The 70,561-nt window shown below is 42.5% G+C and overlaps 3 protein-coding genes across 5 annotated transcripts; 2 read left to right on the top strand and 1 right to left on the bottom strand.

Annotated features, from left to right (window-relative positions):
* Nucleotides 1-10,127: 10,127 nt before the first annotated feature.
* On the bottom strand, nucleotides 10,128-17,959 carry LZIC (leucine zipper and CTNNBIP1 domain containing). Its single transcript, XM_019746731.2, is given in 8 exon segments — nucleotides 10,128-11,443; nucleotides 11,446-11,484; nucleotides 11,971-12,052; nucleotides 12,209-12,304; nucleotides 13,577-13,675; nucleotides 13,999-14,134; nucleotides 15,126-15,234; nucleotides 17,821-17,959. Coding segments are annotated over 7 exon segments (597 nt in total). The 5' UTR covers nucleotides 15,227-15,234; nucleotides 17,821-17,959; the 3' UTR covers nucleotides 10,128-11,399.
* Nucleotides 17,960-17,990: 31 nt separating this feature from the next.
* On the top strand, nucleotides 17,991-38,658 carry NMNAT1 (nicotinamide nucleotide adenylyltransferase 1). 3 transcript variants are annotated; one of them, XM_019746730.2, is made up of 6 exons: nucleotides 17,991-18,768; nucleotides 19,473-19,600; nucleotides 32,134-32,290; nucleotides 33,418-33,601; nucleotides 36,347-36,486; nucleotides 36,818-38,658. In XM_019746730.2, exons 2-6 carry the CDS (start codon nucleotides 19,586-19,588, stop codon nucleotides 37,216-37,218), a joined length of 897 nt encoding a protein of 298 aa, XP_019602289.2. In that variant the 5' UTR covers nucleotides 17,991-18,768; nucleotides 19,473-19,585; the 3' UTR covers nucleotides 37,219-38,658. The 3 variants fall into 3 exon arrangements, with proteins under 3 accessions (XP_019602289.2, XP_074190181.1, XP_074190182.1); XM_074334080.1 differs by having other exon boundaries at nucleotides 18,760-18,993; XM_074334081.1 differs by lacking the exon at nucleotides 17,991-18,768 and adding an exon at nucleotides 18,813-18,965.
* An 8,079-nt stretch (nucleotides 38,659-46,737) lies between these two features.
* RBP7 (retinol binding protein 7) lies at nucleotides 46,738-58,704 on the top strand. Its single transcript, XM_019746676.2, has 4 exons — nucleotides 46,738-46,988; nucleotides 54,951-55,129; nucleotides 55,248-55,349; nucleotides 58,463-58,704. Exons 1-4 carry the CDS (start codon nucleotides 46,916-46,918, stop codon nucleotides 58,511-58,513), a joined length of 405 nt encoding a protein of 134 aa, XP_019602235.1. The 5' UTR covers nucleotides 46,738-46,915; the 3' UTR covers nucleotides 58,514-58,704.
* The last annotated feature ends 11,857 nt before the right edge of the window (nucleotides 58,705-70,561 follow it).

The raw sequence follows: 70,561 nt of genomic DNA, 5'->3' as shown, positions 1-70,561 counted from the left end.
GTGAACATCTGGCTCTCTGCCAACCTGTCCCCAGAGTGTTGATTTCTGCAGCATCTGATGGGTAGATCGTCCCTACATCACAGAAGCTGCTTGTATTGTGCTTGGGGACAGTATTAAGAAATAATTATTCATTTCTTTGGCTGAGTGTTTTGATTGACCAACATGTCTTGTACTTTGTGCGGCCTCCAACATTCTAGTCACTTAGCAAAGACAAAGCAACATAGGACCTCAATTTGAATCCCAATACTCAGACTATTAGCCTTTAAGCATAGTAGTCTGTTTATCACTTTTTTCCCTGCCAACTATCATCCATTAAATATAAAAAATTACCATCTCCTGTACTCTCTGAGAATAAATGATAAAACAGCTGTCTTTGCCCCCAGCACTTATCAGTGCATTGCATATCAGATGTTGCAATGTTATCAGTGCATTCAGGTGAGACTGAAAAGGCCTTTCCTGATAAACAATTCCTTCCTCCCCTACCCAGTACAGACTGTCCAGTAGTTTATGGTTGTAAATTAGTGGGGCCTGTTACTATTAAATGCTTATGGCTTTGCTACTACCCTGTTTCCCTGAAAATAAGACCTAGCCGGACAATCAGCTCTAATGCGTCTTTTGGAGCAAAAATTAAGACCCAGTCTTATTTTACTATAATATAAGACCCGGTCTTATTTTACTGTAATATAAGACCCGGTCTTATGTTAGATAAGAATGTTAGATAAGACCAGGTCTTATATTAATTTTTGCTCCAAAAGATGCATTAGAGCTGATGGTCCAGCTAGGTCTAGTTTTTGGGGAAACACGGTATCCTTCACCATTGTTAAGAGTAGAAAATTCAATCCTACCTGAGATGATAAACCCTTGTTTCACATTCAAATGTTTAGCTAGGGGTTTTCTTATATCCTTTGCTATTTGTAAGACTGAGGTCTGGCTTTACAGTAATGTGACACTTAGATTTTGCATTTTGGTCCAGCAGAGATTGCTCAATCTAAATGAACTTTGTGGTTTGGTCTTCTCCCCACCGCTTCCCCTCACTTTCTTCATTACTGTTCTTCCGGGAAGTTACTTCCCATCAGCTGTATTGCCCACAGCTGGTGAATCAGATTGAGGATTTTTTCTTTTTTAATAGTTAATAAACTCTAAAGGCTGAGGCTGGAAAATCTACACCCTGGTGCTAGCTAATGAAGAGCGTCACATGAAAGCTTATGGAAAGCTTATGCAAAGGGGAGAGGCATGGTGCAAACGTCCTGGGAGCCAAGATTACTCACTCTTCTCCCACACACTGAATAACAGATAGTAATGATTATAAATTATTTAAGCAAAGAACATGAGAGCCGACACAGGCGGAAAAAAAAAAGGGGAAGCTGCACATGAAGAGCCTCTGTTGAAATCATTTTAATTAGCACAAGCTATAGAGCCAGGGGAAATAGAGCAAGATACTTAACAGCTAAACATTTTTGAAAAATTCTCTACCACTTTTTTACCTTAAAAAAGACAACCTAGGTTATATTTGTATACATCACTGACAACCCGGAATATGAAAATGAAATGGTTTCCACAGGTTCCCTTCTGTGCTGGCATGTGAGGGGACAGAGGTGTGACATGAGAAGGCTCAGTCAGGTCTTCACAGGTTCCAGTGAACCCTGAGGCTGTGAGTCCCAAGTCTCCCCTTGAGATGCGTCTTAATCATTCTCACACAGTAAGGACATTGAAACTAGAGTTGCAACTCCATCCATCCCGATTTTCTTTGTACTTTGGACTGAAACCTTCATGAGATTTTTCACTTCAAATTTCAAACATCGTCATTCATGGTAGGTTTTACTTTTTCTCTGTATCGATCACGATACCTAGATTGGTTTCTCCCTACTAGATAAGCTATAACACTCTATAAAAAGTTAAGAACCCCCAAAGGCATAGTTTTGACCTTATTTTCAAATTCTTGGACTATCTTCACTTGTTTGAAACTTACTGGTAGTCGTCCGCCCGCCCAACCTTCCCACGTCGCCAGGCCCCCTCCTCTTATAATCATAGTTTTCATTTCTAATTCAGCACCATTTAGAAATCTAACTCATTATTATTATAACTAACCTGGCTCTGTGACGCACAAGAGACCGTGTTTCCTTTGCAGGCGTCTTTTTCTGAGTATTCCAATATTCACTCTACCTTCCACCAGCTTCTTACAGGACCTTTCAACTGAACTAATTCAGCTCTTCATCAACATCATATGTCACTTAGTATGTATCCTCGGACTTCTGTTCCAGCAGTCTCTTTAGTCAATCACTCATTCAAAAAGTATTTATTGAGTACTTCCCGGTTCATGTCACCGTGCTAGGCAAGGGGTAAAAGCAGCAAATCAGTCACATGTGGTCCTTGTCCTCATGGTAGGTAAGACAGACACCAAGGAGTTACAGAACTGAATAATTCATGGCACTGGAGTTACATGCTAAAAGCTGAAATACAACAGGCAGTAAGAACATATCATTGGGAATCTAACCTTGCATTAGAGTCAAGGAGCGAGCGCTTCCTTGGGAAAGTAACATTTAGGCTTACACTTGAGGGTGCTGTGTTTTCCTGAAAATAAGACCTAGCTGGACAATCAGTTCTATACGTCTTTTGGAGCAACAATTAATGTAAGACCCAGTCTTATGCATTACAGCTGATTGTCCGGCTAGGTCTTATTTTCGGGGAAACACAGCAGGAGTTAACCAGCAAAGTGTGGGAGAAGAGGCCAGTACACAGTGGCTCCATAAAAAGGCCACGAGGGGGCCGACCAGGTAGCTCAGGCGGTTGGAGCTCCTTGCTCCTAACACTGAAGGCTGCCAGTTCGCTTCCCACATGGGCCTGTGAGTGGGCTCTCAACCACAAGGTTGCCGGTTCGACTCCTGCAAGGGATGGTGGGCTGTGCCCCCTGCAACTAGCAACGGCAACTGGACCTGGAGCTGAGCTGCGCCCTCCACAACTAAGACTGAAAGGACAACAACTTGACTTGGAAAAAGTCCTGGAAGTACACAGTGTTCCCCTTCCCCAATAAAATCTTAAAAAAAGAAAAAGAATTACAAAAGAAAATATTTTTAAAAAGGCCACGAGGAGGAATGAGAGCAAGAGATCACACAACTGAGTGAGAAGGCCAGAGGGCTAGAGTGTAGGGCTGGGGAAGGAGCCCCAGTGAGGCTGGCAGAGGCCAGGCCCAGATCATACAGGGCTTCACAGATCATGCTAAACATGTGGTCTTTATTCCACAAGTGATGAGAACTATTGAAAGATTCAATCAAGGATGTGACATGGTTGGCTCTGTATTTAAACATACGAGTATATGGCTTTAGCATAGAGAACCAAGTACAATGGAACAAGAGTGGTATATTAGTCAGCTATTGCTGCATGACAAACCACCTCAAAACTCGGTGGCTTACACAGCATTCCTTTTTGCTCAGGGGTCTGCAAATCGCCTTTGGGCCGTGAGTTGACTCTGACTATGCCGGGTTGGGCTGGGATCAGCAGAGAGTAGCTAAAGATTGGGATTGGACATGTGCCTGCTCCACGTCTCCTCATTCTCCTTGGACCAGAGGCCACACAAGGAATATTCCCCTTATGATGAACAGCAGAAGAGCAAGAGCCACAAGCCAACTGCAGAAGCACACTGAAGACCTCTCCAAGAGTCACCCATAAACACTCCATTGACCAAATCCAGTCTCATGGCCAGGCCCTAAACAGTGGCGTAAGGAAGTATATTCCATCTGAAGGGAGGGAGGTACGAATCAGTTTTTGTTAACACTCGAGTATATCAAAGCAGCTATGACCCAGGTATTTTCCATTCTGATGGAAAGTAAATAAATGGTAGAGTCTAGCCTCATCCTAAGCCACCTTGCTTTAGCTCCCAAACTGCTTTAATTTTCCCAAGGCCTGTAACGGATAGGGTATAAAGCTTAGAACTATTTTGATCATTTATGGAACAGTTTTGGGTCCTTGACCTCAAGTTTTTCACTGAGTCTATGGATGCAGTATATGTATGATTTATAGGTAGTCAGAAGCATATGCTGTAATGATGAATGGTTTTACAAGTTTTCAGAAACAAATTGATCCCTTTTTGTACTTATTTCTATGTAAACATGAAGTGAGTTTCTTCCTGCCAGGGCTGGCTCCAGCTTGCCCAGAAATGCTCACTCTTCTGCCAGTTGCTCCAAGGCTACCAATTCTACGATGGATTCCAAATGGGAAGGAGGGAAAGGCACAGTAGGTACTCAATTTATGTGGATGGGTGTGGCACATTGCTATGTACTCGCATCTGTTTTTTGACATAATTTGTTATTATCTTTTGCATTTTTTCTTTTTTAAAAATAATTTATTTGAGGGGAAGAAGAAATCTGTTTTTCCCCAAAGTCCTGATTTCTTATCTCACATTTTCGGGCTCAGCTTTAACTGGGGTTCATCCTTTTCTCACATTCTTGCAGTCAGGCATACATTCACAGCAATAGTCCCGGGTCTTTAAGAAGCTGGTCTTGCCGTGGACACTGGTATTTTTGATAGATGTGTGTGTGTGTGTGTATGTACATATATATACACATACACGTGTATATATTCTTTTAATTACATTTTTATTGGGGAATATTGGGGAGCAGTGTGTTTTTACAGGATCCATCAGCTCCAAGTTAAGTCGTTTTCAATCTAATTGTGGAGAGCGCAGCTCACTGGCCCATGTGGGAATCGAACCCACAACCTAGGTATTTTGAGCACTGTGATCTAACCAACTGAGCCAACCGGCCGCCCCCACATTGGCATTTTTGGTGGGGGGTGAAGCTGAGGGGAGAGCTCAGGTAACTTGGGAGCAGCCCTGGCGAGTGAAAGTGAACTATTTTTAGCTGAATTCAAGTGGAAGCAATTCACTTCAAGAATCCAAAGGCTCTACCAATACACAATTTCAGGCCAACTTTAATGAGTGGACTGAAATAGCTCCGGGCTCCAGGGGGAGACCAACCCATTGAGAACCTCTCCTGGAAGATAAAAAGGCGCTTCTGTAGCTTGGATCATGAAGTCGCGTCAGCTTCTTCCGTGCCCTCAGCACAGGGCTCAGCATGGGAGCATTTCTGCTCATCTTACTAATTGGTGGCTAAGTACAGACAGGAAAGAAAGGGACATTTATTTCACCAATAAGTAGAACAGCTCTTTTAGGAAAGAGCAGAAGACAGGCTTACAGAGAAGAGGGAGTCCTCAAGAAAGCACACAGGTGTCTTTTTAACTTTTTAAAACAACGTTGAGCAGGCAATTTCCACTTAATTTCTTTTCAGAGTAGGAGACACATAGAAACAGCATGCTAAAGGGGCTCCAGTGTCTGGAAAGGATAAAGGAACTAGTTTTAATTTGCCTTCCCTTTCTGCTGCTAAAGACACCCTGCTGAGATAGACTATAATATTAATGCACAAATCTCCACAAACCAAGTGACATTTTTTTCATTGGGATGTTTTGGGTTATTATAAGATCGGTTTAGCACAACTTACATCATTAAAAGAAAAATACAACAAAAATTAATTCATCTCACCTCGAAGAAAGGAAAAGAAAGACAGGAGTAACAGGATTGTGGTCTTTTTCCCACATTAATTTTATTTTATGATCTTAATTTCCTATTACTGCAAGTACCTCGAATATGAATACATATAAGCTTCCTTTAGTCAAACCAGACACAATGCGTCCACTTAGTATTCTTGAAATGTTGATTTTAATATTTTAAATAATTTTAATGAAAGTAGTATTATTTAGCTTTTATACAGTTCCTTATACTGTAGTTTCAAAGCAATTTATACAGTTAATAACCATTCTTAACAAAATATCTACATGAATATTTGGAAGGCAACTTGACAAAATGGGATAAAAATTAAGTGTAAGACTGGCAGAAGTAGAACTACAAATGAAATGACAGGGTTCAGGACATTCTACCCCAAAATAGGGCACCTTGGCACATTGAATATTTTAAGCTGAAGGAATTTGAGAAATGGTAGGTGCAGGAAGGACTCTCTGACCTTCCCCTGAAGCAGGTCATAAAACCCTCATGAGAGGTGCTCTCCCTAAACCTCAGGGAAAGGAGTAGCCTTATCTCCCTCCCAAAGATGAGGGACATGGAGAAGAATTTGAACACACAGATCTTGCTAAGTTTCCCTCAGTTTACTACCCTTAGCTTGCCTTTGTCCTATCACATCTTTCCATGACTTTCCACTCTTCATCAAACCTAGCATAAAAACACTCAGGTTTAATTGTTTCTCTGGGTTTTCATTTCCTTACGAAGGCTTCCATGTCACGTAAAACTTATATTAAATAAATTTGTACGCTTTTCTCTTGTTAATCTGTCTCTTATTACAGGGGTCCCAGTTAAGAACATAAAAGGGTAGAGGAAAAATATTTTTCCTCCCCTAAAGGAGTACTGCAACTTCTTCTCCATTTAATATTCTCCAAAACAACTTAATAACACAAGTATTTTAATGAGATATGCATTTACAAGATTGGTTAAAAGATGAGATTACAAATTATAGATGAAAGAGATCACTTAGATCAAATTGTATAGATCAGGATTATTTCCAAAGGTAATATTCTTTATAATAGAGCCACGTGATATGTCTGGCATATATCGCCACTCATGAAAGAATAGGTGCCATAACCAGAAGTGGTAGCAGATAGACACTTCCCTTGCTCCCACACAGTCATTAAGATTTTTCCAAAACATGTTTTCTTCTCTTCAATTTCAAGACATAATCCCCACCAAGGAAAAGCACATTTTAAGTTTTTCAAACCAAAAGGGCCTAGTGTATACAATCTGTCCAGTGCTTTGATTATAACAAAATTAACCTGGCACAAGCAACCTCCCATCCTGGCAGGAGCAGCTCTGTGGGAGGTCATAATTGCCTTGTGGGAGCCCCGTAAGTGCTACTGGTCCAGTCAGAAGAGGCCTGAATGAGTACAAGCTCACAAGTTAAAGACACAGCCCACATTTTCCTTTCTAAGAATGCAAGGTGGATTTAGGTACGTTTATATATACTCCTTTACAGGGAGTCTTGCTCATGATATGTTCTTGCAGAGGAAAAAAACCACTCATACTTCTGGAAGACAGGATGAAAAGAAATGCTACAAGGCTAAGGGCAAGGGACTGAGATTTCCTCTGTTTGCTCCAAAAGTACAAATGCTCCTTTCCTGAGTGAAGATGCAACAAAATATTTAAATAAATGAGGATAAGCTCAGAGCTTTATAAACCAAATCTAAGGTATAATTTACTAAGACCTGGAATAAAATTGATGTAAAATTTGAGATGCTAACAAAGTTCTTTTTTTAACTAAAAAAGATGAAGTAGTAAAAGCACCACGTTTTTTAAGATAATGGTCAAATCAGGGTTAAGGCAATCAGTTATAATCTAATCCAGGCCAAATATATGCTTTTGCCTAAATTACCCATCTCTGATTATTACTGGGGTAAGTGCTTAGGTTTTCAACTTGCCTGCTTTATGAGTGCTGGAGGAATAATACCAGGCGCAAAGGAACCAGGTTTACACACAAGCCAAAAAATCCCAACCCCCAAAACCATTAATCTCCTCAAAAAACTGCCCCATGTAATATGACAACTGAGTAGTAACAAAAAAAGTACTTGATCTACTAAGACATTTTAGTATAAACAGACATGATTAAGATAACTTAATCTCTTAAACCATGTATTGAAATTATGACTATAACACAAAATCAGAGGTTCTTGTGGGAAGGCCTCAAGAATTCATGGTCACAGCTGCCAGAAGCTGGGGGTAGAGGATGTGTGACTGATGCATCATCTTAGAAAGAACCCTTACCAGAATTATCTTCCTCTTTTCTAACTCAAAACAAAAGTGGTGGCTCTCCTTGACTTCCCTTATAGGACATTTTTTAGTTATTTTTCATTACAGTCCATCGTCTGAGGCCGTAAGGAATGTGATCATCCCCGAGTAAGACAAGCATCAGGAAGCGTCCAACTGACAGCCTCAAACCTCTTCCCCTTCCTGGTCCTCCGCTTGCAACAGCATGGACTGTCCATTGTGAACCCTCGAGAATGCTGCTGACCCACCCCTTGTGTTGGAGGCCGTTTCAGCACTAGAGTCTTTCCACTTGGCTGTTAGCGTGAACAGGGAGAGGGATTTCAAAAAGAAATGAGTTAGGATGTCCAAAGGCCGTATTCTAGTGGAATATACAGAAAAGCCTTTTTTTTCCAACTTGATGAAAATATTAAATACTAGTTAATACAGTTTCTAAATCGTTTTAATTCCAGGGCCAGACAGACTGGAAGCAATTACGGCTTGTTCCGGGGTCTGTGGGAATGCTGACAGTTTTAATTTACATATTAATGCTGGAAAACAATTTGAGAGGCAAAGAAGAGCATTCTTTGGCCTTAATAATGAATAGGATAAGAAAAAAATGGACTGGAAAGTGGTTGAAAAGCTCTAGGCAAAATGGTCTGGTTTATTTTTTCTGTAATAATTTCAAATTATCCACTGTAATAAGATACCATTCCAGTGGTGGATTTGCAGTCTTTTATTTTGCCTAAGATGACCATTCTTTGGCTGACTGTCTTCAATAAAAGGCTTCACAATCCAAGTTAACAATCCATTGTCCCAACTCCAACTCTTTCCTGTGTACAACTCATTCTATTTCTTGGTGTCTTCCTCCACCACCCACCTAGAATACTTATCTTACCACTCACAGGATAAAACAAAACAGAACATTGAAACATAGGCATTGTTTTAAATTAGTAGACTTCATTATGCAGGCCAGTTGGACATTTGCTTATTGGAATTTACTTCTGCTTCAACCAGTTCTTTGAAAAAAAGCAGGAATCCTTTTCATTAAAATATTAGTTTGACCCAAGGATGTAAAAAAGTTAGCTGCTTCAGCATTAGTTATTGCGGTCTGAGACCTCCCAAGAAGTCTAAAAAACCCCAGAAGATTAAATATAGCAAAATATGAACAGGGAACATAGTTTGCAAGTCATTTAATAACTATAGCTGTATAGAATTTTCAGATTATCAACTTTTTAGTTTTCTGAATTAAATACCAAATTTGTGAAACAAAATATGTCCTATGGCTCTTGAAAGAACTGTTAAATGGTGGATTAGCTCCAATGCAAAACTTCCTTCTGTATAAGGAAGAGAGGGAAAAGCATAATAATCCTAGGTGGTAGGTGGGTCCTATTATCCCCACTGAACAGAAGAGGAAGAGGAGGCTCAAAAAGATTAAGTAACCTACCAAAGGTCACAGGGCCATGATTGGCAGTTTCTCACGAGGCACTGCAAATGTGACCACTTATAAAGGAAGATTAATTTTAAACCAAGCACTAGTCATTACTTACAAAATGAGTACATTAATGTGGTTAATGACAACATATTTCACTGACGTTGAGCTCATAGAAGGTTCAAGGGAAACCAAAATTAAGGACTCCAGATTCATCTAGGCCCCTTTCATATACAAAATATACCTAATGTTCCTCATCCTACTACTGGAGGGGGAGGGGGAAGCTTGCTATGGTTTAAAAAAACAAAACACAGCAATTCCATTCCTAGGTATACAGCCAAAAGAATTAAAACCAGTTATTTAAACAAAGACTTATACACAAATGTCCACAGCAGCATTATTCGCAATAGCCAAAAAGGAAATAAACAAACCCAAATGTTCAAGAGATAAATGGAAAAACACAATACGGCATCCAAGCAAGGGACTATTTTCATCCATGCAAAGGATGAAGTACTGATACCACAATGTGGATTAGCCTCTAAAATGTGACGCTGAGCGAAAGGGGCCGGACATGGAAGGTCACATACTGTATGATTCCATTTATATGAAATAACCAGAATGGGTAACTCTGTAGAGACAGAAAGTAAATTAGGACTGGAAGAGGGTACCAGGAGTGACTGCTTAATAGACACGGGGTCTCCTTTGGGGGTGATGAAAATATTTTGGAACTAGATTGAGGCAGTGGTTGCACAACACTGTGAATGTACTAAATGCCACTGAATTGTCCACTTTAAAATGGTGTAGTTTGTGTTATGGGAATCTCACCTTGATTAAAAAAACAAGAATAATGAAATAATGATGATTGACCATATAGCCCTAGAAGAATAGCAGGTAAGTTGCTTTTTCTTGTGTTTTTTTTTCCACAATTTCAGTGAGTTTTTGACTATCATAAACCAATATGTAAAAAATTACCCAATAAAAATTCCAAATAAGGCATTAATGTAGCTGAGGTCCCCTAATTTGCCCAGTTGGCAGAGCACCTATTTGAGTTTACAGTATACGTGAAGCTTTAAAAATGTCTTTAATTTGTATAAAGTGCAAAGAAAAAGAATACTGAGAAATACATTAAAGAATATAAAGTAGCCAGAGCCTAGAAAGAAGCTAACATACATGCATATGGGGAAATCTATATTTTTGAGCATCCAGAGAGATGTAAACACTTAGGAGAGAAACTTGATTTTCCTCATAACTTATTTTGTGTTTCTCCAAAAACTGAAGAGTAAATAGTAATTTACAGTCACCACCCTCCAGGTTGCAGCAAAGAGGTCACACACAGGGAGGGCCTCTAGCTGCCACTTCCAATTGCTTCCCTGGTGAAACAACACAGGAGGTTAAGTTACTTCAGGAGACTCTCAACAGGGCTCCCATTGTTCCTAGCTCAAAACTCAGCGACACAATGGGCCCCATTCATTCGGACAGCTTACAGGCTGGAGAATGGTCCCTTAGTGACAACTTTTTGTTGGTACATGGAATTTTTATAAACATGGGCTTGCACAAATATGTGTTAATTATTTTTAAAGAACAGCACAGAGTAAAAAAAAACAAAATTCAATGGACACTAAACCGAGAGTCTGGACACCCAAGCCTTATCCCCAACACTGTCTCTGATGTGACTTTAAGCAAGTCACTTGCTCTTTCTGACCCTCAGTTTCCTTGTCTGTAAAATGGAAATGATTTCTAAGATCACTTAGAACTCTAAAATTTTATGAACACATATGAGGTCTATTAATGTTGCTACACTATTCACTCCAATAAGTGGGCATAAATTATGAGCAGAAAAGAACCATGACTTCACATCTTTTCATTTACTATCAGCACTTGAAAACAAGGAGCCTTAATAAAAAGTCAGAGAAACTTTTTTGATCTCTCTCTTACACAGACAAACAGTTAATGAATCAGGTTCAGTGAGTCCCTCCATCCCAACAAGGCCAGGATCACTCAAGCAGATAGACCATCACACAAAGCACAATGATGAATGGCATAAAGAGAAGCCACAAGTATGTTTTTCATTAATAACCTTTTCTTAGGTGATTAGTGCACTTCAAGAATCTCTCAATTTCTTTGCAATGACTCAAAATTCCCAGCAGAAAGACGCCATTTACAAGAATCTGATCACTGTCCCAAGCTTCCACACCATGTCATTTTTTTGTTTTTTCAACCTCAAAACTTGCCAAAGCAAGAACTTTGTCTCCAGAGCCTAAGGAGAAAGACACATAATAAAAGAAAAGGTCATTTCAAACGCATTTGCAGTTCCAGGTAAAGAGGGGAAAACCTATCATATAGATATTGAAATAGAAAATAAAATCAGCTTCTATTACCAGCGTATTATCCCAAACTTTCCCAATGCCATCCCCATTTCCTTCCTTCTGCACAAACAACTCAGCTACATAGGCTCATTTATTGGTTACAAATGTTTACTCTAGTTGTATGAAATAAAATACATAAAAATTTAGTGTATGTTCATATTCACATTTAGCTGACAAATATTTTTAAAACACTAGGCTATATGACTTTTTAAAATTAAAAAGTACTGGAAAACAAACCCAAGAACAGGATTTATAAAGAATACAGTTCTGATTTTACCTCTAAACTCAAGAAAAGGCCATCCTGTTATCTCACCACGCTACCCGTCAATCGGGAGCAGTAACTCATAGCCAACTTTCAGAAATATGAGGATACTCACCAAGGTCTGTGGAGACTTTCTCAAACTGGCTAAGGATAGCACCTGCGTTTGCTGACAGGAAGGCCTCATCATCTGCAGTCAGCTAAACAAAACAAAGTCCAGTGGAGTAGGTTCAAATCATGACAAGTAGTTCCAGGAACCACTGTCAGGAATGTCTCAGGGCCACAAACCAAGAAGTTCTGTACCAAATACTTCACACTTTTTTAATACTATATTATATTATATTATATATGGGTACCTTCTCTCCAAGTTTCCTGAGAGCTGTTAGTATCTCCACTTTCTGTTGCGTGTACAGGTCTCTTTCCAGCTTTCCTACCATGAGATCTCTATCCATCTACAATGGATGAACACAAAGCACATGGTATTTAAGTTAAAAACTCTGCATATAAAATCCAGCTTCTTAGATTTACTTCTTTAAAATAAGATCCTCTAGCTGATGATTATAAAGAACTACAGAAACAATTCAAGGCAAACCTGACAGAAAAGCTGTTACACAGTTCTAATAAATCTTAAAGCTATCATAACCACTGTCTGAGTTATAAACTCTACCGAGGAATTAGTAGATAAATAGAGAGGAGCCATCCTCTAAGAACTCATTTCATTACATTGAAGTGTGGTCTATAGGCTTGAATGAGATAACTGGTATCAGATCTCCTGGAACTTTGGTTAAATACGTACTACCTTTAACAGCAGAAGCACTGATTGTATACACTAGGCATTGGTACTATTCTATGTGTTTTACATATGTTACATATTACACATAATATGTGCTCTACTTACTTCATTTACTCCTCGTCACAACGATAAGAGGTAGAACTATCATTGTCACCTTTTTGCAGGTAGGGAAACTGAGGCACAAAGAGGTTGAATAACATAACTTCCCCAAGATCACGTATCTACCTCCATATGGAGCAGGGATACAAATTCAGCCAGTCTGACCCAAGTCCATGCTCTTAACCACTATGCTATTGAATTACCAGGGGTTGCAAAGAACTACAAATGCCTTAATTACATTCAAGTCTATATACAGACTTCCTGAAGTATCAGGTTTATAAAAATGTTGAAATTCTTAGATGAGAAAAGCCACACATGCATAAAGCAATGCTGCTAAATGAATTCTAGATGGGATTTCAACTCAGGGATTCGAAAATAAATGGTAAAAACCTTAAAGCTGGAGCCCCAGTAGAAGCAGTCAGTAGCAATTTAAACTGTTTAAATTTCTACATTTGTTATCAACAATAATTGCTCAAAGGGCTAATTTTGACCAATTTTTAATGAACAGATTATTTTTTTTAGAGCAGTTTTAGATTCACAGTAAATTCAGCAAAAGGTGTAAGAGATTTCCCACTCCTTACGCCTTGCCCCCACTCATGCATGGACTCTCCATTATAAACATGCCCCACCAGATGGTACATTTGTTACAGCTGGTGAACCGAAACTGACACATCATTATCACCCAAAGTCCATAGTTTACATCAGGGTTTACTCTTGGTGTTGGACTTTCTCAGCTGACCAATTTTTAAACTTCAGAATAACATAATGAGCAAATTCTTGGGCTGAGAAAAAAAATACACACAGCAACTGGATCAATTTAAAGAAACTTTACCTCTGCTAACCTTGTCCGCAGCTGACCTGGCTGTTTCTTTGCAAACAATCTGATGACCTCGGGGGTTTTAAAGGCCTGGCTGATAGCTGCCTGGATAGCCTAGAAATAGAAGAAGGTGAAAACTAACCGAAATATTCCAATGAATCAGATATTGCAATAGCTGATTGATGGATCTTCAATTACTGATAGGTCTCTATTCATCATGGTTACAATTCTAGTTTCCATTTGCTATTTCTGTGCATGTCACTGGACTCAAACATATAACTAAATAAAGATCTGGAAGCATATGCTGTTTCATCCACAAGTAGACACTCATCTAGTAGTTAAATGCAAAAAAAGTGTACATTTTCTAGCTTAAGCTTACCAAAAATAAATAAATAAATACAAATAACCTGTCACCAATGTAAGTAAATTATGCTTACCAGCTGCATTCCACTTAGTTCATCTACCAAAGTCATATTTCCAGACATTATTTTCTTCAGTGAATCATTAAATTCACTTAGTTGCTCCAGAGTCTCCTTTTTGGTTTCTTCATATTCATCTGTATCAAGTTCCTCTCTGAAGTACAGTGAACATAATGTAGAAAAATGTAGCGTTCCAAGTGAAAAAAACAAGCTTAGTATTTGTACGCTAAGACTTCTGATACACTTATTTACAAAAAATATCTTGGATGTGTTCAGATGGTAGCAATACGGGCATTTTTCTGCATTGTGGTTACTCTGATACTTCTCACCAAAATGGGGCACACTTAACAGACTACATAATAACTTCCTTCTAAGCAGTCTGTGAATCAATGGTATAACCTTGGGCAGGATGCTTAACGTAGCCAAGCCTCAGTTTCATGTATAAACTGTAGATGATAGTACCTATCCTATAGGGTTGCTATGAGCATTACATGAAATGTGGCAAGTGCTTGGCATATAATAGATACTTGATGAATAGCTGTTATTATTATATCATTCATTAAAGGTAGGTAAAATTTTGTGCACCTTGAAATACAACAGCAATGCAGTACTTGTCATCTGAGTTAGAGGCTATTTTTATTCACCCATCAAACAGGCCATTTATTAAAAATTTACTACAAATGACTACAGTTACCATTTATCGAGCACTTACTCTGGGCCAAGCATTGCGTTGACCCCTTCATTTGTAATATGTACCAAGGTTGTTTAAAAAAAAAAAAAGGCAATGAACAGTGTTGGTCCTTTGAGCAGGAAAGGCTGAAAACACACCAGAAGTTCTAGCAGTACCTTCTCAGCTTGATACAAGGCAGGGTTATTTTAAATACTGAAGACAAGGTAGGTGTTATAATTTCCACTTCACATGTGAGGGGGTTAATTATTTCGCCCAAGTTCACACTCACTTAGTAGTTAAATCCCAGCCTTTCTGACTCCAAAGCCTGCACTGAGTTTATTTCTCCGATAAAGCACTGTGAAGAATGCTACAGTGGAAACCAGAATCACACAGGGGCCTGCACCCATGGAGTTTATAATCTAGCTGCAGAAAAAAAGCCATTTTACAGCCTAGCAGCATACAATTGTAGTATTACCTGCATTCCTCCAGATCTTGTAATTGCTGCATTAGTCTATCCAACTGTTCTTCTAAATTCTGCTTTAATTTGCTTGTCTCTGTCTTTCCTCTGGAAGCCATTTTAATCTCTAAGTAGAACAACAAACTCACATAACAGTACATATTTGGTTATTTGAAATGATTCAACATACCAGTAAAATTTAAAATAGGCTATACTCTTTCTGAGCTACAGGTGTGGGAAAGATAGTTGTGCAAAGAAAATCTCAATTTACACGGAAAAGTTTAAACTCATATAGTAATAACACTCCACAAAAATGCCTGGCAGTCTTCTTAATTGACTTGAAAAATTAATTAGAAGTCTTCACTATTGGTCTACCTTACTTTAAACAAATTTGGTACACGAAAATACAGATTCATAAAGAAACAGATCAGGTGTGACTTTGCTTTACACAGATTTGTTATAACATTCTTTTTCATTCTTAGTAAGTATGCTCCAGGACTCTTGCTAGTCTTATGTGCATTGAACTAATGCCTCGTGGGCATGAACAACTTTTGATACGAATTTCTTCTTTGGAAATGTGCTCATTTTTCTACTGCATTATCTCCCCCTTACTGATTTATATAACATGGAAATGACGACTTTGTAATTATGCTGTAAATACTATCTCGTCTCCTGACTTTAAGTTCTATTTATGGTGTTTTTTGTCATGATAAATTATTATTTTTATTAGCCAATTCTATCTGTCATCTCCTTTAAGTATTTTTAGTTTTGTGCCCCATTAAGGCAGGCCTGAACCATCTCAAGACTTAAAAAAAGTACTATTTTGTATTTGAAAACTTTAAGCCACTGCAACTATTTTTTGTTGATGCTGTGAAGTAGGGGACTTTTCTTTCAAATTGATAGTCTATTGCCCCAACACTATTTACTAGTCAGTAATTATTTATGCCACCTTTAACGTATTCAATACAAACAGACTGAAGTCTGTTTCATTGATAATATTTTGGTCCTAAGGCTTTACCTCACTATTTTAATTGTTATAGCTTTAGAGCTGGTATATACTGATAACTGTTAAGAAGTTGTTTTTATTACTGTGGGTTCCCCCCCCCAATAATTCTTGGTTATTCTTATGCATTTTTCTCCTCTAGATGAATTTAAGCATCAGTCTGTCAAGTTTCCTTTAAAATGCAATTGAAATTTTGACAGGGATTACATTAAAATTAGAGACTAATACGGAAAAAAATCTGTATCCTTGAAATTAAATCTTCCTATCAAGCAATAATATCTCTCCATTTATGAGTTTTCTTTTATGGTTTTTAAAAGGAAAAGTATTCTGTTTTTCACAAAGGCCTTGAACACTGGCTATTCTTAGCTATTTTTATTTTTATATTGGGGATAGTGTTTTTGTTATTACAATTTCTGATTACTGCTGGTGTAGAGAAAAGCTGACTTTGGTTATTGATATTGTATGTATTTACCTTAACATAGCATTTAAAACAAATGTTTTTCCACTTAATATTAGACTTACATTTCCTTTCAGGAAACACATTTTGATTAATTTTTATAAGTGGAAAAACCATTCATCAAAATCTAAATCCTAGGGTAACTTATTAAAGCATTTAAAATTTTCCTATACATTATCATTACCAGATGATTTGATATGAAAATGTCAATGAATAGGATTTCTTACATTCTGGTCAAAATAGAATACAATCAATGAAAATCTATTCTTCTTACCGTATCTTTTAAAATTGGCTTTAATCGTCTATAATCCTTAATGATATGTAAACATAAGCGAATTACATTATTGCCAAAGGTGTAACTTACTATAGCTATATTTCAGGTATAATAGGTTCATGTATAATAGTTTAGTCAGAAATGTAATTTATGATAGTTATGTTTCTTGTATAATTTCTCCTGGAAATACATATTTAAATTTCATTTTAAATCTGTTGAATTTTCCAGTAAAAGTTAAAGCAAACCCAAGATAAAACTGAAAGTGTCTTTTCAGGATTAATCCCTAAAGTCTAACTGCTGAACTACTTGCTGTTCCAAAACCTGCCACGCACTTCTCATTTTTCTCTACCTATCAAGCCCAAGTCACTCATTCTGCAGAGTCTATCTCAAGTTTCACCTTCTCCATGATTCCCTTGGTTCACCATCATCACTAGATTGTAAATTGAGAGAAGGGCTTTCTCCTTCTTTCTATACACAGTACCAGCAGCTAGCACAATGCTGGGCACAGAAAGTATTGGATAAATAATTGGTAAATGCATAATGAAAACTGATTGCTTCTTCCACTGCATTGCACATCTTAATCTTTATTTAGCATTTATTTCTGCATTGAATTATACGTGAGTTCATTACAGCACGTTGTTTGTCTTCCTCTCTAGACTGTAAACACTCTGAAAGCAGGAAATGAATCGGATTACCCTCAGCTCCCTCAGCACTTAACACTGAATAGATATTCCATCATTGGATGAAGTATATAAAGGCACAACATATTTTATGGAGGTAAAGCTTTCCTAAATAAATTTCCGGGAAGATGGAGGCACTTGAAAAGCCTTCACCTGATGCTACACTGAGATTCATCCCTGAAAGATTAACTCGCTGGCACCACCTAGTATTCAATAAAGGTGGTGCATCTTTTACCGAAACAGCACACATGGTTCTTAAAAACTGTAACCTGCAGTGCAAGGTGCTCATTCATGCTCACCTGTCTCTTAGTAGTACTCTGAACTCTGCACAGTGTTGACCAGTCTCAAATTGCATAAACCCCCAATTCTTGAAATCCCAAGTGTCATAAACTTTCCCAAGTGAGGAAAGCGAAAGTGTTCATCAGAACTACAGGAACCTCAAAGTTCAAACCACCTGGGCGTGGAGTTGGCTGGAAAAAGAAAACCCATTAACAAGCAGTTGTATTGACTATATATAATCTTGGTTTAAAGTGGTCCGGATAACTTCCACTCGAGCAGCGTACAATTGAAACACACCCCTTTCTTTCTAGGAAGACATCCAGAGGGCAGGTGGGGAAGGAGGGAGAGAAACCCGTTTTCTTTCTCGACTGCGCCTCTGGCAGCCTTTCTGACATTTTTCTTACGAGGGCGGAAGTGTAACTGAGGGAAACCCCGCAGCTGTACACGCCTCGAGGGAAGTTATCACCATCCAGAAGCACAGAAAAGAGAAGGGCGGAGAGCACACCGTTCCCCGTCTGGAAGTGAGCAGCGTTTGGACCTCAACCATCAGGAAGCCGTCACGGAGCAGCTCCGGCCACCGCCCCAAACCCCATCTCCACGGGAGAAATTTGAAGCTCCCGCACTAGGGTCTTGAAGCGGCCGGGCTCGACTAGGCCCCGGGTGCCACCAAAGGTCGCCGTGAACCCGCCGCCCCCCAAACTTTTCCTGGTCCTCCCGGACCAGGACCTAGACAACTTCCTCAGAATCTCGGGGTTCCCTCTCAGCCTCTGTCCACCAGTCCCCAGAGTTCGGAGCCAGGGGCCCCGCCTACCTGAGGGTCCAGAGCTGGCGGACGCAATAATGTGGTGCATTTCCGCCTAACAGGCACTTCCGGCCTCCGGGAGCCAATGAGGGTGAGGCTGCGGTGTTCCCCTCGCTGGCTTTCCGGCTGCGTGTAGTCTTCCCATCCAGTTGACCCTGAGGACGCGGTAAGTCTCCCCACCCCGACACCCCGAGTCTCTAGGGGAGTCAGTCTAGCACCCCTTTTGGTCGCAAGCATAGGGGAGGCCGAGATGATGGGTCTTTGAAAGTCAAATACAGCGGCCCCCGAGTCAAGGTCATATTCGAGTTTGGGGCGAGAAGTCTTGCCCCTTTATTCTTTCGATCTCTTCGCGGACCCCCCTCGGTAATTTTGCCTCTGGGCTTCGGAAGAGGTGACTTTAGTTTAAAAAAAAATGTTTCCCCCCCTCTAGAGCAGGCTTCTTGCGCTTGGCAGAGCTGGGGGGAGGCGGAAGAGGAAGTCCTGCATTCTGAACTTTTTCCTCCGAAATTACTCTTTCCAAATCTATAAAATACTAAACCCAGCTGCTTGGAAACGGTTTGACACGCACACCCTTTGAGAAGGAGACTACTAGCCGTCGGGCAGCGCTTTTTAAAAAGTTACTCTGAAATTGGGTGGCAACCATTTTCTGGTGTTCCCAGCCCATTTTCTTGAAGAGTCAGTAGTCCACAAGACGACATTAGGCTTTATAACAAAATTGTTTGAAGTGTTTTCTTTAAAACGAATTCTTTTTCAAGGGCCCAGAACAAACTCTCAACTAAGATTACTGTAGAACTCTGCCAGAATGAATTATTTCTGTCAGTTCTGTATAATTGTAAAATTCCTTACTTATGACCACAAATTGTTTTTCAGAGTCACAATTTGGATGTGAAGCCACTGTTCTAGCCCCATGTAGAAAAGACTGTTGACATACAGGTTGGAATAGTTCCAGGAGCCTACACTGCGAAACACTTCAGAGTCACAGGATGCCCTTTGTAAAAGTAAGTGACGGTTATGTTAATGTGATTATCTCTAATTTTGATATGTGAATATGTGTGGAAGTGTCAGCATTTTTAGTAACATGGAACTCTCAGTGACAGATAGTTGGGGTCCGTGCCAAACAAAACAAAACTGGGAAATACACTTTCTTCTTTCACCATTTGAAGAACTTGATGAATAAACATTTGCTCACTGTGCACTTCCCTTAATTTTGATGATGATAATACAGTCTTCTATTCAGGCATTTGTTGGTTTTAGTGTGGACAGCCTTGAAGCTGTGGAGGAAAGGCCTCACCATACATGCATTATATATCCCCGTTCTTCTTCCTCAGTGGCTTAATGTGAACTGACAGTCCTGTGCTGAGGGTGTTGTTGTTTTTTGAAACTTTTATTTATTTAAGTGTGTTTTTCCAGGACCCATCAGCTCCAAGTCAAGTAGTTGTTTCAATCCAGTTGTGGAGGGTGCAGCTCACAGTGGCCCATGTGGGGATCAAACCGGCAACCTTGCGTTAAGAGCACCACGCTCTAACCAACTGAGCTAATGGCTGCCCTGCTGAGGGTATTTTTATATACCTGTGGGTTCTCATTTAGAGTTAATGGATAATGAACAAGTATCCTTAGTGCATAAGTAAGAGAAATTGGTTTGAGTTCCAGGTCTCAAGCAAATAGAGACTCCAAACCTTGGGGTGGGGAAGGGAGAAAAGAGGGAAAGGAGAAAAGAGAAGAATTTGGAAAAAAGAATGATGTGTAAGGTAGGTAGTCCCGGGAGAGAGCATTGGGGAAAATAACCTCAGAGCTGGGCATCATAACTGAGAAACCAGATACAGGAATACTTTGGAAATACCATTGAGATGAACCTTGAGTGGCGGACAAGAAGTACCATGAGCTACAAGGTCTCTGAACAGGTGGATCCCTTGTAAATGTCTACGAGAAGATAGCATTGTAAGTCTTGAGTGATGGCTAAGCAGGAACTTTTAGAGTCAAGGTTGTTCCACGAGCTGTGAGAGCTTGAACAGGTTAATCAACCTCTTTCAGCTTCAGTTTCCTCATCTATTAAAAAAGGGGATAATAGTAGTACCTACTTCATTGGAGTGTTGTAAGGATTACATGAGTGTTGAGCACATTGCTTGGCAGAATTCAGTGAATATTACTGTTATCGTCATCATTATAGTTAAATAGGCATAATTGGATATATGTGTACATATTTATAGGGAACAGGCCCATCCAAAGAGAATGAGTGAATATACGTATTGCCATTCAGTTAGAAACACATGAAATAAAACGATGATTCCATAAGTGGGAACTCGGAAGCTTTCTGCCCCTCTGCTGTCAATTTCCCAACCCTAGGCAACCGCTGATGAGCTTTCTGTCATTATAGATTGAATTATCTGTTCTAGAATTTCTTACAACTGGAATGGTACAGTGTGTACTTTTCTGTATTTTGCTCCTTTCACTCAAAATAATGTCTGAGATTCGTTCATGTTATTTGTATCAGTAGTTTGTTCCTTTTTATTGCTCAGTGATATTCCATTACATGGCTATTTGAACTTTGCTTATTCATTCATTCATCTCCTGATTAACATTTGAGTTGTTTCCAGTTTCTGGCTACTATGTATAAAGTCAAACCATGCAATTCTTTATGTGGACATATGTTTTCATATCCCCATTATTTTTAAGTTATCCTCTTAATTTGTACCTAGAATCCTTTCTTCATGGCTTCCTTAAGGACTTTCCTCCATCAATTATTCACATTCTTGCAGCTTCTGCAGCTTCCTAATGGTGCTTTCCTCTCAACCTACCAACATTCTAATTGTTCTTCAAAAAAAAATCAAATCAAATAAATAACCTTCACTTACCTATGATATCCCATTGAAGCCCGTGTTCAGTATCTCTGGGGTTTACTGTCATGTTCTAGTCTATTGTTTGCCTACTAGATCTCTCTACTTAAATATCCTGTGTGTACCTTAAATTCAACACGTGTAAAACAGTAGTCTGTCTCTTTATGCCTTGCCTCCCACCTCCCAACCTGTGCTTCCCGGTGCTGGCTTTGTTGGCGCACCATTTACCCAGTCACTCAAGTCCGAAATGTCCTCCCCGCTCCTCCTCCTCCCCTCTGCCATTCAGTCACTTGATCCCTGGGCATCATCCCTCCTGTTATTACCCTTTATTATCTCTCACCTGGACTGATAGAATGCTCCAGAGTAGTGCTCTGCAAACTTGAAGGTGCATGCAGGTCACCTGGGGATCTTAAGATGCGGATTTTGATTTGGTGGGTGTAGGGTAAGGCCTGCGATTCTGCATTTCTAACCAGCTCCCACATGATGCGCCTACTACTGGTCTATTCTGCCTTCACTCTCTCTCTCTCTCTCTCAGTAATGTCTGGTCCATTCTGTCTTCACTCTCTGTAACGTCCTTTCTATTCTGTCTTCACTCTCTCTCGCTAATGTCATCCAGTCTCATGACTTTACATACCATGTGTATCAGATGACCCCAAATCTAGTAAATCTCTAGTCTGGACCTCTTCTTTGACGTTGGCTCTGTTCTTCATTTGTCTAGTTGATATCACCTTTTGGATATGTGATAGACTCCCAGATTTAACTTCTTTATGAACAACTACTGATCTTCTTCCCTAAACCTACTTCATGGCCGTCTTTCTCTTCTCAATTAAAGGTAGCTATTAGTTGCTTAGGCCAAAAAATCTGGAGTCCTCCTTAACTCCTCTTTCCCTCACAGCCGATGTCCTATCCATCAGTAAGTCACATTGGCTCTACCTTTATCCTATATCTGGGATCTAATGATTTCTCGCTACTTCCACTACCATCCTGGCCCAAGTCAGCAACAACTCTCGCCTGGATTATTGGAGTAGCTTCCTACCTGGTCTCTTTGTTTCCAACCCTATTTCCTCCTACATTCTGTCTTCAATTTCATCAGCCAGATAAATCCTTTAAAATATGTCAGATCATGTCACTCCTCTGCTCAAAACCCTGCAGTGGCTCCCTATTACTTGTCTGACTCTGTATGTTACTACTCCTTCCTTCTGTCAACTCTGCCGCAGCCATCCCGGTCTCTGGTCCTGGAACGTGACAGGCGCGCTCTGTCTCAGGGATTTTGCATTGTCATCCTTGCTTCGAACATTCTTCGGATACCTGCATGACTCATTCCCTTGCTTCCTTTAATTCTTTGCTCAAATTTTACTCCGGCCTTTCCTGACCACCGCCTCTAGAATTCCAACACTCCTTATTCTCTTGCCCTGCTTTGTTTTTCTCGTAGCCCGATTATTTAATATACCACATATGTATGCATTTATTTTGATTATTGTCTGTTTCCCATCACTAGACTGTAAGTTCCACGGGCATAGGGAATTTTGACAGTTTTGTTGACTGCTTTATTCCCAGCACGTACAGCATGGTAATTGCTCAGGAAATATTTGCTGAGCCATGATGAATGAATGAGAATTCATTCTAAAGTGTACTGGTTCATCGCTCCTCATACATCCCCACTCCCTATAGGATAAAATCCAAACTTTCTGTATCTTATCTGAGGGTGGGGAGACCCTAAAAACTATCTTCCAGTCATTCCATGTTAACTTTTTAAAAAAAATTCTAATAAAGTAGAAAAAGTCTTTGTGGAATTTTTTGACCTTTCCCTCTATATGAAATGTTTTCACTATCACATGTGTCTAATTAGGAATTCCATCATTACATATCTTTATTTTTAATGTAAGTAGAAAATATATAGTGAAGACTAATATTTAATATTGGCTGTATTGTATACAGCCAAGCTTTCAGATTAAGGTGAGCATTTAGAAATTCAATATTCAATTAAGTTAATAATTAGAAGTTTTTCACTTCTAGGGTTTAGCAACTGTGGAAAAAGTAATGTGAAGACTAATTTTAAATTTCAGCTTTTAAAAATTTTAGATACAAAGCAGTGGATATCAACCATCAAGTATGATTTTCTTACTGTAAATTTAATGAGTTTAATGTTTGACATTTTCAGTTTCTCAAACTTTCCTTGACGTTCTTTCAGAAAGCTGCTCATGTGTACATATACCCAACATTTTGCTTATAACTTAAGGGATGTTATAACCCTAAAGCCCAGGCCCCAGATTAAAAACCCCTAAAACAAAGCATTCTCTACCAATAATTGCTCATCAGAAGTTCCTTCCTCTCTGAGTAAACAAGGGTCATAACAGAGATTTTTGTTAGTCTGTGAGGAAGTATTGCTGATTGTGGCTATCTAAATTATGAGGGACCTAAAAAAGAGCACAGTTTTAGGATTTTATAATTTTAGAAATTTATAATTTTCACACGAAAAAAGCACTCTATCTGAAAGAGCATAATTTATATATTGTAAGGTATCAGTAGCATAAAATAAATGTTTCTTAGTGAAATTAATTCTGGTGAAACCAGATTTGGTTTTGGGGAAAATGATAAAACCATAAAAGAAAATGAAAATTCAGTTTTCTAGGTTAGGGATAAAAGTGCTGGTTCAAATTATGCTTTCAAGTTAAGCTTATCAGTTAAACATTTTCATTTGCTGAAGATATGTTAAGAATGTTGCATAATTTCAAGATACAGCCTTGGTCTTAAGAAGCAGCCTCTTGCATTTAGAAACAATTTAAGATTTCCAAATAGTGAGAAATGGTTCAATTCTGGATATATTTGTGAAGGTGGAGCCTTTGGGAATTCCTGATGGGGTGTGGCACAAAAAGAAAGGCAGTAAGGATGATTTGAGGTGCTTGGCCTCAGCCCCTGGAAGGATGCGGTGCCATCAGCTGAGATGGCCAAGTAGATTAGGTTTGGGTGGGTGGGGGGCAAGATAGAGCGTTTAGGAAAAAAGTAACTTTGGATAAAAATGCTATCTTGATCAGTTGACATTTATCTAACATGTTAATATTTGGTTAGTGAGGTCTAGAGATGGTAAAAGGCTGTATTTTTAAATCATTCCTGTTAATCATAGTAATAGAACTATTTCAGGGGATTTCATTGTTAATGGAGGAGTTACTAGGGTTTCTAATTTCTGAGTTGTAGCACTGTGTCTGGGATGTGGAAGGTGCTGGCAAGTGCCGCTGTGGTAGATGGGTAGTATGTTTGTTAGGTTACTTCCCCTCCAGCAGGCAGCACCTGCGCAACGAAACAGGTGGAAACAGTCATTTCCACTGTGAATGTCTGTGCCTGTCATCGATGTGTTGGGAGACGTTTATATTGAATTTGTTCCTCCTGCCAATGGAGACTTCTTTTCTTCCAAAAATGGAGTTGTCTCCTTCATAGAGACGTTGAGAGCATCTATGAGTAAGGTCCTACTTAAAATACCTTAGAATCTGTGAAAACGCAGACAAAGTAAGAAGACAAAATATCATGTGGGTCAGTTGGCTATTTGCTAGATAACAACTGTCACGATGCAAAAGATTGTCGGCACGCACGTGGAGGAGATTGTGACAACTTCTGGTCTACAATTTCCCACTGCCCTTTTAAAGAAGCAATAAATTGACCGTGTTCGGATATACAGTCTGAATCACTGTTCTTTTGAAACGGAAACCTTTGTTCATTACTAAGATTTATATTTTCCGTCTTCCTTTTCAAAAGTTATTTCTATAGCACCCATGCAGCGGATGCTACTAACTTCATTGAAAGAAAAAAGGCGTTTCAGAACGTCAAAGTAATGATTTTGAAAGTAGTCACTTTAATAGGAGATCTTTATTTGTCTTGAATTGGGTTGTGATGTCAGTCCTTTGATTTTGGTGGAACCATTTCTTTTTATCCATTGTCTGTGCTCGTTAACTTAGAGACGGCGTTCTTCCAAATGACTGGTTTGGGTGTGTGCGCGTCCTGTTACAGCTGTGTTCAGGTGACCACTTCATCTAGGAATAGCAAGGTAGGAGGTGGTCAGGTGCTTGCTGGCTGTGCCAGGTGGCAGTGGTGCTGGGACAGGCTGGGACACAGGAGACCAGCAGGGCTCACGTGCCAGCTTCACACTGTTGGTTTAGCGTCTGGCCTTGGACAGGTCACACTGGCCAGCCAAATCAGCCCCAGGCCTGAGAAAAGCGCTGCAGGATGAAGAATGGGGTCTAATTAAATGGAGTGGAAATAACGCGGGAAGGATGGCTTTTTATATTCCATTCTAACCCTCTCTTCTTGTTCTCTTGCTTTTTCTGCTCACTCGTTACTTGTTCTAAGAAGGGCCCGGGCTTCCCCCTTGCAATGTAACAGTCCTAGCTGAGCGGTCACTTACCGACTGGTAAGCCTTTGACTAAGACGGGTTACGCGGGAAGTTTGGGGTTTACCTGTAGAAACCAAGCTGCCCACTGCCAGCACCACAGACAAGTAGTAAAGTTCAGGAGTCGCGTCTTCCTACATTTGGGAGGGAAAAGCCCTGTGAGGTGTACTTGTCTTTGAATCGGGACACGTATTTAAAATGCTTTTACCGCAAGGATTTATACAAAGGTACCAACTTAGCACGAGATGGGAGGCTTGTTGCTTATTCTGCCAGACCCAGTGCAGCAGTTCCGCGGTTGACTAATATCCTCACTTCTTTTTAATTCTCGCACAGTGGAAGTCACCCGCAAAAAGAAAACTCTCATGGAATTTTTTTAACTTTTCCTGGTGAAATGTTTTAACTGTGACGTGTCTAATTAGGAATTCTGTCTACACATCTCTAGTTTTAGTGTAAGTAGAAAATAAATATCAAAGACTAGTGGTGTATTGTATACAGCCAAGCTTTCTGAGGAAGGTGAGCCTTTAGAAATTCAGTGTTTAAAAACCTACACAGTCAGTTGCCAAAACTGTCAACACTACGGTACAGACTCCTTGACCGAAGGATCCCACGCCAAATACAGAAAACATCCTCTTGAGAGCTTGTGGGACCGGGTCCATCTGAGGAAGCAGCACAGTAAAACCTGAAAGGACGGCAGGACAGCAGCAGGTTACTCCCTGTGTTTCATCATCTCAAAAACACATTCTCGACTGCAAACCTAAATATAAATAGAACGTGTCTCCTCACTTTCCAATGGTGACACAAAAATGCCCCAAACCTAGCCAGCTAACGTTTTCCTTTGATGGGTCGTGTTCTTCTGATTGGCGATGTTGGTGATAATTACTGAGGAGTTCTTGGAATAACGTCTCCATTTTCTCATTTAAACCTTCCAGCAACACTGTGAGGCAGGTATTTTTTGTCTCCATTTTATAAATGAGGCGAGAGAAGCTCAGACAGGCTGAGTAACTCCTGTTGTGTGGAGCGGATGTTTGAACTGGCCTCCCCCCGGCACTGCAGCCAGTGCTCTTCACCAGTAATAGGCCGCCTTTGGTGGAGTCATGATTTTGTGCGAGACTTTCTAGAACAGTGACCAGGGCACGCAGTAATTAGATTTTCATTTTCAAGCACCTCCACATTTCAGAGCCTACCTCCTCTGTATCCCTTTTTGGACTTCCGGTTGTCAGGGGTCCCTGTTTTTCTACCTATGCTATGTCCTGCTCAGTAACTATTGAATGAGTGATTATATCTGCTACTTTTAGATTATAACTATAAAGGATTTTATAACGCCAACACAAAATATGTGTATTTAACTTAATTTGGTTTCATATTCAAATTGTAGAACTAAAGGGTAACTAAGGAAGTTATAAAAATTTCCTTCACCTGATTTTTAAATGTGACGTCAGTTTCAGTCTGTGAGCGCCTGAAAACAGGAAGCCCTGTTCTGACCTGTGTTTGTTCTCACAGTGTCTGGCACATAGTAGATAGACACTTAAAAAGTGCTTGACAGAAAGACTGCACACTTACCAATTGTGAAGAAAGTAAAGATGATATTACCAACCAAGTTGGTAAGGAGAGGTTGACTGCAGTATCGAGAAGATCTGGGCCTAAAAATCAATACACTGGCTCATACATTAATTAATTACTTATTAGAAGAAATGCACACGCTAAGCATAATACCAGAAGGCACTGCAACCCTTGCATTCTAATCCTAGTTCTGGCACTCCGTGTATTTGGCTCCAGGCAACTCACTTCCCTTAAGAACCTTGGTTCCTTTACCATGACTATAAATTAATACTGTCTATAGCGAGAAGTTGGCAAGTTTGAATTAGACTAATTACAATGAGCGTCGCAGTTTCCATTCCTTCTCTGTCACTTAAGTGGATTCTCAGTTCTCAGGTTCTTTTTAGAACATCAGTGTTCTGAGAACTGCAATTTCTTATTTTGACTGGATCAAATTGCATTTGCTTCATTTGCCCAAGGAGGGAGTTATTACCTGACTGGCTTTTTCTGCTAGACTAATTTCCAACATAGCATCTGAAATAACCTGTCAAGTCATAATCTGGTTGGGTGAGCCTTTGCCCTCAGACATCAGCTAATGCTACGTTGTTGGGACTGGCCTCTAGGGGACACTGAAATTGAAGCATTGGTGCCTCATATCGCTTTTAATGGCTTCTTACACTAAAAGAAACAAGTATTGATTAAAAGTTAAACTCGATCTGCCCCAATCCAGCTATTCTCACTGTATCGAGATTTTTGACTTCTCAAAGAGGTGAAGCAGGTCCCTGCCATTGATAATAGGGGCAAACACAATGGGGCAGGCTGCGGTTAGACACGGAACAGGAAGCAGGGAGCGCAGAGAACACTCGAACCATCTCCGCAGGGAAGACGCAGGCATGCCGAGCTGCCAGGTGAGGGCTGGGCTGGTGAGAGCACTTACCTGAGCAGAACATAGAACTGGAGAGCCAGGGTGGTGATCCCAAACAAGAACGCTGTCACTTGGCTGCATGGGACACAGCGAGTTACATTTTACATGACTGCTTAGTGATAAAATGGCTTCACGAAACCAAATTTAGGTTCTCTTTCTGGATAATGTTACATCAAACCACAGAGAACTTTTAAACATAGCAAAGATGAATTGAGGTCCTATTAGGGCAAAATTGTGTTTAACAATACTTCAGTAAGGATATTAATAAGAGCTACCGTTTATTGAGTTCCTACTATGTCGCAGGCACTGTTTGATACTGGTCTCTAAGGCATATTTAGAACCTTGGTTCTTTTATCATGACTGTATATTAATGCCATAAGGCCATCCATAAGTAATAATATGAGTTACGAATCTATAATTAGTAGACAAATGTGTCAAACATTTTATACGCCTTTTTCTCAGTTAATAGGCACAATTCCTATGAGGTAGGGACTGTGGTTCCCTATTTTATAAATGAGGAAACAGACTCCAATTGAGTGTCTTGTCCAAGGATAAACACCTAGGAGTAAATGTAGAACTAGAATCTGAACCAGGTCTGAGAGTCTGAACACACCCTTAGGCTGTGCTAGCCCTGGGCTAGCATCTGGGTGGAGATCCAGACGGTTCTCACTGAGTGTAACAAATAAACTGAGGGGTAAACTACCCAACCAAGTGAAGTCCGCTGTCACTGCTCAAACGCTTTTGAGATTACATGTATATAGTTTTCATGCATATAAGAAAATCTTCCTCATTAGCTAACAGTTCTATATCTTCGCCATAAACTCTGTTAGTCACCTTGATTATTTTATTCATTGGGTTTAGCACTGAGTGACTTTTGGGTGTTTAGAGAAATCAAATTGACCCTCCAAAAACAAAGATTTATCTGCAGTGAAGGTAGTCAAAAAAATAGGCAATTTCGAAATACCCCCTAGACTATTTAAAGCATTGGCAGGTTGTAAGAACTAGAGTATAGTTACCTGCTTAAAGTTATTGTTTGGAAAGGAATAGCGTCTTTTTAGAGGTATAAATTCCACAGATTGTCAAGTCAATCACATTATTTAAGTCGGCCAAGATAGCATCCTGAAATGTGATGACAACAGCAAAACAATTACTATTCTTTTTGGAAAAGTGAATGTTTTAAAGACTCGCTTAATGTTTCATTCATGTTTACACATCAATGTTTTCAAAACCTAAGAGGATCAGTGATTTTAAAATTGAAAGTAAATATCAATTAAACTTCAAGATCGCCTCAGGAAGAAATGAACTTTTGTCACGGTGGGCTGGGGAGGGACACTTACAGCCTGAGCTGATGGGATCGCGGCAGCCAGCAGTGCAAGTGGTGGGCTGTGTGGGCCAGACAGAAGTGGATCATGGCGGCCCTGGTGCCTGAGCGCCCGCAGCAAGGGGAGTCCTGTGAGAGCTTCCAACCCTCTCCAGCCATTCGTCACCTGCCTGTCCCTGTCCCTGCACGCATATCCTGCAGGGATGCGGAGCAAGTACTCGCCTGTGGACAGAGACAGATCCTTGTTTTTTTTAAAGCCACCCTGGGCTATGGTAGGCGTGCACTGAAATTTAATTCTTCTGTGGTTTTGAGGGTCGAAAGTCTAGTCTGAGCTCGGGTTGGTTGTGTTCACAGTGAATTAATAGAACTGAGCTAGATATTTGAGACAGGTCATGAATGTGACAAGGGAGAAAGCTTTCTTTAGGCTGAGAGATCAGCTTCCCCCAGCCCCTTCCCCAACCCTTCCCCTGGGGAGGACCTGGAAACCTGAGCTCATCCCCAAGGTCAGGGAGGGGCTCCGAGCTCTTTGTTCCATCCTTCCCTGTACAGCAAGCGGGTCCCTTGGGAATCACTACCTCCTGTTATCTCAGCCTCTCTGTCCTTCCAGCTCACAACTCAGTCTCCCTTGGGGAATGGTACCTGCAGCTTGAGTAGGGTGGGGATGGAACTGACACTTGGCTCCGGTGGACCCCAGCCCATCACCCTAGTCCTTGTGACCATGCTCAGTAGCTGGTGGGATACCCTAATTTCCCGGTGTGCCCAGAGTACTGTGGGGCTGTTGCATTCACTCCCACCCCATAGTTCTACAGGTGCTTTGGGAATTTGGGGGGTAGGGATGGGATGGGTGAAGAAGCCCTAAGTGAACCCTGGGAAGATCCTCGGGATCATAATTGAAAGGTAGGACATCTACATCATTCTTACCGATGAACTCATTTTTTTAATGCCACGTGGAGCATTTCTGACCCTTGTCCTTTAGTTCCTGGCAACAGTTGGCAGTATCCCTGTGATCCCTCCCTCTGTGCTTTGTTTGGAGGCCTCAAATATTTACCGAATAAATGTTTCTTATTTCCATTGCCACTTAAACGGAGGCACTTAGAACCCAGGCAGTCTGATTTTAGAGCACAGTTTCTTAACTATTATGCCATTCATGCAGGAGATTGGATGATACGTTTCTGTGGAACCTCCCGAATCCAGGGTAACACCTACCATACTGGCAGCCAGCGTACTGTACAATGAAGCCCACTGTGCAAAGCCCTACCTACCCACTCAGAACTTCCAATCAGCTCCTTTTAAAAAGATTTTTATTAAAATATAGCTGACATACAATATTATATTAGTTTCAGGTGTACGCCATAGTTATTCAACATTTATATACCTAAAGAAGTGATCACCATGATAAGTCCAGCAACCATCTGACACCGTCCCAGCTATCACAGCTATTATTGACTGTATTCCCCATGTTGTACGTTGTATCCCCATGACTTACTTGTTTTACACCTGGATATTTGTACCTCTTATTCCCCTTCCTCCTCCCCTTTTAAATTTGTCAATTACAGTTGCCATTCAGTATTAGTTTATATTAATTTCAGGGGTACAGCATAGTGGTTAGACATTTATATAATTTACAAAGTGATCCCCCTATTACCTGGCACTATACACAGCTATTACCATATTATTGGCTATATTCACTATCCTTTATTTTACATCTCTGTGACTGTTTTACATCTCTGTGATTTCTAAATCTATATACATGAATACGTTTAATAAAAGTTTTAGGTCTGATGCCTTACATTACTTCATTAGGTTTATGGAAAGTCAGATGGAATAATTTATATGAAAAAGGTTTATAAATTGTAAACTATTATTCAGTGGAAAGTGATAATATGATCCTATCCTGTTGATGTAGAGGCAGAATACTGTTTTGAAGGGTAGGTTGCTGGGGAGTTACATTTGGTAGCTGTTACTGTCGTTGTATCAGGTAACTGTTGTCACAAGAGTACAGTCACGTAGCTTCAGCGGTCATCTTTGCTCAGGAGTCGAGGGTCAGCTGTGGGTGTGCTGATCTGAGCAGGCTCAGCTCATCTCTCCTGGGCTTGCCCTTGTGTCTGAGCAAGCAGTGCCTTGGCTGGTTGAGGGTACCCTCAGCCACATAGCTCGTGGTTGGCTGGCTGTCGGGAGCACCGGCTCTCCTCCACGTGTTCTGTCACCCTCCAGCTGGCTCGCCTGGGCCTGTTTTTATCCAAAGGAAAGCGGAAATGTACAAAGCCTCAAAGGCCTTGGCTCACGACTGGCAGTCACACCTGCCACATTCTTTGGGCCAGGAAAGTCACAAAGAGTGGGAAGAAGATTGCCCTCCTGAGGGTCAGCGCTGCTAATGCACATTGAAAAGGACAGTAGTGAAATGGGGCCAGTTTTGCAATTCATGGAGCATAACCATGGAAGGCAAATAGTTTGTTTTTTTGTCTGTATTTCAAATAACACAGAAGGATATTGAAAGATCTATAGCTGAACTTATTTTCTTTTTCTTTTTGTAGACAACAAGGGAGGTGTCAGATCAACAACCTCAAATTGTTAACATGGAAAATTCAGAGAAGACAGACGTGGTCCTCCTTGCTTGTGGTTCCTTTAATCCTGTTACCAACATGCACCTCAGGTTGTTTGAGCTGGCCAAGGACTATCTGAACGGAACCGGTAGGAACAGTAACCGGAAGCAAGGATGGAGTTCAGAACACACTGTCCCCAAATAAGGGCACCTTGGCATATTGGATATTTTAAGCTGAAGGAGTTGCAGGAAATGGCAGAATCAGGAGGTCACTCTACCCTCCTCCCCACCCTTCTCCCCTGAAGCAGGTCATAAAACTTGTAAGTGAGAGGTGCCCCCCTATATCCAGAGGAAAGAAGCACCCTAATATCTGAAGACAAAGAGTGCCAAGAAGAACCTGAACCAATGGGTCTTGCTAAGTTCCCCCTAATTTACTACACTTACCGTAGGGCCTTTGCCCCATCGTGTTTCTCCACTACTGTCCACTCTTCACCAAACCTAGCGCTACAATACTCAGGTTTTACTGTCTCCTGGGGTCTTTATGTCCTTATAAAAGGCTCCTGTGTTCTATAAACCTTACATTAAAATAAATGTGTACGCTTTTCTCCTATTAACCTGTCTTAGTTTAATTTTCACACCCAGTCAGGGACTCCAAGAAGGTCGAAGAAAACTTTTTCCTTCCTACATTCACAAGACTTATTTTGTCTTGTTACGTAAATGATCATGCTGTACGCTGATAGACAGACAGATGGGTGCTCAAACTCACTGATAATCTTAATAATCAGGGAACTAAAACTAAAAATGAGATATATTTTGTCTATCACATGGACAAAAAGTTTTAAACTTAATAGTGTTCAGTACCAGAGGTTGGGCAGAAATGAGCTCTTATTTATACCATAGATGGACAATACAAATTGATTAAGGCTTTGTACAAGGCAGTTCGGCAACATTAATCAATTTACACTATGTAGGGGGATGGGGGGGTTCAGTGTTTAATGGGGACAGAGTTTCCATTGGGGAAGATGAAAAAGTCCTGGAGATGGATGGTGGTGATGGCTGCACAACAAAGTGTGTGTACTTAATGCCACTAAACTGTACTCTTCAAATGATCAATTTTATATTATGTCTTATTTACCACAACGATGAATGAATGAACCTGAATCCCTGTGTTTCAAAAAAGGGGGATCTTTGATTATAAAATCATACTGATGATGATATTTCCTGTGAATAAAATCTAGTTTGTTACACCTCATGTCAACGCTAACTCTTTATCTAGGAAAATACAGAGTCATCAAAGGCATAATCTCTCCTGTCGGTGATGCATATAAGAAGAAAGGACTCATCTCTGCCCATCACCGAGTTATCATGGCAGAACTTGCCACCAAGAACTCCGAATGGGTGGAAGTGGACACCTGGGAAAGCCTTCAGAAGGACTGGGTAGAGACGGCAGAGGTGCTGAGGTATTTACGGTGAAATCAGCGTTGTCAGCTCTCTGGAAAGGGGTTGGGGGCTTCCCTGGCTCTTTGCCGTGTTTCAGTGCTGCCTGTATCTGTGAACGTACAGATTCACAAAACTGTCCCTAGGGCTGGAAAGGCTTAGGCTGTGCCATCCCTGTGTAAGGTTATGACACGGTCGTGGAGCCCAGCAGCGGGGTCCGGGGCTCCTTAGCCTTTACGTCGTTCCTTGTGTTGTGAGGTGTTCGCATGCTTGTTACCATGGGATCTCTGATGGAGAATATACATAGAGAGGTCTGCCCGGGCTGTCTGGCCCAGGTGAGAAAGGCAAATTTGTGCGATGATGTCATTGTCATCCATCTTTGACATAAAAGAGGGGCAGGCAGTTTAAGGGAGAGAGGCTCTAAAGCTTGACGAGGGACAGACCTATTTTTGTGTGCTGCTTCCATGGTAACGTTTGGGCGTTGTCACAAATCTCTTGTGTTCATGCCTTTGAGAGAGGTCCAAGGGTTCAGAAACTGGAGTGAGTAACATCGAGTTTTGACTTAATATCGTCTTGAGTATAAAATAAAAGGGCTTTGGGTGGCCGGTTAGCTCAGTTGGGTACAGCGCGGTGCTCCTAACACCAAGGTTGCCAGTTTGATCCCCGCATGGGCCACTGTGAGCTGCAACCTCCTTCAAAAATAAATAAATAAATGAATGGGCTTTCTGATATCCATTCTTAAGAGTTCTGAACCTTCCAATTCTGACCCTATCAGTTAGGGTTCAAATGGGAAACAGAAACCACTGTGAGTGTTTTAGGTGGAAAGGGACTTAGGTCTTATGCAAACGTGTTAAAAGGGCTGGAGGGATGGGAGCCCGGGCTTGTTCAAGGTCATGCCTCTTCAGCGTTGGCAGTCGGAGTCCAGGATTGTTCCTGCCTCCGCTACCACCACTGCTGCCATTGAGCTGTTCCAATCCCCTGAAGTTGGTGACTGGGCAATGGAATGTAGTGTGGCCACCAAGCTCATGCTGTCCAGTTAGGTGTCAGGCCTCACAGCTGCAGAAAGATGGCCTCTGCCTCCCTTCTTCCTTCCAAATCTCTCACTAGTGAATCTCATCAGCTGAATCTCACTCGCATCCAGGACCTGTTCCGAGGACCTCTGGGGAGTGTGTTTAGGGTTAAATTGGACAGTGCGCCAGCAGACGATGTCTAGCACAGAGACTTATCAAGAGGCCTTAACTTTTCAGGCTTGGCAGGAAGGAGAGTCTCCTATGAGACACCAGACTCCTACATCCCCACCTTACCCAACCCTCTCTGGCTTCATAGTCATCTACTATCCATTTCATTTTCAACTCAGCTGTGTAAGAGGGAAGGGATTTAGAGACACGAAGGACCCAGAGTCGGCTCCCACGAGGGTAGCGCATGTTACCTGATTGACTTGGCAGTTACAAAGCAGTGGGCATCCTGCTACCAGCCCAGAATAAAGCCATACCAGCTCCTATGTGTGGTGCCTCCCTTTAGGCCTCAGGCTCGCCCCTCTAGGACCTCATCCCTGGCATTGTGGATCTGCAGGACTAGCTCAAGCCACTCTCTTCAGTGGTCAAGAGTGTGGGCTCTAGAACCAGACTGCCGAGGTGCAAATCCTGGTGGTTTCTGTTTTTTGTGTGTGTGTTTTTTTTTTAAAAGATTTTGTTGGGGAAGAGGAACAGGACTTTATTGGGGAACAGTGTGTATTTCCAGGACTTTATTGGGGAACGGTGTGTTTTTTCCCAGGACCCATCAGCCCCAAGTCAAGTTGTTGTCCTTTCAATCTTAGTTGCAGAGGGTGTAGCTCAGCTCCAAGTCTAGTTGTTGTTTTCAATCTAGTTACGAGGGGCGCAGCCCACCATCCCATGCAGGAGTCTAACCGGCAACCTTGTTGTTGAGAGTTTGTGCTCCAATCAACTGAGCCATCCAGCCACCCGGGAGCTCAGCAGCAGCTCAGCGGCAGCTCATTGTCTTCAATCTAGTTGTGGAGGGTGCAGCTCACTGGCCCATATGGGGATCGAACCGGCAACCCTGTTGTTCAGAGCTCTCGCTCTAACCAACTGAGCTATCCAGCCGCCCCCCTTGCTATTTCTTATAAGCTAAATGACCTTGGGAAAATTAGCCAGTGTCCTCTTTCAATGGGGATAATAAACAGTTCTGAGGGAATGGTGGTGATAATGTAGTTGCTTTATAATACCCAAAATATTCACAAAATCAGATTGTTAGTGAGTGCCTCCCAGGTCCCAGGGACTCTGCTAGGAGCTGGAGTTGGCACTCTAAGCCTTCCTTTCCATTATGGGGATAATAATAATAATAGTAATAATGATAATATTTATGACATGGGTTTGAGAACATTTAATCATATAAATGCAAAGGGTTTAATATAGTGCCTGGTACATAATAAATAATGTTAACTCTTGTTGTTACGACAGACATATGAAGCTTAGAATAGTAATAGCTGCCATCTGTTGTGCTCCCGGGATTTTCCTTGCTTTCCATTCCCATTATCCAGGACCCTGGACGGCAGGGTACTGGCCAGCATCCATTCTGACCTGGCAGTACTGTGTACTGTCAGCATCCATCCCTCCTGGTTGGGTATCGCATGTACCTGTGGTTAAATGTTTTCACTATCACCCCACCTTTAACATTGGATCAAAGGCTTTTAGGCATCTATAGAGGGACTATTTTGTAGTTGAGCATTGTGAGAAAGAAGAATATTGTATTGCTTTGTTGTTTGATAGATACCATCAAAAAAAACTGGAGGCTGGTAGTTGTCACCAGCAGGACTCACCTGTGCGGGAAAAGCCTGGACGGAAGAGGAAGTGGGCTGAACAAAGTCAACAATTTAATCAGAAAAAATCCCTAGAGCCAAACATAAAAGGTCTGTATGTTTTACCAGGACTCACTGACCAGAATTGCTAAGATTCTAGAGCTGAGCAAGCCCCCTTTGTGTTTTCCTTTTCTGTTCCATACATGTGGGTGCCTGGGAAATGCCCCTCGCAAGTTTTATGATGGAGGGAAGGAGAGTAAACGGCATCCTGAGCTTGTTTTTCCTGCAGTAGTCTTTAACTTTTGAGGTGTCCTAGGTCTCTTTTAAGAATCTGAATCTGATAAGAACGATAAATCTTCTTTCTGGAAAAACATCCACACATTCATTTTGATGCAGGGAGTTATTAGAAAGGCAGACCTTGAAGTTTCCTTTTCCTTCCCAGATGTGCCACAGGTAAAGTTGCTGTGTGGGACAGATATATTGGAGTCCTTCGGCGTCCCCCATCTGTGGAAGAGTGAGGACATCACCAAAATCGTGGGCGACTATGGGCTCATATGTGTTACGCGGGCCGGAAATGATGCTCAGAAATTCATCTACGAATCCGACGTGCTGTGGAAACACCAGAACAACATCCACCTGGTGAACGAGTGGATCACCAATGACATCTCGTCCACAAAAATCCGGCGAGCCCTCAGAAGGGGCCAGAGCATCCGCTACTTGGTCCCAGAGCTTGTCCGGGAATACATTGAAAAGCATAATTTGTATAACTCGGAGAGCGAGGAGAGGAATGCTGGGGTTAGCCTGGCTCCTCTGCAGAGAAACATCGCGGACGCTAAGCTGTGAGGAGTTCTCCGGCATGAAATTTTGGACTTCCCTTTGGGGAATTCGCAACAGTCTGGGTGTTAGTAACTGGGGAAAGGCATTGTGATCCTGTTTCATAAACTAAAGCTTAAATGTTGGGTAAAAATCAGTAGTGAGTGAAAATCAGGTTTATTTTTCTCTTTTGTTTTCTTTTACAGCTGTATCCTTAGAGGTATTTTTTTTTTCTTTTTACCAGAAGTTGCTAATGTGAATGTTTTCAGTATTGTGGTTTTTGCTGGGGTTTTTTTAGAGTGTACAAATCCCTTTATTTTTAAAACAAGAGATTAATAGCACTAAAACCAGAAGAATATTCAATCAAACTGACTACAAATAAGAAATCAAAAAGGACACCTTAGCTTTACCACATAAAAGTGTGAAAAGCCAGAGTCCATTTAAAATCCTAACTTTAGTTATGAAGGGAACTAACATTTGACACATGCCTATTTCTGGGCAGTCTCCACCCAGGGTGGCCAAAGAAGTCATTCTTACAATGGTGACCTAGCAGAGCGCACCTCTGATCAGTCGTCTCCAGCTATGCCAAATGCAGGTGTGACTGCCTGGCAGGAGCTGGAGGCCAGTAGTCCGTCCTCCCTGGCACACATCAGAATGGCCGAGTAAGCTCTGCCAAGACACACCTACCCAGAGCTCCACCTTTGGAGCTGGAGAGGGGGGACCAAGCCCGTGAATGTTCAGAATGGTGCACAGGGGTTTGCGATGCCCGCCAGAGGTCGAGAGCCTCTGCTGTACACGGCTTACACGCTCTCTTAGCACAGCCCACTGTGGCTCATGCTCTAGACCTGGCCATCCACCATCTTTCTACCTCAGGGACAACTTCAGAGATGACGTCACGCTCCCTGGAACAGAGAACCACAGAGAATGAGAGGGGTCTTATTCAAGACTTTGACTGTCAGTGCTCTGAGCCTTTTATTGATAGCTCAGTAATCAAAAGGTGAATGGAGACCCCAAGAACATGAGAAATGCCCCACTGGGTCAGCCCAGCAGTTCCAGCTCAGAATTCGGGGCACTGATGAGTGGCTTGTGGAAGCCACAACCTCAGTCTAACGGTCTGGAGTTTCTAAAGAGCCGCTGTTTTGTTCCAGCCCACAGTGAATCTGTGAATTTGTGAATTTAAGCAGAAAAAGGGTCTGTTTTCTTACACTTTTTCTCTTCTCGTCCTTTTGTATGGACTTCAACCAGAGTAGAACTGGCAAATAATGAAGTCATAGCTTTATGTTAAAAATACAAGCTTGTTAATATGATTTGATACTGATTAAAATTGTGTGGAAGTTGTATCAATTGGTAAGGGAGAAAGACTAGCAATAGTTTTTTAAAGAATAATTCTATGGTTCGTGAAAATCGTTCTGTGATAGAAACAGCACTAAACTTAAATTTTCAATAAAAATAGAATGTACCTTTTTGCAATTTACATTTCATCCCTATACCACTTCTAGATGAAAGATTTATAACTGCAGAAGAAAAAATATTTATAACTGCAATTGTAGTCAGATCTGAATCCACAGTTTGCAAAGAAAAGTTAAATAAAGGAAAAGTGTTCAATAAAGTTGGCAGATGTGAGTTCTACAGCTCCTGACATTATTACTGAAGCCAACAGGCCAACTTCTTGAAGACAGGAATGGCTGCAAATCCTGGCACCCAGTAGTTTTTTCTCTTATCTGCTGAATGAATGAAAACTTCGAATCTCAGACGATAGAGGAAGGATCATTCTTTTCCCTCCTTAGCTTTGTGGAGTTTAAGCGTTGGAGCAGTACTGAAAAGGAAGGATCTAGAAGCAGATGACACTATCAGAATTTAACTTTGATTTCTTCTTCTGGAAAACTACACTTAGTTCATCTGAAGTGTTCTATGAACTGTGGAAACGTTCCAGTTCTAGGAACTTCTAGGTGCCTTCCTCCCTAGAAGTACCCGTACCCTGCTCAGCTGTGAGTATATTGCCCTCAGGACCCACTGGGTAAAGCGTGGGGAGCCTCCCGGGAGACCCAGTACTGGTACAAACGTCCTTTGTTCTATTTCTGGATCAACTACTTTGTACCTTGAACAAGCTGCATGGCTCTTTGTCCCAGTACCGAGGATGCTGCTAACACCACAGTATAACAGCATAGTCCTGGGGCCCCTCAAGGACAGAGCTTCCTGTGGATCATGGAAATCAGAACAATGAAGTTTGCGGGGGACACATATTAATAACTTGTGACTTCCGTTGAGGAAGAGCAAAATATGCCATTGTTCGTTCCGTACCATGCCTTTCTCATAATTTGCTTTGTAAACGTGAATTTAGAGTTTGGGATGGTAAACCTGGTGTTTTGTTTGATGCTGGTTGTTTTTAATGTTGGGTGAAAATCCTTACCTCTTGCATAGTTTAATCGCATAATTTGAGTGCAGCACGCAAACTTGCCATGAAAGTCCTTCACTGGCAGCATCGTTCAGTTGAACACCCAGCACGTGGAGAGACTTTTTGCCTTCATTTACCTGTTTCGTGGACAACTGGGGACAGCACACCTTTTAGATGAGAGGAGTGGGTTCTCCTTGGTGATCAAAGTATAGCAATTGAACCAGAGGGATGATTATGGCTTATCTTACATCAAAGGCTGCGAGTTGTTTTTCTGCCGTTTGAGGATCTCACCACAGATGGAAGGATCGTCCCCCAAGGTCAGCCTACACCTGAGTTTGAGGGCTGCTCTCTTCCTACTCCAACCTCGGGCCACCTCTCTCAGAGACCAGAAGTCACTATCTTAGGAAATGGGCTCCTTTAACACGTGTTTCTGGAATGCCACTGGCCATCCATCCCTCTGCGGTTCTCACAGTGGTTCCCAAAGGCCCCGATGTAAAATGTGGCCCGCGTGTGCTAGTACCATAAGGCCAGCCTGCCGCACTGCTGCCTGCAAGACAGCAAAAGCTTCTGCCTGGGAGGCGGGTTTCTTATGCCAGGCGTGTCAGCTGATTGGGGGAGTCACGTGACACCCTGAGTCCCTGCAAAATAATGCCATCATCTCTGAGGCCCCTTCCAGCTCTGAAATGTTACCGACCTGACAGAGAGTTGGTACTCACACTGGCCTCTCACCACTCTGATCTGCCACCTCTCCCTTCCGTGTGACCAGGAGGTATTTCTTAAAACACTAACATTATGTGTGCCAAACACTATCACCAGTTGCCTACAGTTAGATGGAGAAAAAGCTCCATTTTGAGCAGGGGACTCTCCAGAATCCCTCCTGAAGGCTTCCTGAAAATGAGCATCCTCGGGCTCTGCAGGACAGGAAGCCAGGATGGAGAGGTCCCAGGCGGAGCCCCCCACACTACACAGCATTGGTAGTTTTCTGAAAGTTTGAGTAGTCCTGTTTCTGTTTTGATTTTGTGCAAACTTCAGCAACCTTAGAGGGAAGAACAAGCTAAGAGGAGGCAAGGAGAAGAGCAGACATGCCACCATGGGCTACCACAAGGACACCAACCCGACAGGCTGTGTGGGATGAGATTTGGGGGCACACGAGGCAGGAAGCTTGGAAGGGCCCAGGTAAGGATTTTTTTTGGGGGTGGGGAGTATTGGGAAACTTTTTCTAGGACCCGTCAGTTCCAAGTCAAGTAGTTGTTTCAATCTAGTTGTGGAGGGCGCAGCTCACTGGCCCGTGTGGGAATCGAACTGGCGACCTTGGTGTCAGGAGCGTGATGCTCCAACCAACTAAGCCAACCAGCCGCCCCCAGTAAGGATTTTGACCTGTTTCTAATAGTGATGATGAAGCACGGTTACACTGGTGCCTGGAAAATGGTGGAGATGCCCATTCTCTGGATGACTCGTCGTGGAAGAGCTCCCTCCTCTTGCTGATGAAATTGTCACCTCAATTTCAGCTCTGGAGTTCAGATCCATTTCTGCCTCGAGTGTCTTACCACGTCTGCATGACTACAGCGTGCAGTGTTTCCTAAATCAAGTTGAGCTGTCAGATGAGTTTTTCCAAACCGAGGGGTAACGACAAAAATTTACATTTTAAAACATTAACGAAAATATCGAACACAGACAAAATTAGTAATAATATTAAAAGGAACCCATACGTAACCATCACCCAACTTCAGTCATAACATTCTGCCAATCTTATTTCATCTACACCCTCCATTGTTTTTGTTTTGTGGGAGTCTTTTAAAGCAAATCCCAGATGTGTAATTTCATCCATAAATACTTCCGTGTGAGGAAAGCTTGAACTAATTTGTTTGCCAAAACAATTGTACTAAAGAGACTAGCAGGAGGGTCTGAGACACAGGATAGTCAGGGAAGAAAGGTTTTTAAAATTTTGTTTTTTTCAGGGGTTTGATTTTTTGAGGTATAGTTGGCATACAACATTATATTAGTTTCAGGTGTACAACATAATGATTTATTTGTATATTGCATAATGGTCGCCACAATAAGTCTAGTAAACACCCATCACCATACATAGTTGTGAAATGTGTGTGTGTGTGTGTGAGAGAGAGAGGAGAAAAAGGATGAGTTTTTTTTTTAAATCATTCAGTCCTATTCAAGTTGCCTCAGGGTCTCAAGAAAAAGAGCTTCGTGGGAGATCAGTGAGAATGAGTAAGAAAGATCCTCAGATTTTGGTGGCCTCGCTGGCATTTTTCTCTTTGCAGCGCAGTACATAAGAGCCAGGCTGAGGGGCCCAGAGTCTTCATTTGCCCCAGCTCATGGAAGCACCATCTTAACTTACCTTCCTCAAGGTAGATTCTTGGGGTCCAAAGTTTCTCTTTAAAATAGTGCAGCTCAAAGCACCGGTGTCACCAAAGCAGAAAACCTGAGTTTCCAGCCACACTATTCTTGTTGAAAGAATAGTACTCATGGTGTATGAAGTATTTTGTTTACCATTTAAGTATCCTCAGCAAATTAAGCATGCTCAGAACCAAACCACAATTTGCTTGTCTTGTGCCCTCCATTAGGTTAAAAAAGGCAAATAAGTTGCTCAAGGGGACAAGAGTAGTTGAATTTTATTGTCTACTTGAGGATGTTTTCCACCGCAAGTGGCAGGAAGCTCAACTCCAAGTGGTTTAAACAATAAGGATGTTTATACTCAGAAGTACAGACAGAGGGCAGGCAGGTTTCAGGGTTCATGAGTGCAGTGAATCAACAGTGTCATCCAGGACCCAGGTCCCTTCCATCCCTCTGCTCTCCCGGTCACAGTGTCCTAAATCTGGTGCCCCGTGAGTTGTAGGACGGCCACCAGGAGTGTTCATGTTCAGAAGTGGAGAAAGGCCAGCTCCCCAAGGCTCTTTGTTAAAATCAAGCATCTTCCCCACAGCCCTATCAGACTTCTCTTATCTCACGGGCTGGTTCAAGTTCATTTACACCTGCTTGTCCCTAAAACCAATCACTGGCAAAGGAGGTAGGATTTCTGTGATTGGCTTAGCCTTAGACTTATCCAGGTCAAGCGCCTTGGTGGCACTGCTTCCTTGCGTTAGAGAGGAGAGGTATGGGTAGTGTGAAGTTCACTGCCATGTCCACACCATTCTCACTGGGCAGGACCCGACTCCATCAAGTGACAGGAGAGAGGTTCTACTACAAGTGCCCCTCATCAATACCCATCTGTTATTGTCTAGGAGGGGCAGTGTTTGTACACAAGTTTCGGACCTCCTCTTGGCTATACTTTTTTTTTTTTTTTGAATTTGCTGTTTTTCTTTCTTTTTTTTTTTTTTAATTAATTATTTATTTTTTAAGTCAAGTTGTTGTCCTTTCAATCTTAGCTGTGGAGGGCGCAGCTCAGCTCCAGGTCCAGTTGCCGTTTCTAGTTGCAGGGGGCACAGCCCACCATCCCTTGCGGGAGTCGAACTGGCAACCTTGTGGTTGAGAGGACAGGCTCCAACCAACTGAGTCATCCGGGAGCTCAGCGGCAGCTCAGCTCAAGGTGCCGTGTTCAATTTTAGTTGCAGGGGGCGCTGCCCACCATCACTTGCGGGACTCGAGGAATTGAACTGGCAGCCTTGTGGTTGAGAGCCCACTGGCCCATGTGGGAATCGAACCGGCAGCCTTCGGAGTTAGGAGCACGGAGCTCTAACCTCCTGAGCCACCGGGCCGGCCCTTGGCTATACTTTTATGGTTTACTTTGCTAATATCAAATGGAAGGAAAGAAAGGGCCCAAATTTGGCCAAATGCCTCCCCTCTTTCCTTTCCAGAGATAACTTTTGGTCCTGGTCTAGAAAAAAGATCATAGAATTGTGGAGGAGGAAATTACTCCTTATCTCAAGGGCAAGTCCAATCTATGTTCACTTCAACTGAAATTCAACCTTGTCCCTCCAAATGGCCCTTGCCCAAGCTGGCCAAAAGCCATATCAGCCGGCACAAATGCTCACATTAGTTATTTTTGTGACTTCATTTTCAGGCCAACATTTAGAACAATAAGATTTTAAGGAGAAGAAGTAAGTATGGTTTCTCCATATCCTCTCCCCTTAGTCATCTGGAATTTATACAGGCTTCATGCTCCAGAAATCTGGTGAGAGTTCATAGTTCTGTGCCCATTAAGTGACAAGGTAGAGCTCATTCCAGGATTTGAAAGCAGCCTGTCATACTCCAGCAACGGAATCAGTGTCTTCTAGTTACGACGAGAATCAGCAGCCTCGTCCGGACAAGGCAACGACACTCTGGTTGCTCAATAAAAATGGCATTCCTCCTTTAGACAAGGTTCTAGCCATCCATTCAACAAACACTTACTGAGCACCTGCCAAGCACTGTGCTGGCTCTCGGGATGCTGTAGAGGTGAGTGAGATGAGCGTGGTCTCTGCCCTTGAAATGTTTATGAAAAAGGTAGTCAACATACAAACCAAAAAGAAGATAATTGTGTACGGATCACGGTCATTATGAAGGTAGGAAGCAGAGATGGGATGCAGAGTAAACGTATGTTGGAAGTACGTGCAAGGCTATCCTGAAAAGGCAGCTCTCTGAGACATTTGGCTATTGTAAGATCTCCCATCTCACATGCTCTCTTTACAATGTGACACTGAGTGATGAGGTCCATGTTCTCTCCCTTTGAATCTGGGCAGGCCTGTGACTGGTGGAAGTGATGTCCTATGTCTTCTGAGACTAGATCGTACAAGATAGTACAGCATCTTCCTGCTTCTCTTGGGACACTCCCTCTTAGAACCCAGCCACCCGTGCCGTGAGGGAAGGCAAGCAGCAGGTAGAGAAGCCCACGTGGAAAGGAACCGGCCCCCAGCCCACGGGCCTGGCTGGGCTCCTAGCTAACAGACAGCCAGTACCAATTTGCCAGGCCTGAGATTGAGTCATTTGGGAAATGACTTCCTTCCAGCCCTCCAAACTGGAATCAAGTTACCCAGCTGTAGCCACACAGAGTCCAAATGAGCCCTCCCCTGTGAGCCCTACCTAAATTGCAGATTTGTGAGCAAATTTATTTTTTTATATTTAATCATTACATTGGGAGGGGGCAATAATAACTTACGCATTAATTCCCCCAGTCTAAACTTTGGAACAGCCTACCGGAGGGAAAGTTTGGTCTGTAAAACAGACATACTCTCAAGTCCATGTTAAATGGGGAGAAGAAAAAAATCGAATTACCCTGTGTTTAGAATTTTTGTTAGATCCATTCTGCCTACTTGATAAAAACGGTTCGATGGCAAGCAACTCACTCAAGTTTTCCTGGAACTTTTCCAGTTTTCACAGTGAATGCTGCATGTCCTGGGTACTCCTTCAGTCTTAGGGAAAACAGGATCAGTGGTCACCCTGGTTGCCCTCAACCAGGTAACTCATCCCCCTTCCATGAGGAGCAAGTGAGTTTGGAAAGAGGCCAGAGTGTTTACAGAAAATTCCTCTCCGTGGAAAGAATGATTCGAAAAGACTGTACCCCTAATGGCAACTTTTGAACCAGAAGCTGAAGGAGCTTACCATGCAAAAACCAGGAGAAAAACATCCCAGGAAGAGGGAACATCATATACAAAGATTCTGAAGAAGGAAAGGGTTTGACCTCTGGCACAGAACCACCACCACAGCAAAGCTGCTGTGACTGGAGTTCTTGAGTCAAAATGTAGTGCTGTTGAAAAAGTGTCCAGAAGCCAAGTCAGGAATGGCTTTATGAGCCATGGCAGAGAGACTGCAAATTTCCATTTAAGAAAAATAGGACAACATTGAAGGGTTTTAAGCAGGGGAGTGATAAGATCTGAATTACATTTCTCAAAAGCTTGCCCTGGCTGCAGTGTGGAGAATGGTTTGATGGGATCCGAGTAGAAGCAGCAAGTCCAGGGAGGAGGCAAGACATGACAGCGGCTTGGGCTAGGATGGTAGAACCAGCAGGAATTGCTAATGGGTTGGAAACAGGTGAGCAGAGACGGGAGCAATCCACAGTATATACTGGGTTTTTGGCTTGAGGAAGCAGCTGACTAGTGGTGTGATTTACAGAGATTAGGAAACCTGGAGAATACTTTTACATTTTCTGTCTTGGATGTGTGAAGTTTGAGATGCCTTTATGACATCCAAGTAGGCAGTAAGAGGGGGCACATGAGCTCGGGAGTCACTGCCTGGGTTTGAATCCAAACTCTTCCACCAACTGTACTCGTGTGAACTTGGGCAAGTTATTTACCTTCTCTTTGTCTCAGTTTTTGTCTCGTCACTTGGAGATAACAAAGTAACTATTGGAGAAGTAGGATTTTGTGACAGATGCTAATATATGCAATGGTCACTCAATAAATGTTGCCTATTAATATATTTGAGTCTAGAGCCATGGGAGGGGTCGGAAATGGACATGTAAATCTCAGAGCCCGCCTATAGAGAAGGTGTGTATGTTGCAGGGCAGCCTACATTCCCACCCTACTTCTCCTTTCCCTTTCTCTACTGTTAAGGCTGAATGTGGACCCTAGATTCTCCAGGCTCCCTTGCAGTTAGAAGTGGCATGTGACACAGTTTTGGACAATGAGTGGAAAACTGATGAAGTGATAAGGGCAGGTGGTGCTTTCCCTTCTCTCCCACCTTGAATGCCCTGGCTGCAAACCCAGCAGCCAACTCTTTTTTATTAAGTGTGTTTTCCCAGGACCCATCAGCTCCAAGTCAAATAGTTGTTTCAATCTAGTTGTGGAGGGCGCAGCTCACAGTGGCCCGTGTGGGGGATCCAACCGGCAACCTTGTTAAGAGCACGGAGCTCTAACCAACTGAGCTAACTGAGCTGACCCAAGGCCCGGTCAGCCAACTCTTGACAGTGAGGTGAGGAGCAGCAGTAAGAGGCCAGGAAAATCATAGAGTCCACTTCCGCGTTATGGCGTTGCCACATGATGGCCAGCAGCCACTTATCCCAGGACTGCTTGATAAGTAAGAAAAACAAACCTCTATCGAGACCACCAGAGTTGGGTTTTTTGAAACATTATTTGCAGCTGACAGAGTAATTCATCGTGAGTTTGGAGGCAATCCCTTGGTCATTAACGTAGAGAAAAACGTGTGGCCTGGAACACACTCCTTTGGAGTTAAAAGGAGGGGAGGAGGAAGCCCCAAGGAAAACTGAAGAGTTTCCAAGTGCGGCCGCACAAAAGCGGGAGCTCGCGGCGAAGGAAGCCAGGAGGGCTTCTAGGAGCAAGTGTGTGGGACGCTCCCCGCGCTCCGCCTCGCGGTCCCGCCCAGGTCCCGCCTCCTCGGCTCCGCACTTAGGGCCGAGCGCGCGCAGCCCGCCCGTCTGCTGCCGGTGTCTCCCGAAGCCTCGCCATGCCCGTCGACTTCAGTGGTACCTGGAACCTGCACAGCAGCGACAACTTCGAGGGCTACATGCTGGCCCTAGGTAGGCAGAGGGGCCCACGCCGCGGAGGGGCCGTGGGGGCGGTGCGCGCGTCTCGGGGTCGGGGCCAGGGTGACCCGGCCTGTCCGTCGGTTTTCCGGTGCAGACTGCCCCGTCTGCGCTTTATGTCCTCCGACCCCCAGCGCATCTCCTAGTCCAACCTCCATCACCCCGTCCTTCCGTCTCCCGTCAGTCTGTCAGGCCGTCGGTCCGGTTCCCGCGTCTCCGGTGCTTCTGTCTCCGCCGCCTGCCGTTCGTCGTTCCTCCCCGTCCGCTGTCCCTCGGTGCGCCTGCCCCTGTCCCGGTCCGTCTCCACCCGCCCCTCGGCCAGGGCTCCCACCGCGGACCGCTAAGAAGGCTCCGGCCACCTCGCAGTGGCGCTCGGGGACCATAGCCCGGAGGGGCGACCCTAGTCCGGCAGCCATCCCCGCGATTCCCGGAGCCCGGGGGCGCTCCCAGGGCCCCCGACCCGCAGCCTCAGCGTCTCCTGGGGCTTGTCCTGGAGGCGGCCAGGCACACGTGCTGCCCACCCCGCGATGTTTCTGGTGCCCGCTAGATTCGGGAACCACCTTTGAATTCTTTAGTTTTCTGACTTCCCCTTCTTCCCTCGAGGACTTGCGGGGGACAAGAAACCCAGGCCCCTTAGAGGCCGCTTCCCTCACTCCCCGCCTGCGGGGCTTAATTGCAGCCCGGAGGAAGGTCAGTGGTGCCTGGAGAGGGTCGCGTCCGTCGCCGGTTCTGCGGGGCGCGGAGCAGGGGACGCGGCAGCCGCCAGGGACGTGTTGGGGGCGGGGGGCGTCTGACCAATGCCTTTGCTTCCCAGAGGGGCTCGAGAGTTTGTTTCCTGCCCTGAGGGTAGAAGGCCTCCCTTCCTTACCGATCCCCAATTTGTCCTGCCCTTAGTCTCATTGTTCAGATTTGGTGGATCTGAGCACCTACTATGTGCCAAGCACTTTTGCCTAAATGACACTTTTGACAGATGGGCCAGAGCTGTTAAGAGGATGGGAGTGTGGGAGCTGCTCTGGCTCTGCATCCTTTTGACAGTGGACCTCAGTTTTCCCACCTGTAAATTGGGGGGTTCCAATTTGTTGTGGTAAATATACACGTAACATAAAATTGGCCGTTTTTAAGGTCTGTGGCCCCAGTGTGCATTTAAGATCTCTGAGCCTGTGGTAGTATTCACCCCTCCCTTTCTCACACTAAGTAGGGAAGCCTGGGACATCTCAAGCTAAATCTGATTCAGACTGACACAAAACCTTGTAGGGAAGGAAAATTTTTTTTTCTTCTACCCATCTTCGTTTCATTGGCTGGGGCCCTGTAACTTAGACTAACAAAAGACAGGTTAACACGAGACAAACAAATTTAACATATGCGTTGTCAATACACAGAGGAGCACTCAGTGACGAGTATCTCAAAGGAGATAATGAGCTTGTATAGCATCTTAGCAAAGAGTAATCATTTTGTAGAGAAGTGACGAGACAAGAGGACTTTGAGTTTTAAAGGGTGGCAAATCCTGGGAAAGTAACTAAAATATATGGGGGAACTAAGGGAAAATAAGGGCTAGTTAGTCAAGTTTATTATGTAGAATCTTCGGGTGCCAACTCCAGGCTTATAAGAGTCTAGTGTCATCTCCCTAACTTCTGTCTGTGGGTACAGAGGCGAGGGTGGCATGGAGTGTGGAGAGACGGTTCCACGGGTGTGATGGCTGTCAGTCCCACAAGCTGCCCCAGACGGTCTGATCATAATTGATGTTCATTGTGACAAAAACCAGCACCCCTGCCCTGCCTCCCACTGCGGGCTGGTTCCTGGAACAGGCTGTTGTCCTGACCTGATTAGGTATATGATTTCCGCACTTGGTAATATTCACGGATTACTACCTGTGACTATCCCCCCTTTACCTTGAATAATTCTTAGGTGTCTGCCATGGGTTTTGGGGATGCTTTTTGTCTTGCAGCTGCCCAAGACATGCCTCGTTTGTAACTTTCCCTTAATAAACTCTATTAGTTATCAGGTTATCAGCCCCTTTCTTTGGTCTCTCTTCTCCTCCCTTTACGAAGATAGACTTCGAGTCTCTGGGCTTTTCCCTGGGTTTGAGTGTATGAACGGGGACACCTTTACAAATGTATGTCATGTTTTTAGGCAAATGGGAACGGCAGAGAGCTTTTCTTCTAGCTGCTTCTTCCCAGGTGTCTTCAATTCAAAATAACCTGTATGCCCAACTCACTTATTTTGGGGTGGCATATTCTACTACCCCTCAATCTCATTTCCTCTGTTTCTGATTCATAAGACGAAATTAATGCTTAATTTTCCCAAAGGCAGTAAGTCCTGATATTTTACTTATCTCCCCACCCCAAATTAGTGGTAACATGGGACCATTTCTTCCCTGGTTTCTCTGCCTAGTGTCTGCCTCCTTGTGTGGAGGAGAAAGGGTTAAATATGAGGTGATGGCTTTGAATTCCTTTTTTAGCAATTTCCATGGCTTTGAGAGCAGACCTCTGTAGAGAAGAAAACAGGGAGTGAAGTCAGTCAGTAGTTCAAGTGTGAGGAAACATCTTTTGCTACATCTTTCATATTGCAAAGCAGCCTTCTGAGTGTTTAATTAGTGTTTTTCAAATGTGTATTAGAATCCTTCACCTGTCCCCAATACTGTCTTGTTTTTCTGTACACTCCACCAGGATGTCTTGTTTGACCCTTCCCCCCCATGATTTCAATAGAGACTTATCAATTACCTGCCACTGTATTACGTCCTGGAGGCTATTTATTTATTTACATTACTTTATTATCCAACTCATTTCACAAAGGATTAAGCTATATAGTGTTGGGCCAATATCCTGCCTCACAATTCCTTTTCTTACTTTTGGTCCAGGTTCCAGAAAGATATTGGATCCAGACAACACTTACTTGGGATCTGTTTTCCAAAAGAAATACAAATATACTGAGGATTTCTGGAATAGAAGCTACTTAGTATAACAGAGCACCAAACTGGAAACCCAGATAGCTAGCACAAGATTGGTGGCAATAGAATCAAAGCCACGTAACCTCTGAGTTCCTTTAGTTTCCCCACTTGTTAAGGGAGGTGATGGGATCAGATCTGATATTCTAAGAGCATCTAAATTATAAACCCAGGGGTCTCTTAGCATTTTATACAGTAGCTGAAATCAGCCTTAAAACCTATTGCCAGTTGCCAACAAGCTGGGAAGAAAAATCACTTGGCACACATTGCTGTTTGTGTGGCAACCACTCTCTTCTGTCTTCATGGATAAAGAACACACTGCAGAGTCACCCATTTTCCCCTGGGCAAATAAGGGGCTTGGGACCAGGTGACTCTAGGATCGTGTTACTCAAGGACCAGCAGGAGCTTCTTAGAATGGGACACTTGTGTCTCACCCCAGATTCCGGATCTGTGGGATCAGAATCTACATAACCAGATTTCTCAGGTGATTTGGATGCAAATTAAAATTTAAGAAGTGCTGCTCTTTGATATATCAAGTCATCAATGAGACACCTTGCAGGATATAAATACTATAAAACGTATCGTCCTTACTCATGTATGTTCGAATGCCAATTTACACAGAAATATTCAGACCCTTCATGAGGACTTCCGCTTCTGGTAATGGCAAACTGTTTGTACTAACTCTTTCCTTGAAGACAGCTAAATTAAACCAGGCCAAATATATATATTTTAAAAAACTTCTTAGGGAAGGGAGAGAGCTACCAAACTAATAAAGAACCATCAGGCTGAAGTCTGGGAGAGAAAATGACTCCAGGGAGATGAACCCAGCACTTCGGGTGGCTCTTACCTTCAGGGTGTTTGTGAGGCTAAGCTGCAATTGTGGGAGCTTCACGGAATTAGGGGGCCGAAGGTTGGAACCCTGAGTCAGTCAAGGATAGAGACCGTGCAAACACCTACTTTGGGTTTGGACTCTGAAAAGCTGCTCCTGAAAATAAGACCAGGTCTTATATTAATTTTTGTTCCAAAATATGCATTAGAGCTTATTTTATATTAGAAGCATCCTGAAAAATCATGCTATGACCTATTTTCCTGTTAGGTCTTATTTTTGGGGAAACATGGTATATAGTATGTGCAGTTTTTGTTTATTAAGTATACCCCAATAAAGTTGTTAAGAAATAAAAAAAGACGCCAATAGTAAGAATCAATAGAAATAAAGAACAGAAACAGGGTCTCCAGATACTGGGATTATCAGAGCTAGATTATAAAGCAGTTTTACTGAGCTTCATTTTGGCAGGGAACAGGAATCTATAAAAAGTAACATTGGCAGAGTTGAAAAAGAAACACATGGAAATTCTAGAACTGAAAAATAACAAGCAAACTTAAAACTCCACAAGATCTGCTTGGATTCCTCTCTGCGTCCCTCATTTTCAGGGACAAGGATGATCCTTTCTTGTTATAGGGAGGGCATCTCTCATAAGGGTCCCATGACCTTCAGGGGAAGGTCAGAGAGACCTTCCTGCACCCGCCATTTCTCAAACTTCTTCAGCTTAAAATAGTCAATATGCCAAGGTGCCATATTTTGGGGTGGTGTGTCCTGAACCCCATCAGGTACAGAATTTCTGTTTGGGATGATTAAAAATATTTTGGAAATGGATAATGGTGATGGTTGCACAACACTGAAGGTACTTAATGTCACTGAATTGCATGCTTAAAAATGGGTAAAATTTGTTAGGTATATTTTACCACAATAAAAAAATTACCAAAAAAATTGAAGTATAAGGAGACGATAGTAGAAACCTACAATCAATCGTATATTTCATTAAAAAATTAACGCTGCGCGTAAATTCAGTTGTTTGAATTAAGTACGTTTTGTGAGTTAGCATTCTTTCCTATCTTAGCCATGGCTTATGACTTACACAGTGAACTAAAACGCGTTTTTTAAACATATTTCAGGTGGATAAAGATGGTTCCTGTAATAAAAACTAGAAAGTTCCTATCTTTTTTATTGGCTGGAAGGGAACTACAACCAGGAAATCTTTCCCTGTTAGCTGAAAACAGAGCCTGACGTCTTTGTCCCAGTTGAGGATTTAAGTTAACCAAGTGCTTATTCAGTGTCTTACATTTAGATTCTTTTTTTAAATCAGCACATGGCACATAGGAGAGATTTAGGGCACAGAACTTGAATAAATAAAGCGCTTTTTAGGTTCAAGAAAATTGTTTTCAGTTTTCCTTTGATTGGAGCAGATTCTCTTCCTAAGGGGAGATTTAGATCACTCTGTTTTCACCTTCCTTCTTGGTTATAAGTTCCTGAAGGACAGTGACAGCATACTTACAACGTTGATTTCTCTACCCCTCTCCAGTGAAAGGTATTTAAATTAATTTCATTTGCCGGGAGAGAGGTAGTGCCACAGCTATTAGAAAGTGTGTCTTTCCTTAAATTTACTGTTCAACAGGCTCCACGAATCTTCTGCAGCTTAAATCCATTTACAAATACCCTTTAGGCACTTCCGGTGTGTTAGGGGCTTTGGGGAAGGGAAAAAAGCACAGAAAGTGCCTGCGGTCTGGGATTTCCCCTTCCAGTCAGAGGTGGGTAGCCTTCCCTGCCCTAGGGCTTTGCACACACTACACGTTTAATAAATTTAACTTCAAGTAGGAAAAAGTAAATGATGGAAGACATCATACAAGAGTAGGATGTGATTGAATAAGTTCAGGGAGAAAAGGCTATTCTTTGCATAAAGATAGATAGTGGGAAACTTTAATTCTAGGTATTAAGTGGTCACCAACTTAAACTACCAGCATGTAATAAGGAGTTAGGACAGTATGACGCCCTACGGGCACACCTCATTTTATTGCCCTTTGAAGCTTTATTGTGTTACCCAGATGTTGTGTTTTTTACAAATTGAAGACAAGATCCTCCAGTGGCAAAAGGATACGACTCGCTTTATTGGGGTGATGTGAACTGAACCCACAATGCCTCCGAGGTATGCCTGGAAATATATTTCTTGAGCACAAAAAGCAGGGCTTGTAAGTTAAAAAGGCAGTTACAGGATTTGTAGGGTCAAATTATCTGAATAATCAGGAAGTCTGCAAATTCTTTGCCTGTTTGGAGGTACTGTTATAACATTGACCTAAATAATAAGGGAGCCATGGAGTTTTAGAATTATTCAGAATTTAGGGTTAACTTTGCGTCCTTTTCTTTTGCACAGACTAGAACCTGGGAGATCCGTTTAATTAAAAATAATGTTCTGAAAACCCAGTAACTCTATTGAAACCTTAGATCTAGTTTGTTTAAGTGCTAAGTACTTAAGTCTTACGGTTAGCACTAGAATGGCTATTTACCTAATACTATAAATGTTAAATTTTATCTTAAGAATTAAGCGAACGATCTTGGATATCACTAATTTACTTGAATATACAATTTATTTTAAATTTTTATGCTTTTTGTCTACATAGAAGGAAAATACAATCAATTAAAAAATCAGGGACTACATCCACGACTTAGAGCTTTAAGCTGTATCGGCTAGGAAAAATAAATGATGGCCTCTTTTTTTAAAAGTAGAAGTGAGGTGAATGCGTGTTAGCAGTGATAAGATTCAAATCAGTAATCAGAGAACGCACCTCGTGATGCGCCCCAGCCAGCATCTCTTTTGAGGGGAATTACTCCTTTTTGATTAGAACTGATCCTACCTCTCCCCAAACATGGCTCTGACATCGCTCTCTCCTGGCTTCTGCCAAACTGCAGGGAGAAGAAAGGCAACTTGTCCTTGGGATAAAGAAGAAAGTTTGCTTGGGGTTTAAAGTTTGGAGGAGCTAGTCTGGGATTTGGGAGTCCCTGGTGGACCCCACAGCAAAGCTCTAGGCAGGAAGGACCCCCTTACTGATCCTACAAGGTGTGAACCATCTTGTCTGGTTGGTCCCTTTAGTCCCATTGCGAACATGAGAAGGTAGTCTGTCCTTCACAGCTAACGGCAACGAGGCGTGTAAGTCTCTGAAATGAGGATTCCTGGAACTTTATTTAACAAGAGAGGACAGCCCTAAATGGGAGAACCATGCCCTGTGGCTCATAGATTTGTCCACGGCTGCCTGACAATTAGATCACGTCCTTTGCTGTAAACATTCCAGTGGCCCCCATCTGACTGCTTCTTTCTCTGAGTTAAAGCCCGCTGGTCCTTATGGTTTCCCCACATCTCACCTCTAGCTCCTTTCCTTCCTCCTCTTTCTCCCTCATTCTGCTCCAGCCACCCCAGGCTCCTGGCACACCCTTCCTTGGAGTCTTTGGGCTCCCTGTGGCCTCTGCCTTACAGTTTTTTCCCCAGAAGTCTGCATGGTCCACTCCTTTACCTCCTTCAGCTCCTGGCTGAAATGTCACCTGCTGACTCTAAAACAGCAGCCCTTACCTCTAGCTCTAAGCTACTAAATGGGAACTGGGATTCAAATCCACTGTCCCTACCAAAACCCTGATCTCCTCAGCATCCCTTGTTTCTGTGTCTGACTCTTTTCTAAAGCTTATTCAAGGTTTCTAAATGGATAGTATTATATGCATGTCAGTAATTTTTTTAGGGCTTTTATGCCCATAGTTTTTGTTCAGAAACTGTTCAAATGCTGTCTTAATTCGAAGTGTAAATACATAAAACAAAAAAGACAGAGCTGCTGTGACTGAGGTTGGGTTGGGGGCTTGAACCCTGTCCCCTCGGCTTCCTGGTCCTCTTGTCAACCTCTGGGGGCATCCCCAGAACTGCTTCTGCCATGCCCGGCTTCCAGTCCATTACCTAAGGCACACACAGCCTGAATCTTCTCTGAAAACTGCTCAAGCTTTTTAATCAGCCTCTGCGTGGAGGTTTGCCAGGAAAGCTTTCCCTATCGATGCAATTTCAGCAGCAAATAACATTGAAGTTGTAAAAGAAACACCTGCAATCAAATGCAATGCTTCTGAGGACAGCTGCCAAATTCTTAGCTTTTGCGTCTCAAGTGAATGTTGAGATTTCTTTTCTTTTTTACAAATTATTTTTAAGGTATTGACTTTGCCACTCGTAAGATAGCCAACTTGCTGAAGCCACAGAAAGTGATTGAGCAAGATGGGGATTCTTTTACCATCCACACGTACAGCAGCCTAAGGAACTACCTTGTTAAATTTAAAGTTGGAGAAGAATTTGATGAAGATAACAAAGGCCTGGATAACAGAAAATGCAAGGTAAAAATTAAAATAATAGCATAGGCTCTAATTACACAAAGTGATTGGCATTCTACTTCGTAGTAACTGAGGATCCTGCCAGAACAAACCAACATTTTCTCTCCTCTCGTTTATGCAGAGCGTGGTCACCTGGGACAATGACAGACTCACCTGTGTCCAGAATGGGGAAAAGAAGAACAGAGGCTGGACCCACTGGATTGAAGGGGATGAACTCCACCTGGTACTTGCCACATTTTGTTCTTGATTTTTGATGAGATGACGTGGTATTGAAGAACATGTTACACAGGGACCCCTCACCAGCAATCCTACCACTCCAGCCATGTCACCTTCCGTCTGTCAAAACAGTCTTGTCTTTTCACTTAACATAAAAACATATCCCAGGTCCCTAAATAATTTTCCTGTTGAAGTCATCATGTATTAACTGAATAGTATAACAAGTAGCAAACTGGCTGCATAATATTCCATCAGGTTAATAACTCTCCTTTTAGTAAAACATTTTCTTAACCCTTTGGCCGCGATGGTTGGCTGTATCCAAATGAATGTTTCCATCCGCGGATAGAAACTTCCAGAAAGGAAGTTTAGGAAAGCAGATGTACATTTTTCTATATTTTTGTGTCTTTCAAGAATGAATAACAACAGGAAATTTTTATACATGAAAATAATGTCATTTATATACAAAGCAGCTCAAATTGTTATTAAATGCATAGAATAGTCAAATATCAACTTTTTGGTTTTTGTGGATTTCTGACACATTTCAAAAAAACCTAGAAATTAATTAATACAGTGAAAGAGTTAAACGCATCTAGGAGTATTGTTTCAGGGTGTTTTCTGCTATTGCTTAAATTCTCATGCACGGAGCTTTTTGCATCCGTGGATTTATTCCCTTGGGAAGAATTCGCAGAGGGGATCAATGCGGTGGAGGGACACACACCATTGCCTCTTGCTACTTTGTTGCCTTACTTCCAAAAGGGCCTATCAGTTTCCCATGCCACCAGCACTTCATGAACATACAAATTATGGCTCAACCTAATCAATAATTTCTAAATATAATCTTGAAGGTATAAAATTGTACCTCAAGGCTTCATCATGGCTTTTTTAAATGAGAATTCCTTCCTGCCACATATGTTCTGATGGCTTACATCTTTCAAGTGATGATTTTATGTCCAATTATTGTGCTAAAGAAATCCTTTGAGTGCATTATCTCACTCAGTCTTCAAAACAATCCTATAAAAGGGACACTATTTTTCCCATTTACAAATGAAGGAATTGAGATTTTGAAATTCCCCAAGACTGCAGAGAGGAGAATCAAATCTAGGTTGACAAGAATGTGTGCTTTCAACTTGATGCCTTTTTTTTTGCCTCAACGTATATGGTAAAATCTAGGTGAGATCCATGAAAACAAAATTAGAGCATTTATCCTAAAGTTGGGAATGGTGGAATATGAGGGTCTGAGGAGTCTGACTAGAGGTATTGTGGGGACAGAGTCCCAGAGAGCAGTTTCCAGGCTCTCGGCCTCATGTGGAAAGGTGCTGGCTCGGGTAGTAGATGGCCATCAGCTGTGACTCGCTGGCCATCAGCTGTAACCAGTTAGCTATTGGCAACTGGTATAACTGCTGTGGCTAAGCTAGCAAGCGCGGATTGCAGTTAGCGGGTGGGGTTGGTTGACAGAGAAGTGGACGGCAGGCTGCGGATCATGTAGCTCCAACCCAGCCACCAGCGAGAATATGACTCCCCTATCTATGGCTCCGTGAGTGTTCCTTTTTGGTCTCACCATATCCTGTGTTCTTATGCGGGGAGCGGGACCAGAGACCCCTCATGACACCCCGCGTGACAGGCATTAAAAATGTTTTGATTCTAGATTGACAAATCTCACCCTCTTCTGACAATAAAAACAAAGTTAAGAAACTGGTCATCACAAAAACGTAATAGGGAACTGCAAAGAAAATACAAATATGTTTGAGGATTTAGATTAGTTGGCTGTGAGAAGTCATGTTCAAATTGCATTTATCCTCTTTTGACATATCCGGGAACTCTTCCCAAGCAGAGCGTGGAAGGACCCTTGCTCTGACGATACTCGCGGGATAATCCTTACAGGCTGTGACATAATAAAAAAATAAATATTTGGTCTTTGTATCTGGTTCCTAAAACCCTTGGCATCTCCAGCATGATAAGAGGGTCTTCTGTACGCTAATGAGGTGAAAGATGACTGGGGTCCCCCAGATAGCTTCAGGATGGGGACCGATCCCCAGAAAAATCAGAGGGTTGGAACTTTTAGCTTGGCCCCCAACCTCTGGGGAGAGGAGAGAGACTGGAGATTGAGTTAATCACCAACAGCCAGTGGTTTAATCAATCATGCCTATGTAATGAGACCTCCATAAACACTGCTAAGTGACAGAGTTCAGAGAGCGTCTGGGTGGGTAAAAATGTTGAAGTGCTGGGAGGGTGGCCTTTCTGGGGAGGACACGGAAGCTCCCCACAGCCCTGCCCCAGGACCTCTCCTATGCATCTGTTCCTGGCTTGTAGCCTTTATAAAAACCTGTTGTGGGGACAGAGTCCCAGAGAGCAGTTTCCAGGCTCTCGGCCTCACGTGGAAGGGTGCTGGCTCGGGTAGTACATGGTCACCAGCTATAACCAGTTAGCCAATTAGCCACTGATATAACTGCCGTGGCTACGTTGGTTGGTTGGTTGGCAGCCAGAGAACCGGATGGCAGATTGCGGATCGTGTGGATCCTACTTCATGTGTCTTGCCCGGGTTGCCAGCGAGACTGGGGTGCAGGAAGACCCCCTTGTTGGGGTATTGGTGAATGTTTGCTTTTGTATCTCCAACCCAGCTGCCAGCAAGAATATAGTGGTATGACTCCCCTATTATGGCTCCATTGGTGTTCCTTTTTGGCCTCACCATATCCTGCGTTCTTATGTGGGGAGCGGGAGCTCAGACCCCGTATGACACCTATACATGTAAGTGAAGAGTGTTCCTGAGTTCTGTGAGCCATTGTAGCAAATTATTGAACCTGAGCAGGGGGGTCACAGAAACCCCCAATTTATAGTTGGTTGGTCAGAAGTGTAGGTGGCCTGGGACTTACAATGGACATCGGCAGTGGGGGCAGTGAGCCCTTAACCTTGGGGTCGGCGCTAACTCTGGTTGTTTGTGTCAGAATTAAGTTGACTTGCTGGACACCCAGCTGGTATCAGAGTTATAGAAGTGAGGTTCGAAAAGATGGTATATATTTGGTGCCAGGAGTTAAAACCCCACACAATTGGTGTCAGAAGTGTCTAATAATAAACCACATGCCAAGTCATCTTCTTTCTCCTTCCCTTCCTCCTGATCCCTAGGAAATGTTCTGTGAAGGCCAAGTGTGCAAGCAGACGTTCCGGAGAGCCTGATCCATAGCCAGCAACAGAGCCACGTGTGGCTGCATCTCAATGCTGAATTACATTCCAGAATGAACAGATGTCAATCTGTCCTGATTTGGTGATAGGCCTTGTGGTCAGAGAGATGTCACACAGCCTGTATGCAAAAGCATTGCATTGTGGGAAAATGGCTCCGCCTCAATAAACCTGTCCAACAACTCTGACTTTTTCCTTCTAAAATTTAGCATATCCCATTATTTTAAGAAATGTTTGGTATATGCTGGCCATACCAATGAATAAGATGTAATTCCTGCCTTCAAGGGCTGGTGGGGAAAATGGATGAAACAAGCAGTCTGAACAGCGGTGATAAGTACACGGAGCTGTGAGAGCGCGGGAGGGGCAAGCCTGACTTTGGGGGATGGGCAAGTGGTGGCCGAGGTGTGGGTAGTGGACGTGATCTGTAAGCTGAGACATGAAACACAGGTAAGCAGGAAGCATCAGGAAGCATTCTAGGTGAACGGCTGGGGGTGTGTTGGAGGGATGTGTGAGGAACTGAAAAGATTGCTTTAGCTGGAGCATGAGTGTAGATGGGTGGAGTGGAGAAAGATGACAGACGAGACTGGAATGACAGGCAGGGGCACTGTCATGAAGAATCTTGAATGCCAGGTTGAAGAGGTAAGATTTTTGTCTCCAAAGTAATAGGAAGATGGTGACCGGTATTAAGCAGAAGCTCTGACTCATAGAAAGGAACTCCAACTGCAGAGGGAAGAAAGGATGGCAGGTGGGGGATGCGATTCGGGAGGCAATTGAGAAAGGCCTGCTAGAGAGCACACTGTCAGGTGAGGTTGAACTCCGGGAGCCCAGGTCTCCAATACAGAGAACGGACTCTTGGGACTGGAGAGAAATGGCCAATGATTTTGGAGGCAGAATCCATAGTCCGAGGTGACCGATGAGAGGTAAGGATGATGGGAGGGAGAAGAATCAAGGAAGATGGCCTGTTGTGGGTTCAGGCAGCTGTAGGAAGGTTGGAGCCGATCAGAAAGAAGGGTAACAGGCAGAAGAGGCAAGTGGAGTTGGAACCCTCGATTTTGAGGGGCCTGTGCCTTGTGGGGGCCCGGCTGTCAGGAGGCAGAGTACAGATGGGCGTGGAGACAGGTACAAGTTGTCAAACATATAAACTGCATATGAGTAAGTCTGTCCAGGACACTGTGTATAAAGTGCGAAGAGAGAAACCGTTCTTTACAAATCCTGCAAAGAAAGGATGACCAGAAGGGCTGGGGAAACAGATTGGCATCAGGGGGAGCCAAGAAGAAAATGTTTCTGGGTTGAGGGAGTGTTCAGTACTTGCTGAGATGCCCGAGTACCGATAGGGCATAGTGTAATTTCTTGATGGTGGTAAGAGCTACAAAAAAAAAAAAAGGTGAGGGGAACAGGATGTTGGTGGTGCCCTTTTAAGTAAGATGGTTAAGAAAGGCTCAGGAGGATGTGACATTGAGGCACAGTCTTAAGGCGAGGGAACAAGTGCAAAGGCCCTGGGGTGGGCGGGTGTGTTATGTGCGGGTGGTGACTGGCGGTGAAGTCAGGAGGCAGATAGAGCAAGGCCAAGAGCAAGAGGAGATGAAGTTGGCCTTTGGCAGAGCCAGGGGACTTTGAGCATTTCTGCTAGCCTGTAGCTTTGCAGCTCCCAGAAGTACCAACTGCAGTTTAGGGTACAGAAGCAGTTGATTGTTTTTTCAGTCCTTCAAAGTGTCAAGGGACTTTGAAAACTCAGGTCACAGTCAGTAAGTGTCTCTTTTAGCAAAGCTGTGTTCCTTCCACCTCCATTTGCAGGCTAAACAGCTCTAGTCTGGCCCCCTCGCATCCACCCTTCTCATCTAGGACTTGACTGAAAGTAGCAACAAGCACCAGCACCAGTTATCTCTGCCTTTCTTGTGTAAACCAGAGTTCAAATAGTTAAGGAAGGCGAGTTCTTATTTATAGAAGAGTGCCAACTAATAGACACGAAAAGAGCAATAGATTCAGAAGATCAACACTTTTCAACCCTTAATGAAAGCCTGGACCTGGGCAATGACCCTCAGTGGCTGCTAAAAGCATTAGATGAAGGGTTAGTAGGTTCTTTACAATGCACAAGTCGGGGTCGTGCCACCCAAATGAACCAAGCGATCGATCTTATCACTCAAAGGGGGAACAGGAACTGTGTGTGGTGCAATGAGAGGTACAACAGTCACACCTGTGACTCCTTTGCAAAAAAGAAAAGATACAGCATCTAAATCAACCTGTATGACTATTAGTTTATAAGGACTACGGGGAGATAGAAGGACACATCACTCGACACCATCAGTCAAATCTGGAATGTGCAGAATTCAATTCTGGAAGGTAAATAAGTGTTTGTTTACTTCACGCAATAACAGCATGATAAAAATGGGGATAAGGAGAAGTGTCCTAAATTAAAAGAAGTAAAGAGGTAGGAGTCATATCAATCAAATGCAAAATGTGGACCTTGTTTATTTTATATCCTGATTCAAATAAGCCAACCATAGAAAGATGTCTTTTAGATCATTAGGGAAATCTGGACATGGAGTGGATAAAAAAATGATCAATTTTCTCCGTGAGTTAATGGTATTGTGTGTGTATTTTAACTTGTCTCTAAAGACATCCTGACATATTTACAAGTAAAATTATACGTTTAAAATTTGCCCTGAACCATTCTAGCAAAAAACAAAAAAGGAAAAACAAAACATTAGGTGTATAGATGAAAGAGGGATGCAATTTTTTTTTATAATTTAGTGGAGCTGGGTATATGTGGGTGCTATGGAGAGAATGGTGTCTCCCCACCCCAAATTCATACGTTGAAGCCCTAACCAAAAATGTGACTGTATTTGGAAATAGGACCTACAGGGAGAAAATTAAGGTTAAATGAGGTCATAAGGGTGGGGCCCTGATCCAACAGAATTAGTGTCCTTATAAGAAGTGACTCCAGAGCGCTCTCTCCCTCTCTCTCTCTCTCCCCCTAAGCTCAGGGGGAAGGACCTGTGAGTACCAGGCACTGTGTACAAGCCAGGAAGAGAGCGTCACCAGAAGCCAAGTCCTCCGTCATCTTGATCTGGACTTCCGGCCTCCAGAACTGTGAGAAACAAATTTCTGTCGTTTAAGCCGCCCAGTCTGTGGTGTTCTGTTGTGTCAACTCAAGCTAGGAAAGATTTGGGCACCAAGTAGTGGGGTGCTACTGTAACAAATACCAAAAATGTGGAAGTGGCTCTCGAACTGGGGAGTGGGTAGAGGCTGGAAGAGCTTTGAGGTGCATGCTAGAAAATCCTGGATCACTGTGAGCGGATTGTTGGTAGAAACATGGACGTTCAAGGTCATTCTGATGAAGTCTCAGACAGAAACGAGAACCGTGTTGTTAGAGACTGGAGAAAGCTGTATGGGAAATGTGTGTAGCATCAGCTCATAGAAAACGTGACAAACAATAGCTTAAATTGTTTTGTTGTTGTTATTTGTCTTTTAAAAGCTCATATAACAAGTTGAGAGAGGCCGTCCAGCTCTGGGGATGCTGCTTGAGGATAAAGGAAGGATCCAGGAAACTTCTCTTACTTTTGAGAAGGAACGGGCATAGGCTGGGGGAGCTTTAATTTCTTTTTAAGTGGAAGAGATGTTGAAGTTGATATCTCTCCTAACAGTCAAACTGAAACGTTTCCCCTGTTTTCCCTTCTCTACAGCAAGAAAGCCTCACAGCGAGATCATGCACAGTGGGAATGAGGAAGGGGGGATTCTGGGAAAGGACGAGGAAGCTAGAGGCTGGGCGCTGCAGACCAAGGCAGCCCCACACCCTCCCTGTCAGGCAGCCCTGGACGCTATGACTTTTTCCAGCTTAACAATGTGCAGTCCAGCACATGTGCCAAGTAGAAAGGCCTGTCCACGGGCTGGTCCCCAACTCTTCGGGGAATAGTGAAGGGACCAAAAACCAATCAGGAAAAGGTGAACAATGTTGCAAGTGGAGAAGAGAAGCCAAAGATTCTATGCCCCAAAGAGTTGAAGACAGGGATTCAAACAAATCCTTGTATACAAATGTTCATGGCAGCACTATTCACAATACCAGAAAATGGAACTAACCCAAGTGTCCACTGACAGATGACTGGATAAACCCCAAATGGTATATTCGTGCAACGGAATATTATTTAGCCGTAAAAGGGACTGAAATTCTGACACATGCTACCATGTGGCTAAACCTTGAAAACATTATGCTACATGAAGGAAGCCAGTCACAAAAGACCACATATGAAGGTCTGACAATTAAGTTCGCGAACTCATCCTAGAAAAAGTGCTACATACCTCATTGCAGAATATCACTAAGGTCACCTTCGAAATACTCCCCTTGGGAAGCTATGCACTGATGCCAGCACCTAGTTGACCCTTCAAAGCAATTTTGGAACTCTTTTTCTGGAATGGCCATCGGAGCTGTCATATTACCCTTGATGTCCTAAATGTCATCAAAATGTCTTCCTTTCAATATTCCCTTTATCTTTAGGTAAAGAAAGAAGCGATTGGGGGCCAGATCAGGTGAGTAGGGAGGGTGTTCCAATATAGTTATTTGTTTACTGGCTGAAAACTCCCTCAAAGACAGTGCCGTGTGAGCTGGTGCATTGTCGTGATGCAAGAACCATGAATTGTTGGCGAAAAGTTCAGGTCGTCTAACTTTTTCACGCAGCCTTTTCAGCACTTCCAAATAGTAAACTTGGTTAACTGTCCAGTTGGTACAAATTCATAATGAATATCCCTCTGATATCAAAAAAGGTTAGCAACATTGTTCCAACAAGTTCGTGAACTTAATTGTCAGACCTCATATTACATGAATCTGTTTATATAAAATGTCCAGAATCGGCAAATCCACAGAGAGAGAAAATAGGTTACAGTTTACCGGGGGCTGGAGAATAGTCATTGCGTAATGGGTGCAGAGTTTCTGTTTGGGGTAATGAAAGTGTTTTGAAATGTTGTGCAATATTGTGAATGGATGAAAGGCCACTGAATTTTACATTTTAAGATGGTTAATTTTGTTGTATGAATTAAATCTAAAAAAAACCCAAAAACTAACAACAAGGTGGAGGGCCCACTCATATCGGAGCAGCAGTTCTCAGACTTTCCAAGAGGCTGAGTTAATAGTTTAGACGCAGGGCCCTTGAATCTGTCATTTTAATAAGCAGCCCAGGAGATTTTGACAGGCTGTCAAGGACCACACTATGGAAACCCCTGGGCCAGAGTGTGGGATAGAACATCCAACAGAATAATTTGCTTGTCTTGATTAGAGAGATGGTGATTCCAGGTGCCAACGTCATCGGTAAATGAAGGGGTTGAACAGAGTGTCTGTAGAAATAAATAACATGAACATTAAAGGGAATGAGGGTTATAGAATAATGGGGTACCAATGATAATGGGGTGGCAGTGGTGATTGGAGAGAAAGCTGACCCACATTGGGGGAGAAAAAGGCAGCCATCAGCCATCAGCAGCTCTAGGTTGAATGAAGACGAAGAGCATGTTCCCTGATGTATTTGTGTGCTGTGGCTGCCATACCAAGACACCTCATACTGGACGGCTAAACAACAGAAACTTACTTTCTCCCAGTTCCGGAGGCTGGAAGTCCAAGATCAAGGTGCCAGCAGGGTTGGCTTCTGGTTGGTTTGCAGACAGCCACCTTCTCGCCGTGTCCACCCGGCGCCTTTCCCGACTGTGCACACGCACCCCTGATGTTTCTTCCTCTTCTTACAAGGACACCAGCCCTCTTGGATTAGGGTCTACCCTTACGACCTCACGTAACCTTAGTTAAAGGGCCCATCCCCAAATACAGTCACATTGAGGGTTACGGCTTCAATATATGAATATGAGGAGAACACAGTTTAGTTCATAACACCTGAAAATGTGGAGGAATTCGTCAGCCATAGCACAGGGGACTAGGGGGCAAAATGGAAAGAAGAGGTCATCGGGCCCAAGTGCCTTAGACTAAACTACACAATTTACCTGTGGAAATAGCCAAGTACTTTCAGGAGCCAAAGAAAGAAAATGGGTTGACATAAAAATGGTTTCATAGCTTTCACAGTCTGGGCAACTTCCTTCCTTCCCTCCCTTCCTTCCTTCCTTCCTTCCTTCCTTCCTTCCTTCCTTCCTTCCTTCCTTCCTTCGTTTTCTTTTCCTTCCTCCTCCATCTTCCTTCTTCTTCCTTCTTCCTTTAACCTTATGACTAGAAAATGTCTCTTTAAAAAAAAAATTCCCAGTTTAAGCAGCCCACAAAAATCAAGGTGGGAAATAGTTTTACCTTCATCCTTTCACACCTGCAGACAGCTATTTCTTCAGGCATTTTAAGAAAAGTTTTAAGTGTAGAAATTAACAGAAAATTAAATGAGAAATGAAACAGAAAAACAGGGCTTCCGAAGGCGACTCTTAACTCTTCGCGCTCCAGGGCAGATGGGCATACTGTTTCCTAGAGGGCTTGTTTTGGCTCCAGTTGGGGAAGGGGTCAGGAAATGTGCCTCCAAGAGGAAGGTTTTTGTTTCAATCAGGAGAGGTCCTCTGGTGGAGAGCTGCACCAATTTTTCTGGACGGCTCTGGGAGCAGCTGTTACACGGCCCATGGAGGAAGGGTCTACGCAGAGCGCCTAACCTGAGCGCCTAACGTGTGGGAGGGTGACTGCGCTTGGGTTGTTTATTTCCCAAAGTTATTCCGGCCGTCGGGTGCCCTGCTTGGCGAGGAGCTGGCCGCCTGGGAAAGCAGCAGTGAAATCTCCTGAATAGAATAAAATCGAGGTCTTCTCCGATGGGGGGGCTCTGCCTGCTTCTGGAAGGACAGAAGCTTTCCAGGGACTGGCGTGCGCTGCCGAGCTGGCACCGTCTGTGTGACCCCAATCATGGGAAGGGGCCTCCCAGAAGTTTTGCAGCGAAGGGTGACGGGTCGCGCAGCTGCGCTCGCTCGGGTGGAGCAGGGAGGACCCGACGCGCCCCCTTGTGGACCAGCCGCACATTCTCGCTCCCTGGGCCCTCCGGAGAGGGAAAGAGGGCCCTTCCCTGCTTTTCGTTTTTTAGACTTGGGGTATTTTTCTTAATTGTGGTAAAATATGCATAACAAGAAATTTATCATTTTAATGATATTTAAGAATACAGTTCATTTACATGAAATGCATTCACATTGCCGTACAACCATCTGCAGACCTTTTCACCTTCCCAAACTGAAACTCTCCAACTCCCCATTACCTCCTTCCCCCAGCCCCTGGCAGCCACCATTCTGCTTTATTTCTCTATGAATCCAACTACTAATCTGAGTGGAATCATCTAGTATTTGTCAGCCTAGCTTTTTTGTGTCTGGCTTATTTCACATAGTTTAAATCTTCAAGGTTCATCCACACTGTACCATGTGTCAGGATTTCTTTCCTTTTAAAGATTGAAGAACGTTCCACTGCATTGCATGGATATACCACTTTCTGTGTTTCCATCCCTCCCTTGATGGACATTTGGGTGGTTTTCACCTTTTGGCGATTGGGGATCCATGCTCTCGTGAACATGGCGTACAAATAATCTGTTTGCATCCCTGCTTTCATTCTTTTGGGTCTATACCCAAAAGTGGGGAAGAGTATGGTGTACTCAGAAAGATGGAAAATGCTAGTTCACTAAAAGGGAATTTGAAAAAATAGGTGATAATAAACCACTTACATAATGTTTACTATGGGTCAATTACTGTTCTAAGGACTTTACATAGATTAATTCATTTCATTTTTACAATATATGAAATAGTCTTCTTATTCCCATTTAATAGATAAGGCAGTTTAAACAAAATTTTCTTACATTAAGTAACTTGCCCAAGGTCACAGAGTTAGTAAACTGGGGGAACCCTTGTTCCTCCTGTATGTTTCTCCCCTTATGTCTGCTATTTTGGCCACTAGAACACCAGGAGACTGTTTCCATGAAGACAACTTTCCATTATTCGTTTATTCATTCCTTCAGTACATGCTGTGTGCTTACTGTGTGCTTGTATGTGCTGGTGGCTTGGAACCCAGAGACACTTAAGTTTTTGTTAAGTTACACTTTGCATATCCCAAGCCTCCATACACACGGCAGTTTCATCCTCTGGTCCGGGTCACTGATCCCAAATTCAGATGTGTTCACGTCTGATTGTAGAAGAAAAGTGAGGAAAGAACTTGACAACAAGTAAGCTGACAACACATCTCCATCTTTTGATACTGTGAGTTACATGCTCATTCTCAAGGCTTCACGTGGCAGTTTTGCCCATCATCGCCTAAGCTAAGGATATGATTCCAGGTCAAGATGTGCCAGATTCTGGATTTGACCTGACAACCAGGTAGGTCGAATCAATAATACGATTAAAGCTCCTAATATCTCTCAGTTGGACCTCAATAAAGCTGAAATTGAAAAAAAAAATCACCCCAGTTCAGAAAGGTACAAGCCCAGTGCTGGGAAGACTTATCCTTAGCAAAGGAATAAGTTCTAAAAAGCATCTCCATTATCTACACATTCTGTGTGCACTTAAAAGGGGGGAAAAAGGAAGGAAGAGGTAGAAGATGGGTAGGAGGAGGAGAGACAACATTTCAATTTTGCTTGAAATAAAAACATCATTTCTTGGAATATGACTCTTGTTAGTGTTTTTTTCTTAATTTTTTTTTTACCACCCAACCCCTTTTTTCTTAATTTTAGCAGCTTTATTAAGTTATAATTTATGTGCCATAAAATTCACCCATTATAAGCGTACAGTTCCATAATTTTTTTTTCACCCAAAGAAAATGGTTTATTCGGGAAAGCAAAAAAAGAAACAGAACCATCAAGGAGTGTGAGCACACTGACCGGCTGGTCTCCCGTCCGGTTGCCCAATTCTATAATTTTTAGTAAATTTATAGTTGTGCAACCATCCCTACAATCCAGTTTCAGAGTACATCCATTACTCCAGAAAGGTCTGTCAAGCCCATTTGGTGACTATTATTTTATAACCTCTTTGTTTGGAGTCTCAGACAATGAACTCAGAATACTTAGAATGAATATTTTTTACACTTGCTTTTGTTTTTGTCCAGGGCAAGAATCTCTATTTCCTGAGATCTTTTGTAGGATACTATTTTCTCTAATTTTCTTGCCCTCCCTTCATTTGAAAGGTCTTCAATTCTCCACAGATGACAGATTTGCTTTTGATATTTACTCAATGTGCTCATTAGCATTTGATTATGTCTTCTGGGTACAATATTTTGGGCCCTTTGCAAAACAGTCTTCAAATCAGTAACAATAAACAAGCTTTTGGTTTAAGTTGAAAATAACAGGTATATTCCTAACCATATTCTCTCAGTGAAAATGATTTCTGCAGATATAAAAATCACCAGTCATAAAAATTACAGGGTAACTGTTTTTTTTTCATGAGGAGGTATATAAATTTATCTCATCACTTTGAAAAGTGTTTATTTTAGTATGAAGAATGACACACAGGTCAGATTATGGTGCTGGCAGACTCTAGAACAATTAGAACTGACAGTCAGTCAATAGACTCAGCCCTGTGTTCTTGTTATTCAGAAATCTGGTGGAGGGGATATTGTGGTTGCCTCTCTACAATCCATGTTATCCTTTCCCTATTTTGTCCCAGCCATATGCTTAGAATGGCCATACCCCTAGTTCTGTGAGTGAGCCCAGATTGGTTTAATCATGGTTGCCATTTCCCACGTCCATCGTGATTGGCTCAGGGCCAGTTAATGAGAGCACAGTTGGCCCAATTACAGTGAAGGATTTTATTTATTGATGGTAGTAAGAAATTTCATTCTCCCTCTATTCCCTGTTCCCACCTTCTACTTTTTCAAGCCAGGTGGGTCAATAAAGTCCTTTAGTGTCTAAAACAGTTGGAGTTGGATTTTGTTACTTGCGTTGTAAGGAGTCCTTATGGACGTGCTTTGCAATAACACTGTAAGGGAAGTATTATTATCCAAATATTATATGATAAAAAACTGAAGATTGGAGAAACTAAACAATTGGCTTAAAATCTACGTGATCCTAGAGCCCATGTCATTTACCGTTGTGCTATACTAGTTCTCCCACCCTGTGTAAGTGTTCCTGTTTTCTTGCACATTGAATGACCCTGGAGACCATCACTAGATTGAACAAACAAAACATTTATTCCAACTATTAAATATACAACTTGAGCTTTCTCTTCAGATACATGATGGTAGGTAAACCAAGAAAAACATTGAAAATTTCCAGGAAAAGAAAGCAGTAATTCCACTATAATGAAGAGACTATATTATTTTCAAGTCAAAGAAAAAAGGGATATATGTGCTCAGGTGTGCCAGGGTACAAAATCAAAAATATTCATAACAGCATTGTTTATAACTGCCCAAATCTGGAAAGATATGCTCATCGAGAATGAAATAGCTATTTCCTGCCTGGCTGCATAAGGATAGACTGCCGTCATGAATCAAACAGTCACTACCCAGCCCAGGCAGTTCAAGACCAAACGACTACTTCACTGGAAACAAATGGTCATCGATGTCTTTCACGCTGGGAAGGCAACAGTACCTAAGACAGAAATCTGGGGAAAACTAGCCAAAATGTACAAGACCACACTATATGTAGAGTTTGAACCCATTTTGGTGGGTGGCCAGACGACTGGCTTCAACATGATTTACTTGGATTTCTTGGACTATGCAAAGGAAAATGAACCTGACCTTGACTTGCGAGACATGGCCTGTGTGAGGTGACTGTGTAGTTTTTTTTTCCTTGGGAAGATTAATAAACTGAAAATAAAATAAAATGGATGAACAAACTGTGGTGTATTCATACAATGGAATATTTTACAGCAATGAAGGTGAATGAACTACGTAAGCTAAACACAATACCAAGGATAAATCACATAGCTTTTGGCGGCCGTGAAGCTTGAGAGATCCCAGCTGACCGAAGACTTAGGATCTCATCGTCCTCCCAGCCCTTCGACCCTCCCCCGAAGGGTCTCAATAAAATGGATTGATTCCCCCCCCCCAAAAAAAGATGAATCATGTAATGTTGAACAAAAAAGTCAGATACAAAAACACACTATAGTGCAATCTCATTTATGAACAATGAAAAAGTAGACAAAACAAACTATATTGTTTTGGGATGCCCATATACATGGCAAGTAGGAAGAAAAGCAAGGAAATGATCAATGTGAAAACCAGGAAACACTGACCCCTCCAGACATAAGTGACAAGATGGTGATCAGGAAGGTCTGGGGAAAGAGGGGACGTGACTAAGGTCTGGCAATGCCAGATTCCTTGACCAAGGTGGTGAATACACAGGTTTTACTTTATAATCACTTGTATGCCCATTTCTGTATGTGTGTTACATTTATTTCCCAATGAAACTTTTTTTGAAAGAGCGAAAAGGCTATCCCTAGAGAAACGGAAACGAGTTGAAAATATTCCTTTGATTGTTTGCTCTACTATTTTACTGTGGGTGCAGTTTTTCAGAAACAAAGGCACAGTCTCTCTGATTACGTCCAGTTGCAGAGAAATGTACTAGAACATCATTTAGAAACTTGTTTCTCAGAATTGTGCAAACCAGAGCTGCTTTCTGGAACCTCATTTGAAATGTATGTTAGCTAGAGATATAAAACAGGAACTATATATACCAATGGAAATAAATGTTCAAGTCAAATAGGTTTATTTATAAGCATTTTTATATCTCTTAATACATAGACAACTTGTGATGTTTATGTGGTTGCATAAAAATAGAAACGTGCCTTGTGTTTTCCAATTTCCATGGTTGATTTACCTTCCTTGTAACAGTTCTATTACCTAGCCAATAGTTCTTACACACACACACACACACACACACACACACACACACTGATGGACAGTTGGAGGAGGCGGGAATATACTCTCTTTATCCTTCCCTCACGTCAAACTTACAACCTTATAAAACAAAACAAATTACATATTTTTAAATGTTTTTCTAAATTCAGTGTACTACTTCTTCCTGTGTCTCTTGGGTCTGCTGTGATGTCAGCCAAATCACATCTGAGGCTGCTGGAAATATTAGGAGAGAAGAGGGAGGGGAAAGGGAACAATTAGTATTTTTT

The sequence above is a fragment of the Rhinolophus sinicus genome, linkage group LG06 (genome assembly GCF_036562045.2).
Source record: "Rhinolophus sinicus isolate RSC01 linkage group LG06, ASM3656204v1, whole genome shotgun sequence".
Classification (NCBI taxonomy): Eukaryota; Metazoa; Chordata; class Mammalia; order Chiroptera; family Rhinolophidae; genus Rhinolophus; species Rhinolophus sinicus.
This window is presented reverse-complemented; position numbering and strand designations above follow the sequence as displayed.

Coding starts and splice junctions, on each gene's coding strand:
- NMNAT1 (XM_019746730.2), top strand. Junction 33,602..36,346: donor GAGACGGCAGAGGTGCTGAG/GTATTTACGGTG, acceptor GTTGTTTGATAG/ATACCATCAAAAAAAACTGG. Junction 36,487..36,817: donor CCTAGAGCCAAACATAAAAG/GTCTGTATGTTT, acceptor TTTCCTTCCCAG/ATGTGCCACAGGTAAAGTTG.
- RBP7 (XM_019746676.2), top strand. CDS start 46,916: ATGCCCGTCGACTTCAGTGGTACCTGGAACCTGCACAGCAGCGACAAC. Junction 55,130..55,247: donor TGGATAACAGAAAATGCAAG/GTAAAAATTAAA, acceptor TCGTTTATGCAG/AGCGTGGTCACCTGGGACAA. Junction 55,350..58,462: donor AAGGGGATGAACTCCACCTG/GTACTTGCCACA, acceptor CCTGATCCCTAG/GAAATGTTCTGTGAAGGCCA.